The sequence below is a fragment of the Elaeis guineensis genome, chromosome 13 (genome assembly GCF_000442705.2).
Source record: "Elaeis guineensis isolate ETL-2024a chromosome 13, EG11, whole genome shotgun sequence".
Taxonomy (NCBI): Eukaryota; Viridiplantae; Streptophyta; class Magnoliopsida; order Arecales; family Arecaceae; genus Elaeis; species Elaeis guineensis.
Genome location: NC_026005.2, coordinates 74,843,144 through 74,904,878, shown reverse-complemented (window position 1 = coordinate 74,904,878; position 61,735 = coordinate 74,843,144). Strand labels below are relative to the sequence as shown.

Sequence of the window (61,735 nt, the reverse complement as noted above, 5' to 3'; positions counted from 1 at the left end):
CGAGGGTCTCCATTAGGCATTGCTAATCTAAGCTCTCGTCTTCAGTAAGGATGGTCCTTCGATGCCCGCACCAATAGATCACTGCCATTGCCGCGGGGTGGTGAGTGGTGGTGGTGCTAGAGAGGGGCGGCAGCTGATGGTGTTCAGGATATCTATGGGTCAGAATTTGGGAAGGATGATTCCAATTAGGTCTTTTCTCTTCTCCTTCCTCTTCATTCCATGCCATCAATTTTGTAAGTTCAGCCACCTGATTGGATTCAGACCAGGCTTAGCCCAAGCTCGGCCTGGAGCCAAAAATATTTTGGATTAGGCTCGGGTAGGGATATGTTCAACCAGCCTAATTGGGTTTGGACCGAGCTTAGGCCCAAGCCCAACCCGAAGCCAAAAATATTTTGGGTCGAGCTCAGATAAGGGTGTGACCTAACCCAGCCAGTCCCGACCTTTTTCCAGCTTGGTCCACAGCGTAGCACTCTCCAACAGTTTCAGTTCCCAACAACCCTTTTTGGAGCCTACTGCAGTCTCCCATCCAGCTGTAATCAATGTGCCAAACGGGCATGTGATCTAAATCTGAAATGAGAATAATTAAAAAATCTATGTGTAAAACATGTAATTTTTCACCGACTAGATGAAATTTTATATTGAAATAACGAAGATTGCCTTTAGATGGGGACGCCAACTCATTGATTGGTAATAGATGAGAATATCAATTTATTAAATCCGTAAAGCCTCTTGATATTGTCGGATACAAGTGATCAGAGTAACCTACCAACGATGTAGGTTCGATCACACCCTCATTTTAATTTTAGGCTAGACTTCCTTGAGTCCACAAACATTATACATACATACATACATTGTATATATAATTTAACAATAAATTTTAACTAACATCTTTCATGTCAATGGCCTGCTTTGCTAGCAAAATACATCATCAGTGCTTCTATTTCAAATAAGGTTTAGTACTCAAGGCTGTCAGGGTGACTCTAGCATCTCAGAAATAGATAGAATTCATGCTCCATTGGATTACATGGACTATGAATTGCCATGTAACTTCTTATTTTGCTGTTTCAGGAACATTGTATCCTCCCTTTGGTATCAATAATAAATAAACAAATAAATAAAGTTTAGTGCAGTCTAATGACTTCAATTATTTCATCAAGTCCAAGCTTGAAACACCATACACCTGCAGACAAGTAGTTGGTCACCTATAACCAATGAGAACATGAACCACAAACAAGGTCCACAATGAGAGAGACATGACAGCGTTTCCAACAAAAAAACCTTATATATTACTCTACATATACTTGCAATCCCCTCTAATCCATCTATCCCAGCTTTTGTGAATATAAAAAAGATTCCAAGTATATCCTAATAAGAAGAGTAATGATACAAGTATCTGACCTCTACGACTCAAACCACAAGCTACTATTTGAATTACAAAAGCACCGGTACCACCACCGTAAGGAAAGATATGAACATCAACATTTCGTACAAGGGACAAACATGAACACAGCAAGTTCCTCCTCTAGGACGTATTTGATTTTACTACTAACGGAACGGAAGACAAGCGAACATAAAACAACCTCAGCAGTAAATCTACGAGTTGCTAACGGCTATGCTTGGTTCCGACTTTTCTCCTTCTCTTTGACTTCGCTCCCCTGGGATTTATCATAGTCTTTGCACATGAAAAATTAAAAAAGAAAGAAAAAGAAAAACAAGGAGTTAGTGATGGAGTCACCTACCAAGAAAAATACATGTCATTATGTTTACTATTTACACGAGCCAGCATTATATGGTATGTACTCAATTTCTAATATATGATGTGGATAGGTGAACTCTAATACTATGTTAGGATCCTATCTAAAAATTCGGGCTTTTAGATGGACACTGAGTTTATAAGGTTTGTGCTTGATTTCCACATATGCACATTAAAGTTGAACTTTACCTTCACAATAAAAATTATTTTGGCCCACTCTTTTAATGAAAGAATTTTGGCGAAGTGCTCTCGGGCAGACAAACCGTGGAGACACCAAAATACTATCATTTTTTTCTGGGTTTGGAAAGTGATTACATTTCTCCATGCGGCCCTATAGATAGATTTTTCTTTTTCAAACTCAAATAATTCCTAGTTGCATTTTTTTTTTTTTTTTTTTAAAAAAATCTAGTAATTTCTATGAATATTCGAGATATCTTGTCACTTAAACCGTTGATCTAGATATCTTACCCAGATGGTCGTCAAGCTCTCCAGATTCTGATATTGACTGATTCCCTCCATAAATCCCTCCAAATCCTTCCTCCTCCGAGCGCGTGGAGTACCCCTCCCCAAAAGAATGGGACATCGCATCCCTGTAACAAGACACAAAAACTTTGTAATGCATTGATGGAATAACGAGTAGAAAATAAAATTCTGCCTGAATTGCTACATGTTGCTAATAGTTTGCTAATCAAATTCATCAGTTAAATAAATTTAATCGATGGCACATTCGCAGCTGAGGGTCTGTCTAATCTGACCATAATCACCCTCATACAGAAATTTTTCAATGATTATACCATTATCAGAATCTCTCTCTTCTTTTTTATTTTTTTGTAAGAAACAGACTAGATTATAGATACTTGGACAAATATTAGAGCTTCCTGTATCATGGTAGATTATAGATACTTGCTAGGCTGACGAGAGAACCTCAAGCCTTTCAAATCTAGTTCTTTCTTTGTCATATTGCAATCCCAAATTCTGACATGCACCACCTTCATTAATTTGATCATCACCTCTTATAGATAATTGTCCATTTTATCAGATAGTAAAATTATGAATCAGTTTCATTGCTTCTTCTGCCACTCATCTCTAGAAAATTAGCAATCAGTTTCACTGGTTCTATTCTCAGTCATTTCTAGAGGAGAAAGGATGCATCATGCTCAAAGAGAAGGAGCATTCTTTAGTTAAGGTAATTTGGTCTTGTTTGTTCTGTGCTCTCACTTGCATAAACAAGTGCTTGCATGAACACACACCAAATTTCTAATTAGAAGTTTCCCGTCACATTTTTTCCCTCATTTTGTATCACTATAAATTGAAAAAGCAAAATAATTACGATATAACTTTTTTTTTAACTGACTAATTATAACATAACTGTTGTAGAGGGTGTGGACTTTAGTTCCTTGTTCATGACATGACTTCTTTTATTTTTTACTGACTAATTATAACCTAACTGTTGCATAGGAGCTTACATCGGTTGTTCAGTCAAACAATCTTATCTTACAAGATTTGAAATCTCTCTTCTCACGTGGGATACCTGGGCAAAATCTTACATCGGATTGGACCTCGACGGACCGACCATCGCTACGAGAATATATAAAATATCAAAACGATGCTAATATGGCTATTCTTATGAGAATATATAAAATATCAAAACGATGCTAATATATCTGTGTGAGAGAGATGATCATGGTCGAAGATTAAGGAAGTCACAAAGCTATAGAGCAAGTTACCAGGTGGGCCGCCGCCTCTGGCAATCTTCGTTGCTCCCACCGCCGGATCGAGACGGAGCTGCTTGACCCCCCGCGCAGAAGCTGGACGTCGTCGGACTCCGGCTCATGGCCTTGATATTATCAATCGCCCGCGATTTCAGACGGAGAGCTCCGCCACCAATCACCCCGCTGCCTCGCAGAAGCATTCTACTCTCTCTCTTTCGGATCTCTTCGAGACACCCCTTTATATATAAACCTTTCTCTCACTAAATAGCTATAGGTGGAATCAATTTACCACCAGTTGTCGCCATGACGAGGAGAAAACGTAATCGATGGATACACGCGGCCTTCGTCGAGGGTGGCTCTGACACGTTGCGTTGCATTTGGTTCTGCATCCATGCATGGGGGCCTTATCACACCGGAAAGGATGACCAGATAAAGCCAAAAACATACACATGAACCAGTGGAAGTGTATTTGTTTGTGTTACACGCATTCAAGGTCGGTTAATTAGTGGACGTGGCTCGACTTGGATTTGTTAGGTGGTGATCGAGGACAAAATTCTGGACATTTGTTCCCCCCGAACAATATTTAATGAAAAGTCGATTGTGAATCATGCAATTCCATGTCAATTCAACATCTTTTAAATGTAGCATTGCATGCCTTGATAATTCAAATATTCCCTGGTATAATTATGATAGAACCCCCCCCCCGTTCTCAGTGTATATATACATATAGAAATAAATAACTCATTGGTTATTAAACCAGATGTCAAGGTGCTAAGTACCAAGTCATTTGCTACAGTACTTCTTTATTAAATTCTTTAGTAATATTTAATTTTAAAAAATATTTAAAATACTACCCTACCATCACTTTTTTTTCTAAAAATAATATTTTATTATTTTTTAATTATTTCTCTTCTAATTCTTCGTAGCTTCTGTTAGCCGCCTCATACCACCCCCATCCTCCTCTTCCATCCATCTCTTCGCTCAAACCTGCTGCCACAACCATCCCTTTTTCTTCTCTACCAATCTATCCAATGCTCGGATCCCCAGGCCCGCCATCTCTCATCATCATGGCATCCATCAGTCTCATCCACGAGCACTTCCTCAAAAATCCCACCATCTCTCTCTATGACCTCCTTTCCTCTCTCCCTCCACCCTCCACCTCCCATGACACCGTCACCGATTACCTCAATGCCACCTCGCTCCTTTCCTCCTCCTCCGCCCACCTCTCCACTGATCGAGCCTGCTTATCGCCTTCCCATCATTGCCACTCGTCATCCAACCACTTGCTTCCCCACCCTCTTTTCCCTTCTATCGCTCGGCCCAGCCACCTTCTTCTTCCTCTACCGCTCGACTTTCTGCAACCCCTCCCTGTTCTCAAAATATACACATATATAGTGGTGGATCGAAAATTTTATCTTATGGGTTCAAATATAATAAAAGAAGCGAAGGAGTGTCAGAAGAGAAAGAAATAAAAATAATAATAATAATAATATATTATTTTTAAAAATAATAAAATATATAATAATTATAATAATTTTTTAAAATAAAATATTATAAAAAATATCATAGCAAAATCTTAAATATTATTAAATATTAAAATTATAATGACTAACTAAAAAATATTCTAATCAAATATTTAATATTAATGAAAAAAATATAGAAAAAATTAAAAAATATTATAAAAAAATTAAAAAAGACACCTAATCCAGGTTGAAAAAAAACAAAACGAACACATAATTTTTTATTATATTTGGATTGACTAAAAATATAAAAAAATAAATTTATAATTTAAATATAAGGAATAGATGGATGGAACCATGAGATTGAAATGGACATTAAAAAATAAATAATAAATAATAAATAAAAAAAATAAAAAAAAGTGAGATCAAAATAACATAAGAAAAGATAAAATATATGAGCCATTAAAAAGAGAATATAGATCATAATTATGCTTTTCATCTTCTAATATAATCTTTTTAGAATATAAAATTTAAATTAATATAAAATTTAAATTTAAATATAAAAAATAGACAAATAAAATTACGATCATGTTAAAGATAAATAAAAAATAATTAATAAAAAAATAAAGAGAGAAAAAGAGATAAAAGTGTTGTGAGAGAAGAAAAAAAAATATAGAACATGTGAATCATTGAAAAAATATATAATTATTTTTTTGATATAATTTTTTTTTATCTTTTATTTTTTTAAAATTTTATATGAAATATAAGATCAATTCATAAAATTAATGAGATTAATTTTAATTTTTTATAAATATATATATATAGCACCAAATATTTTTTATTTTTTTTTATGGGATCAATCAACTCTACATTTACTCACCAAATATTTTTTTTTTTTTTTTTATAGGATCAATTGACTCCACATTTACTCACATAAATATCAAGATGTCAGACATTATTGATATTTTTTAAAAAAAATAAAATTTTAAATATATAAATTTATTTTTGAAGTATATTTACTTCATATTTTATAATAAATTTTTTTTGTGGGATCAATCAGCTCCGCATTTACTCACATAGATGTCAAAGTGCTAATTACCGAATCATTGGCCACCATGTCAGCCATACGTAAAAATTATTGATTATTTTAAACAAATATATATTTATTTTTTAATTTTTAAAATTCAAAAAATAGATCATTTTCATAGTAATACATATGCAATAACTATTAACATACATATACAGTATATATATACACATAGATATATGTATATATATATATATATATATATGTGTGTGTGTGCACGCGCGCGATATATCTATGTGTGTGTGTGTGTATATATATATATATATATATATACATATATATATATGTATATATATATATATATATATGTAGATATATATGTAGATATATATATATGTAGATATATATGTAGATATATATGTATATGTAGATATATATATGTATATGTATATGTAGATATATATATGTATATATATGTACGCATGTGCGTGCAGTATGTGCACTATGTATGTATATATATATATATATATATATATATATATATATATATATGCACGCGCATACAGTATGTATGTATCTATATGTACATGTACGTGTGTATAGTATGTATGTATGAATACAATGTATGTATCTATATATATAATATATATATATATATATATATATATATAGCTAGACTTGATTACATCGTTCCCAAATTAATGATGTATATAATCTATATACCATTTATATACTGAAAATTACATGCTTTGAAAGCATCTAGAATTCAAAAACCAAATATTCTTAATAACATCAAATTATATTTATATTATTCTAATTATTTGATGCATAAATCAAAAATTTTAAAATCATATAGTTTATAAATAAAAAATTTTTAAATCATATAATTATATATATATATATTATTTAGAGATAATATATCAAAATCCAAACAAATTTAAGATTGGATGATGTGCCTCAACTAAATCAGAATAAAGACTACTACTTGAATGTAACCAAGTTCAACTCCTGCCATACATCAAGGGTAACATCTGTGTCCCAAATAGAACTCCAATAAAATGAAAAAAAAAAAAAAAAAACATAAATAAATGAGAGAAACCGCCTTTAAATTCGTATTTTTTATCTACCAGTATGTCATTTTTAGACTTTCTATGGAACACTTCACCGTACTCAACATTGATATTAAATTTTGATTATTACAAATCATTTTGAATATTTCTCATTTGCACAACTGTTTAGACAACAAAAAATAGTACTTAATTAGAGGATTCAAATCCCACACAGCTTTAATTTGGATATGGTCAATTACCGACTTGATCCCAAACCAACAAACCCATACATTCAGACACCATAATTGAATTGCACATTGTTCGATGAATTGCGACCTACGTTCCAATCACTTTTTTTAATGTAAATTTTATTTAAATTTTCTGAATTCCTTGAGATTCTACGAACCTGTGTTAAAAAAACAAAAAAGCATGTATAGGATCTTGGTGGATTCGAACCACCATCCTCTCCAAGCATTTGAAGGTACAACCAACCTTCAAAAGCTTTGAGCGCTCTTACCACTTAGAGCTAAAGACCCCGAAATAAAAAACAGGATTCCTGGAGCAAAACTCTTAATCTCCGTCGACACGCTCAACCAAGCTGCCATACTCGTACCTCGTACCTAGTCCTCGGTTAACAGTAATCCTTTCCAAAACATTTCCGACACCAAAACACCGATAACCAACAGAACTTTTAATTCACCGAACAATTTGGCCTTACCAAAATTACCTCGGCATCAGAAACCGAAACCTAATTAATTACCCTTCCGCTCAACCCTGGCCTACTCAAACCTACCAATTGTTGCCACCGAAAACCTTCAGGTACAAACCACATTTTATTGTTTGCCTCGTTATCACCCGCGAGATACCTTAAACTATAAACTTATCACATAAAATACGATACCCCGAAAAGACCAAACGAGAACCACCCAGGTATACTTTTCTTCTTTTCATCGACAACTTTAAAATGATTCTTCTAAAAACGAAACCATAAATTAAAAACAAAACATAAGAAGCAACCCAACACTACCACAACACGCACATACCCTGCAGGCATAGCTTGATGCAGAAAACCCTTAAATAACATCATTTCCTCAAAAACCATTCTCCATGATGCAGACACAAATCTGCGGGATGACCAAAAAATTTTTCCTTGAAGACACTTAGCACCTAACTTTATACTCCCACTCCCCACATCCCCAGCAAGTAAGGAAAATTTTTTTTAAAAAAAAAAAGAGACGCGACGTTCACTCCAAGCATCTAATTTGTCATACTTTACCCGACCTACACAAAAAAAAAAAAAAAAAAAAACAAAAAACAAAAAACAAAAAACAAAACAAAACAAAAGTCAATCAGCAATTAACAAACGTTATTTAAATACAGCTGACCACAACATAGCCCAAAAAATCATAAACACAAAAACAGAACCGACAAACAAAAAAATTAGATTAATAATCTTAACACCACCCTATCAACTACTCATATTTTGCATGCCCAATACCACGAAATTTGCTGTAGCACCTTCCTAGAAATAATACAATGGCTCACCAAGCAATAATACAATGGCTCGGAGAAGACTTAACAGTCACCCGCTCTCTTCAAGTTACAGCACATAGACATTCCAAGAAATTCGAATTTACACGCACCTCGTGACGCCCACAAGAATCTTTTAAATAAAATAAAATAGAAACCAATACCCAAAATCCACGACTCATCAAAGGGGCAAACCGTCCACATCCCTCTCGAAAATTTGGGGCCCTCGACAAGAGACGGTATTAAAAGGACGAATATTGGATGAGTGATTCCAAAATGCCGTGGCCATTTTAAGATGCGATGGACATGAAATAACAACCGCCTACTTAAAAAATCTAACTCATTAGCTTATCAAAACTCCACAAAAAATTAAAAGCAAGCAAAATTCGACTTCACATCTACATAAAAAACCGACAGAGAAGGTGATAACTAAAAATAGAAATTCAAAAACATAATATCTACAAAGACACGAAAAAAAAAATTTAAAACGATAAAACTGACTGAAATGCTAAAAATAAATAAATAAAACGATAAAAATCAAAGACAACCCCTCGTGCACAACAACAGTACAATGACAATTCTCACCAGAGTGCCACCATCATAAAACAATAACAGGCATGCGATCCACAACCACCATAAAATTTCTAATTTCACTCAGACGCACAAATAAAGGCCGCATACATCCAATTAAATATAACACAAATTAGTCCATCAGATTACACTTTCACAACCATGATAAAATAAATTAGCCATATACTGCATAATCGAACTAAAATCATCATTCCAAACTACCACTTAACTGACCTCCAAATTAGAACACGGCTAAAAAAGAAATAGCTTGAAACTTATAGAAAGTTGATTACCATACTTCCAGGAGAATCCCTTGCCCTTCATGCAAAAGCCACCAATACCGCAACAACATCCACATGCACATTCCACCATTGCTAGGACAACAAAAAATAGATTTCGCATGGAATAGCAACAATGAGGGTGTAGAACATGCTGGATGGAACAAAATGGAAAGCTTTCAGAAAATCCCGTGCTTTGCTATAGAACAGCAATGGTCGGTCGGCACAAGCTGAAGCTCACCCACTAAAGTCAGAAATACCTCAACACACACGGACTCTGAGCGGAGTAGTTGTAGCTGCTGCCATCTAAATATTGTGCTCTCAAGAGCATTCGCCGTTTTTTATTTTTTATTTTTTTTTTGCACCACCAGAAGATCCCGTCGTTCAGCTGAGGCACGCCACTTAAGGTCAGAGTTGCTGACAGCATCTTGACTCCAAAAGTCTCCCCTGAAGTGTCTGGCTGTTGCAGAGATTTGCCTCGAACTCGAGCAGCCAAATCCGGCGACCATAACACAATACTACCATACACAGACGCTCACCAAGGATCCGAACATGTACGCACAATTGCCTCCAAGAGGCTAACACTACACACAATCTCCCTTCTACAGAAAATAACACATTTTACAACAGAACAATAACTAGATTTCATAAGGTCAACTATAGTTCGACCAAAAACAAATAACAGTAAAGACTCATGCATGTACGAATAAAAAAGTAGAGCAAGACTCTGCAAGATCTCATTGAAACCACTACAAACTAATATTATTTGCATGGCACGATTGCTGGCATAGCAAAAATATGATCAAGCTTTGCTTTCGTAATTAACATGGGCATTTTCCCGAAGGATAGATCGCATCATATTAGACCACAACAGAAGTGATTCAAGAATGGCAGGTCTGATGTGATTAAAGAATTGCAAGAAGTATGTAACACCTTTGATTGCTCATTTTTATAATGATACCTGATGAAAAAACTGGAGGAAATAAATTGAAGAATTGCAATAGGATGTAACACCTTTGATTGATCATTTTTATAATGATACGTGATGAATAAACTGGAAGAAATAAATTAACGAGTGAATTGCATGCTAAAATCTGCTTTTGGGTAGAGTGCATTAAACTCAGATCAGACGTGTTAGTTACTTCGATATTCATACATTTCACATGCTGATTATCCAAAAAATTGGCTGAAATAAATTATTCAGTAAAATAAATTATATAATACGCTTCTTTTCCTTGTAAAAGTGACATTAGATATTAGTTCACTTGTACCTCATAGTTCGCAGGTTGATGACGACCACCGTAGAGCTCCCATGGATGCTTTCGTTATGATAAGTTGACGATGAAATATAGGCAAATATGATGGCGATGTAGTTTGGGAGGAAGTTAGAAAATGGGGAGAGGAGAAAGGGAAGAAAAGGGAAAAAGAAAAGACATCAGAAGGGGAGAACCCGGGGCAAAAAAAAAAACCACCCCGTGCGATCTCCCCTAACAACACGAAAAAATAAAATTTTTATTAGGGTCTGGTGACCTGCCATGCGAGCGCACCCAACATGGCAAAGGTCGGTTAACAACGACAACAGATCTAAAAGAGAAGTTTTCCCCCGACCCTTACCTTTCCCCTCCATGTAGATCCCAGGCTTCCATTTGCTCTACATCATCAGAGACAGAAACCCACCCCTTAACATCTCTCGTTCTAATTTTTCAAAACAAGAGATATCAGGTAGAGATCTAGTGATTAATAACCTTATTTGTTTTACATCCGATCACAGGACGACGATGTGGAAGACGAAGATCGCCACGATCACACCTTAGCAACACAGATCTGCAACAAAGAATCGCGCTCTCAACTAGATCTCAACCAATCCCGTAGATCTGAAACAAAAAGTCTCGATCCTGGCTTCCTGTGTCCAGAGGCTCATCCATCGGGCGTAGATCGGCTGCAGCAGACCTGAAGATGATATAGCGGACAAAATAGAGGGGGAAAAGAAGATCGCCAGACCTAAAACAGCCCAAGATGCGTAGATCGGCAACTAAATCGGTGTCAGAACAGAGAACTAACGAAATCAATCACAAAAAAATTGCAAAACTTTCACAAAAATCGCAGAGGAGGAGGAAAACAGGAAGAGATGTCGGTTCGCGTTGAGTTCAAAATATATACAAAATCAGAAGCATTTTTTAAGTAAAGAAAAATTAATAGTAAATAAAAAATTATAGATCGCGAAACAGAGCAAAAGAACTTCAGACGAAATGAACCAGAGCAGCATAATTATTTACAACCTGGAAGAAATATTTATACGAATTTAAGAACTAAAACATAAAACTTACACCAAAAAAAAAAAATCAGATCCACATAAAAAGTTTAATCCCCCAACAAATAGACAGATTCACAAGCTAATCAACTATTCATAATAAAATCAGGTTAATAAAAAAGCCTAATCAAAAGCAAACTAAAAACATACAAAATGAAAAAAAATCACCAGAAAAAAAAAAAGCTCTACAAAACTAAAGTTAAAAACCAAACGATACGAGTATGAACGGACATCCACAACCAGCCTCAAACACGATCAGACGCCCCAGCGATGGAAGAAACTAGGAGAGGCGCTAGGTATTTATGGACCGCTTGGAAAACATGGACGGCCCGATTAAAGCGGTGCTAGTTTTGACGGGCTAAGATACGCCCACGTGTTTGGACGTTATTGGTCGTGCCAGCTAAGGCGGTGGTGGAAGGCATCAATGGCCGGCCACCCTTGGCGTGTACCGACTCGACTTTTGTGCGGGTCCTTATCTTCAATTTGACGTCATTGCTTACGTCACCTTGTTTGGCAGTTACTTCCGGGAACATCAAGCTGGAGGTTGCATTCTTGCATCCGTCCTCATATAAAACGTCTATGCGGGACGTGATCTGCCGTCCGAATTGGACATGGTAGTAATCCCGTCCGTTCGGTTATGGGGCCGTCGCAGCTATCTACCATGACTGATCAACTTGACGCCCCGTGGGAAGTGATGGACAAATTTAGGAGACCGGAGACGTGAAGAGAAGAATTATGCTTGCTTGCGTACCTTCCACGGCAATTAATTTTATGGCGGGTAGATGTTCAACTCTACGAACCACATTCTTTTTTTATCAGATTTTGGTGCCAGCTTGTTTTATGCCCATGTTATTTAAGAAAATTACAGTAACACCATTTTTGGATAATTTTCGGAGAACACCTTTCAACCTTTAACTCCGAATTTTTAAAATCTGTTAAAAATAATTATTTGACTCACTAATGGGCCAACCATCGTTAGCCCATATTTTCAAATGAAGGAGGAAAGATAAGGCAAAAAGAAGAAGAAAAAAAAAATAATGAACAATGACGAAGATTGCCACAGAATAAGAGAAAGAAAATAAAAAAATTATCATAAATATTTTTTATATTTTTTATAAAAAAAATAAATATTTAACTAAATATAAAATATTTTTTTAAATATATCATTTTTTATGATTAAAATAATTTTTTTGAACACCATATTAATCAATTTTTTAAAAAAAAATATTTAAGTATGAAATTTTCTTTTCATGAACCAAAAGAACCGTCAAATTCTCGTATCCCATTGTCTCTATGGGCTTTCCCTTTGTCCCATCTTAAAAGTTGCAAATTCCACAATATATTCTAGTAGACCATTGCAACTTTCTCCTCTCCTCCTCTAACGCCTAAATTTTACTAAGCCTATCATGAAAATCTTATCTCTTGGGGCATTCAAGGCCTCATCCAACCTCCACCTTCCTAACAAATTAAAGGCCCACTCCTTGATCTAGGCCTCGCTACGAGAGGCATAGGACTCGAGATCACCACTAGAGGCTTAGGACTCGAAATAGTGGAGAGGGCTGGCACCATTGGATCTAAAATGGGAGTAAGTAATAAAGAAAAAAAAAAAAACGAAAAAAAAGGCCCATCATTATCCACCATCATCGTACATGAAGGAGTCTTCCATTGAGGAGGCTATTGTTAGGATCAGAGATAGGGTTTTTGTAACGAGATGGATATTTTCATCCAATTTCGCAAGGCCCTCTCCACCCACTCCCATTTTGCACAAAGTTAGATTGTCCACATGGTCCGTTTGAGATCTATCCAAGAGGATGAATAATCCAAATGATCCACACAATCTTTTCAAATTTGTGCAAGTGAAGGAATAATCCAACTGATCCACTGCTTTGAGATCTACGTATGTGGATGAATAGTCCTGAAAGTGGTTGTCGCATGTCTCTCGCATTGTTGTTGTGGCAACATCACAATACAATGATTGCATCTTCAATCAAAGCTGAAGCGTCTGCCGCTCGAGTAGTTCGCAAAGCAATAATGTATTCATCTTCATTGACTCTGTCGAGGTACTGAGGGAATCCATCTTTTCCGTCTGAATCTTTTTCTATGCCAGCTATAATCTCTTGGATACCCCCTCATGTTAGAGTCCTTCAGATCAACTTTGATGCGACTATGGTTTCTTAATTGGCTTTAGCCGTAGCATCCATCTATTCCATTTTTCCAAGATCTGTAACTCTGGCTGCACACTGCTGCTTTCTTTGCAAATTTGCATGCATTTAGAGAGGCTAATCAGCTTGCTGATCATATGGCAAATGCAGCATTGCAGGATGAGTTTTTATGGACTTCTGAAGCTGATTTGGATTCTCACGCCAAATTAATTCTTTGCGCAGATGCCTATGGGGTTCAATATCATCGGCTGTGACTCTTTCAACGAGGCTGTGCTGATTTTAATTACATTGTGCCCCTTAATGTGCCACAAAACCATCTTGTGCCATTCTCTGTTTCAGGTCATCCGGTTGTGGGAGCAATGGGTTAAAGGCCACTTCTCTTTTTCTGTGGCATACTGATGCATGCTTCACACTTCAGCAGCTTCTAATGCTTGCTTGTATCCAATGGGACAACGGGCCTCTGTAGTAATTTCAGGTTACACTTTGCTTCACCTCTACATCTGCACGGGACTTCCATTGGGAGAAAGAACAAAAGCATCAGTTATTGTTCCAGATTGAATTTTTACAGTGGTTTCAAGTCATGAATTTAATTGAATATGCACTCTTCGTCTCCTCATGGGATGCCTCCTCTTTCTATTTCTTTGTCATACTACTTTCACTGTCCATATTCAGAAAGCTATGATCGTAGGGTATTCAGGAGAGAACATATTTATTGTGCAGAACTTTCAGTTCGGTTACTGCAGAGTGGTCACTATTTCATCATTCAATTATGCAGCTGCTTCAGTTCAAATAGTGGATTTCATGGACCATTCATTCATCCCCTATTTCTGGAGTTTATGTTACTTTTCGCTGTCAGTTATCACTACTATTTCTGTTTCTGGAGTTGGGGTGAAGTTAAAATCTCATGACACTTTAATGGTGGAAGTCTTGGTTGTTCTACAAGCAGATGTTTATCCATTCCATGAAAGCGGCTTTGGTCAGCTACTATTTTTTCAAGAAGAGGTTAACAGATTCTGCAACAATTTCTTCTCCTCTCCTTGGCATCAGTTCTATTTTCTTTATCATTATAACAATAACTTCAACGTCGGCATTCCGCTGAATTTAAGTTACTTGGGATTCAATTGCCATTTATCTTCCCTATGGATGGATTTCAATGCTGCTTTTCATTTGCCATTCTTCAAGAGATATTTGTGCTTGGAGTATAATTGCTTCCCATATGTCCCTATGCTACCGATATATTTATATCTTACAAAACGGAGCTGGTTTGTTTACCAACAGTTTGGCATTGAAGTCACTGTACGAATCAATTATAGCAGATACCTCTTGCAGCATCGTCACAAGTTACTTCCGACATGGTGCAATTATATGATGGGGGAGTCAACGCTTAGTTTACATCAGCAGAGAGTTTGTCACTTCTTATACGTTCCTTCGCACATTTATTTATCTTCCATAATGGTTGGCTATTCTACATATTTCAACTCTTCGTTGCCGGCATGTTAATTTGGGGCTTTCCTCTCTTTACCACGGTTGGATCTGTGCATTGTTGCTGTACTTATTCCGGAAGATGCTTCAATTACTTCTTTCACAGTTACGTTTCAGGGCATATATATATATATATATATATATATATAGTTATAGTTATAGTTATAGTTATAGTTATGAGGTTCAGCTTTTCTATTTTGGGGGGTTACGGCTGGTTTTTCTTGTTCTTTTCAACTCAATGGGTTACATCATTTTTGTTACAATTACAAGGTTTTATTAAGATCCGTACATATCGTATTTTATTCCGTTCAGCTTTCTTACCAATTAATAGACTCATGCTTCCTCTCTTTTATCAAAAAAAATAAATAATTATAATTATTCATAAATTATTTTGATATCTGTATAAAAAGATAAATAATTTTGACCATCCACTGCTCGTTTTGAAATCTTTGCAAATGAATGAATAGTTTAGATTATCCATATAATTTTTTTAGAGATATGTGTAAATGAATGGGTAAAAAAATTTGGAGCAGAGAGAGAGAGATATGCAGTGAGAGAATCAACAGTTGATTCACACGTAGAAAGCTGAGTCATTTCATGTCAAAAATACAACCTGCTTCCCGCATGCTTCTTAAATCAGGACTTTTAGTCCAAAATAAATGATAGAAAAATATTTTGGTTAAACAATAGATTTATAACAATATTTTGTATGATGTCATTTTATTAATGGAGATGAAAAGGAGGATTACTTCGAAATGATTTGGAAACTTCAGAAGTCAGTTTGAAAATTTTAAAGTTGAAAACATGCCTTTGGAAATTGTACATTATTATTTTCTTAATTCTAATTATTGTATATAATTTTTCTTAATTCTAAAATTTTTGACAAGTAGGTCATGAATTATAGTGTCGACTGGGCTTGAGTTAAGTTAGGAGAATTCTATTGTACATCGTTGTTTTCTTCATTCTAATTATATTTAATTTTTTTTTAAAATAAATTATCAAAAGTTTTCATGATTTATTATGAGTTGTAAAGGTTAAATTAAATAGATTAGGGTGGATTGGTCTAGATTAAGACTTAAAAATTAAAATTTTATATATATATATTTTTTTAAATATTTTAATTTGTATGAATATTCTTTCAAAATTGATATCTGTATGTATATTCTTATAAAATATATTTTTTTACATATGTATTCACGTCATCTAACATCATTAAAAATTAAATAAATTATCGGTCAAATGAAGATATAAAAATCAAATTACATCATGTCAGATATAAATCAAATTCACCCATTGCCATTCCTGATATCAACTGCCTCTTCAAGTCAGCTCTATTCAAATATTTTCAAATTCTAAACTTTAATCATGCCATAATTACTAAATTTACAAAGTCACCAGTTAATTAAAAAGTATATATACTAAACTAATTTTCAATACATAATGTACAACAAAAGCAACAAAAAAAAAAAATCAAGGCCTCTATGTAAAATGTAGTTCCTGTACAAATTTCCTCCTTATGCAACAAACTTGTCTCAAACTTTGTGGCATTATTTAGATGCTGGTTATACATCATATGTTGGTTTTATGATGGTTAAAGATGGGTCAGTAGTTTAACCGATCAAAGAACAACCCAAAATAGCGTGTTAAATTTAATAGGTAAACACCCCCAAAATAGTTTTATATGGGGTGCAAAACATTTAATGATCAGATTTCTCTTCTCTTTCTTTATTTTCTCCCACTTTTCTTACAATCTATCCTACTAACCCTACATATATCATCCAAAAAGTTAATAATTCTTATTCATAGAATATATTATTGATGGATAAATTGGAGAGACATCCAAACATCCTGTAACATAATCAGAATCAAATTATATGATAATATCCAATTTTAAATCATCCCGACCAACTAATAAACTGAATAAATAAATCCAAATCCATCCCTACTTCAAAAAAGTAATATACTATTTGCTTATAAAGAAAAAAGAATATGATCCAAGATACTCTCAAGTCTTCTTTCAATTCAAATACATATATATATATATATTGAATATCAATGGAGGTAGCTGGTGCTACCCCAATTTATTAAGGAACTGAGAATGAATTTACAATGTTTATAGAGGGACAGAGAGCCTAAAGTTTAAGAGTACCGCAATAGTCCAATATCAAGGAAAACATAGCACAAGATTCAGTCAGAGTTACAGGTTCGGCCATGAATGAAAATGCACTGCAGATTTAGAAAAGGAGACTGAGCCATTGGTAGAATCCACCAAAGATTGCAGTCTCGTCCCTAGGTTTTGATGTGCAGTGTTTGTTTTGGATGAGCAAATGTGACTCCAATCGCGAAATTAAAGAAACATCTTTTACAGAACAGTATGGATGGCTTCTTTCTTATTTAGATGAAGGTGCATGTTCCTTTCTATCCATATTTCTTAGATTCTTTCCAAAAAGACATGACTCCACGTTGGCTTCACACCAAATACAACCACAACTAACACTTCATCCCTTCTTTGCAAGAACCTTCTCTATATGTAACTTATTTTTTGTTGCTGACCAAATAAAAACTTTCACCTTTTCTGATGCTAGTGCCTTCCAAATACATTTTTCAAAATAGGCATCTCATGCTATTGAAGTTAAAAAATTTATAAGAGTCCATAGAGGATGTATCATTTTGAGCAAATTACTACGTCGGCACATCCGCAATACGTGATGTTGGATAGGGGCGAGTGGACAATGTAGCACTTCCAGTTCTATCATCTCAACTCTAGACAAAGGGCCATGCACATGAATTCTCCAACCCAAATTTCTCCAACTCCAGTTGAGAGAGACATGCGCATTTGACTTTAAGGCTATAGCACAGAGTTCCTCAGATGGAGAGCATAAAGAGATCACATCAATACTAGTATACTCTCGAAATCAAATAGACTCACCATTACTAATTTTGAAAGTCATACAATTTCAAAATACCATGTGGTTCGAACAAATATTTTTTTAAATAGGAGAAACCGTATTTCTACGTTTCCTCATTCTCATACCCATCGTTCTCTTAGAGTAATAGACTCGAAGAATCTATCTCTACCATAGGTTGGACGTCCCTTACAAAAAAATAATTTTTACATCCATTTAGCAAGAAATGAGTGATTCATCTAAGATAAATCCTTCACCCCAAACCATCTAATTTTTTTGATTTGCGTATTATCTATAACCTTCCATAAGAAGGCTCTTCCTATCCTGTCCAATCTGCCAGCGACTCACTTTGGCAATTTAAAAGATTTCAATTTAAATATTTTTCCACCTAAATTACATACATTCGTCCCTACTATTTTATCTTAAACTTTGAAAGAGCGTCTCTACCACCACTTCTATCTTTAGACCCAACCCCACGTATAAATGTAATTTATTTCTTTAGCTCAAAATTTCTTTTTTCGAGAGAAATCTAATCCTCTCGCATTTGAGGTGCTGGGTCACATCATTAGTTCGGAAGAGCCACCAATCATAAGCTAGTAGCCAAAGTCAAACAAATACAGGGCGCACTAGTCCAAATCGTCTCATGTACGATCACCCAATGTTGGGGGAAGGAAAAGAAAACTGGAAAAAGTTACATTGTCAAGTTGAATTCAATCCTAACATGAGTTGAGATCCAACTAACAGAAGATCCTCATTGTTATAGAATCTAAAGATAGTATTGGTAGGGGGGAAATTGGACCGAAATGAAAATAAAAATATCTTCTATTACGAGGGGTCTCATTTTCATTTTTATTCTAGAAAGAAATAAAAATATCTCAATCCTCAAAACTTAATTCCTACACTTTTTTAATATTTAAATTAGTTTCTAATTCCGACAATAAATCTAATATATCGAAGATTTTGATCATTTACATTCTCATACTAATAAATTTTGATTTCAATTCCGATTCTAATCTTAAACAGAATGCATCCTAATGGATTCAACTAGCAACTACATCAGAAGAGGGGAGATATATGATGGGAGAGGAAGAGAAGATAGAATAAGAGAGAAGAAGAGAGGGGACAAAGAGGAAAGATGGAGAGAGGGAGAAAACAGAAGGAGAAGGGGCTAGAGGGAGGGAGGAAGAAGGGGAAAAGGGAGGGGAATGAGGTGGGGGGGGTGTGGTTTGCGGGGCGGAGCGTATCTTATGAGTGCTTCTGTTTTATTGGTAGTTTTTGTCATCAAAGAATTAGAGAGAAAGAGAGTATGGTAAGCGACAACCGAAGCTTGATTGACTATCAAATTGAAGTCAATCGCTTTCTTAAAGTCTGCAACTGTTGAGATGATGGTCCAATTCAATTGAGAAGCAATATACACAAATGCGCATGTCGCACTTTTTTCTTTTCATTCGTCGGTACGTATGTTGCTTCGTGGTTGGACTAGTCTACCAACTAAACTATGAATTTGATCCAACTAATAACCATTCGTCTATGTCAAGGATAGGTGAATCAGAAATACTATATCATAATCGCACAATTCTATCATTTTCATAAAAAAAAAAATACAGTAAAATATTGCTATGATGGCCATGAGTAATTTTAAACCAGGTGGATAAAAAGAAATCCAAATTCATAGTTGATATGGGAGATGGTAATTGATGGGGTTCTTTTGCCTCCTTATTCTTATAAAAAAAATGAAGAAAAAAAAAAAAGAGGGGAAAAAAAAAAGATGAAAAAGGATAGATGGTAATTCCCAATTATGCTTGGAGGTTAATTCAGCGTAGCAAACAAATATACATATGCACAATATTAAGTTCAAACCAAGCAACAGCGAAAGTCCACAGGCAAACACACATATTTGCAAGATCAAAACAAAACCACAGCATCAATCAATCACACAGATTTTAAGAATCGATGTTCATGGGGAGGAACAAAAAAATAAACAGAAGATTGCCACTTCAAAATTAGAGAAAATGTTGAAAACAGCGCATATTAGCTTTGCAAGTCTCAGACTTTTTAACCACCCCTTGCAAACGAAATCATAGGAAGAATTGCAGCTTTCCGATAGTAATTTAGAGAAGGCCCTACCACCAAGGCGCGATAGCAGGTTTACTCTTAAGTGCAGAGTTGAATCTTAAGGCCTTAGTCCAAGCGTAGTCAAAGCTGGCCCAAAGTAGGGCGATGCTAGCCCGGGTTTCTCGTTCGATCATTTTATGTCTGTTTCCATTTCAATTTTTCTATTTGCTTGTTTCCTTCCATTTATGTAAGCGTAGGATGTGTTCTTTTTTATTATAATGCAAACTCTTTGGGCAAATGATTGAATTTATATACTTACTTCATGTAATTTTATAATACTTCTTATTTTTTTAAAAACATGAAATAGAGTTATCAATTCATTTCATAAAAGGAGTTCTCTGAATACTCTCATCTTTTAGTTTATTTCTTTCTGTTTGAGAGTAAATTTGTCTATTACACCTTGATTTGAGCATGATTTTTATACTTAGATTTGAAAAGGAACTTTCATAGAATAATTCCAACTTCAATAATGCAACATGGCAAGTGGATCTTAATCAATGATAGGTCAATATAAGCCCCTAACATATTATACAATGTTGTAAACTATATTGATAGATGCAATATAAATGGAGCCGGTCCTGATATTTTTTAGACCTGGGGCTAAATAAAAAAAAATTTTCTCTATTAAAAATTAACATTCTTTAAACATTAATTATCATTGAAAAATTAATCTACATACAATAATTTTTTATAGATATATTCGTTGAACAGCATGTAAAATTCATCGTTAATTTAATTAATTTTTTTTATTATAATATCGTAGAAAGCTATCTTTGCATTCTATTGAAACACCAATACAGGGCTTGAGATCTGAGATGATCGTCCAGTTCGATCTGCCTCAGGACCAGCCCTGAATGTAACCCATATTACTTATACCTTCCCTCCTCTATCTCTTCCTGATCATCCCTTCACTTTCTGAGTGCTACTTCCTCTCCTATCATCCTTGCTCTTTTTGTAGGATAGAGTACCAAGCTATCGCTGGTGCCAAATTAGGTCACTCAGGTTATCAGGTTAGTGAATTTGACCATCCTGACAGGTCCACATAGAAAATTAGGTCACGGGCTTCACAGGCCTCCACACTACGTTGGTGCTCCAGGACCACGTCGCTTTAGAATGGAGAAAAATAACAAGAAAATAGGTAAATAATAATATTTATAGATAATTTAACCAAAAAATAATTAATAAATAAAGAAAAGCGAGACCGATCTGACGCCGGAGCAGGAGCGCCTGACCGGTCGGCGCGGTCAGCGGAGGGCGGCCGAAACAGCGGCAGGGCGGCGACGGCCGGGGCCGCGGCAGCGATACCAACGGACTCTGGCGGCCGTAGTCCCCCGGCTCCCCCTGCCTTTCGCCCTTTTCCCTTTATTTAATTATTTATTTTTTTATTTTTTTGTGCCCTTTCTCTCTTTTTGTTTCTTCGCTTTGATTCATTCAGCCTGGGAGTGAGCCAAGACTGAGACCACACGGTGGAGGAGGAGGACTGCCGAATGCTGGCTGGGCTACTGACACCTCTCAGTGAATGATGTGACGGTCACATGCCTTTGCCACCTTCCCTCTATCTCTTCTCTTCTCCTCCTCTCCGCCCATCCACCATGGTACCGTCAGTACTCCATCTTTCCCCTGTCTCCACCAAAAAGTGGGTTCTTTTAGACCCTGACTTATGTCGAGCTTCTCTTTGATAATTATTAATAAATAATATTATTTGACCATGCTCATGGCTTAATGTTATGGGTTCATGTCACCTGGATCTTTACTCTCCATATCTATGTTTGGACATCATCCTTGGTCAGTAGCCGACTACTTGGTTAGACTAATACCAACCTTTTGATCGGACCTAAACCGACGACTTTCAAAATCCCAGAGATATTAAGCCGTCACAAAGAGAATATAAATCGATATCATCTCTCTTAAATTTCTAACAATTACAATAAAATATGATATACAAATTAATATCACTAATCTATCACTATCTACGATAATATCATGAATCATAATTTTTTATAATAATTATTAATTATTAAAATAATATATTTTTTTATAAAAAATATATATAATCTTCAATAAATTTTTTTAAAATATAAAAAAAATATCATCTTGCTAATTCTTTCTCACTGTCTTTAAATTTTAATTAATTTTAATATTAAAAAATTTTTTACTGAAAAATTTTAAAAAATTTTAGCAACTAAATTTTTATTTCAAATTTTTAGAGTGTCCAATCATTCTCAGATTACAGCCGACTACCGAACTACTCCTCGAACACGTGCCGACCTCAATTACTTTTCTACAGTGCGGGACTTTACGGTAATACTTACAATTAGACCATCCAAGACATAATTAATTTTACACAGGATTGAAAACTTAGCTCGACCCAGCCAACGAGACTACTTTCCAAACTCAAGCCCTATCGTTACTTGGACTTCCAACTCTGAGCCAAACCTCGAAGACGACATGGATGATTGATCCTATCCTACCAGCGTAAGATCCATTAGACATGTCCTTGGGAGCTAAAAACCAAAAAAACTCGAAATAACATCTTGGCCATCCGTTATTGGATCAAAAAAAATTATAGAAAGATGGGAGAGAAAACAAGGAGCAAATCCAAATATCGAAAAAAATTTTTAGATAGGCTTAATCTATCATATGTGCTATATATAAAATTAATGAAAAAATATTAAAAGGATTGCTGCCATAGCAACAATTGGAGAAGTTAAACAAAGGGACAATCTTAGGGATATCAATAAGGATAAGGATGGATACTTAAATATTTTATCCATCGCAGAATTAAATGCAGTGATTTTAATCAAAATTAAATAGAGGATTTGGTTTTGATGAATTCTCCGATCTGAACTTGATTTGAAACCGAACCCAAAAATGAACATACCTGATAATTAATATCTTTAATATCTTTTGTATTCAGTGTAAATGTAAAATAAAAATTTCTTGAGATAACAATGAAGATTACTTGACGACATAATCTATAAAATATTTTATGATATTCAAAAATTATAAACTTTGAATAAATGATTATAAATCATATTATAAATTCTCTTAAGCATGATATGTTTGTACATTGGTGAAAACAACGTAGAGTATTTGGATTATTCACTAAAATTTTTTTATATTAAAAAAATTATCATTATGTTTTTTTTTTGATATAGTTGGACTTTTTTTTAACTTGTATTATTATATTTGTTGAATGATTTTTTTATTACTTTTGAATTATTGAGTCTGCTTAATGGTAGTGTCATTAGATTTGGATATATTTATTAGTTTTGTTGGTATGAATTATATTATAAAAATTATTGGTGATGTATGTGAAAATTATAAAATGAATAAAAAATATTTTTTGATTTTTTGATTTTAATTTTATGATTTATTTGAATGATAATTATAATTTTTTATTTCAAAAACTGTCCGATTTCAATTTTGGCTTCAAGGAGCCGTGATGGATTTTGAGTTTGGCTTTGTTTTTTTTTTTTTCACTAACCATATCAAATCACCTCATTGACGTCCACAGGCGACTACCAGTGATAAATAGAGAAAAAGTGAAAGTGATCTCAGAGAGGAGGAGATGAAAGAAATACCTGATTCTTTCTCTTCTACAACTCCCAGGTAAAGTGGCAGATTAGCTACTATCAGCCCGAACCCCCTTGACCAGTAAGATGGATTCGCCGATTGTTACGAGAGTAGATGGTCTTTGCAGTCTTTGCATCATAATTATAATTTAGATATTAAATATAAATATATATTTTATATAAAAAATTAAAAATAATTTTTTTATTATATTTTTAATTTAAAAATAATTATTTATTTAATTTTCAAATAAAAATAACTGTCTATTGAGATATAAGTTAAAAACAACTACCTATTTTGACTGAAATGATCGTTATACCCTTATACTTTTATATCTTTTAAAATATTATAATATTATATTATCATAGTGCAATATTTTTTTATAATAACGTACTATTACAATATATTAATACAGTATTACTTTATAATAATATAATATTATCTTATTATATTATATTAGTGTAATCTTTTTTTACAATAAGATAGTATTAAATTATGTTAGTATAATATTTTTTTATAATAATACGGTGTTATTTTATTGTATTATATTAGTGTAGTATTTTTTTACAATAAAATAATATTATATTATTATAGTGTTGTATTTTTTTTATCGTAGTATTACTTTACAATAATATAATATTACTTTATAATAATATGGTATAATTTTATAACAGTATAGTGTTGCTTTACAATAATAATTGGATCATTTTATTTTTATTAGAATAGTTATTTTTAAATTATATTTTAAATAGATAACTATTTTTGTTTGAAATTTAAATGAATAATTATTTTTAAATTTAAATTTAAATAAATAATTTTTTAATTTTTTTTTAATAATATTAATATGATATTTTTAGTATAAAAAAATTATATTTTAATTCGACAGACCTTACTTAAAAGTCAGAAAATGAGTGCGCTATCATTGTCATTTAAATATTTTTTATTGGATTGTGGATATAATGGAGGCGACAGCCGTTGCTGCAATGTCATGCCACCATCTTGTATGGGAGGTGCCGTGGTGGACTCAATTACGGCTCCGAGAAGATCTCCGCAACAGCATTATTCATAAATTACTCCGGAGCTCAAATGAATATTATATCGCTGATTCCAGTGAGTTGTTTTTTTTAAAAGAACGAAAAAAAAAAGGAAAAAACTGAATAATTGAACGGACTTGCAGCACGTTCTCTTTTATATATATATATATATATATATATATATATAAAAGATTGCATGTCCATTTTCCACTTTCACAAATTTAATATGCTAGCTTAAAAGAAATAAAAAGCTTCGAACAAAATGAATCTGTAAATCTACAAACAAACTAAGACTTAAGATAATGTATACCCTGAATATTAACAGCTAATATCATTGCAATGAGAGGGGGAACTTGATCAATTACTTGATGGATATTAAGTTGCATTTGTCATGCATGATCGGAAATTCAATTAAGCTACTGTGAAAGTAGAAATGCTCATCCTTATTGAGATAAACTTGCATTCAAAGATCGGATGTATTGCGACTAATTTCTTGGAGTGTCTGACGTCGACGAAGAACACCTATAAAAAAAATTCATACTGATTGAAATTATGTCTGACGGAGACCTTTCAATTCTTAAGTCAGTGGAGAATGATCGAACAAAAAGTTGAATATAGAATGTGGTAAAGTATCAGTCCAGAAGTGTCTTACTGTCTCCATTCTTTTACTTCCCTTTTATAGATAAATTATTGGTAACCGTCTGTAACGATTAGGCATGTGGGATCCCACTTATTTCGATCTTGTGTGATCATGAGGGTGGATAGTTATGCCCACTGATAATTATGGTATGTTGCCGTTATGCACTTTCTGCACTGGTCATTTATAATATATCGACTGTGTCGATAATCTTAGTATGTCGATTATATAGCGGTCGGTAGCTCTGATATTTCGATAGATCATTAGCCATGTGGTCGATCGAGTCGTTACGATCACCTGAGAAGTCGACTGGAGTAAGCTAACAGTAGTTGGCTTACCGATTGACAGGTCGATAATTTTAGTGCGTAGATTATATGTCGGTCGGTAGCTCTGATATTTCGATAGATCATTAGTCATGTGGTCGATCGAGTCGTTACGATCACCTGAGAAGTCGACCGGGGTAAGCTAACAGTAGTCGGTTTACCGATTGACAGTCGGCTATCTATATCCATGGCACCGATAGGACGTTAGGTGATGAGACTCGCAGAAATCGTAGTTGAATCAGAGCTCATTTTGCAATCCGATTGTAATTGTCCATCGTTAGCTGTCGATACAGAATCGGAATGACCGACTGTGAATCGGAGGGAGCAGATTCAGTTGTTCCAACAGTTACCCTCCACTCTCAAGTCTAAGATGGTTTGTCACGTGGCTCGACACGTGACCTAACATGTTGAACAATAGGAGCCATCGTGTGTTATTTCAAGCCTCGATTCTACGATCGATTCGGCTGCAGACATTAATGATTTTCTTGAAAAATTGAAAAGTCTTCGACCATTTTGTCGTTTCAATAGTCATGTGATTATCATTGGTGTATCAATTCGAAGGTACAGCTATTAATATTGTAGTCAGTTTGACGATCGGACGATGCGATTGATTTGATTCTGACTAGTCGATTACCGCCATGCGTCTAATTTTTATTGGGTCCCAACTGTTCATACGGATAGCAATGACGTAGCACGATCAAGCGGTAGGTGCGTTGAAAGATCCGACTAATGGTCGGTCTAGATGTCACCATGCATCAAAATCTGGAATAGTCTCGATTTGAACAAATTTATCTCGATCATTGATGGATTATATATATATAAAGTCGCTTTCTTCCCTCTTTTGGATCTTTTTTTGCAACCTCTAAGAGTCTAAGTGTTATCTCATAGGTGCCGAGAGCTCCAAGGATTTTGGTCTAGGGACTCATCTTTTTCTTCTTCCTCTTTATCCTCATGATTTTCAAGGTTTCAAAGTTTCTATTTAGCTTTCAGGTTTGGTCTTCTTTTTCTTCTGATCTTTTCCTTCCGTTTGGCACCAGTCAGTAGCGCCTTCATCCATGCCAATATACTTATATGCGTGCTCAAAAAGTTCTGTATATATCCAAGGAAGAGTTTTATTTAGAGAATAAGTAAACTTAGATCCCCTTATAGCTCTCTTCATGGCCGAGATGGCCATATCTTCATTGAGATCTCATATCTCAAATGTAGTGGTGTTAAAACGCACCATAAAGTTTCTTAAAGTCTCTTCTTCATTCTGCTTGATGGAGAAGATACTGTCAGATGTTCGCAGCATCCTTCTGCTGGTGCTGAAATAGACCACGAACGATTATTCTAGTTGCTCAAAGGAGTGTATGCTTTCCGACTGGAGTCCAGAATATTAGGCTCGAGCAGCCTTCCGAATAGTGGCCAAAAAGCAGAGACATAAGAGAACGTCGGTTGCTCCTTGGATAATCATGAGAGCTTTGTAGCTCATCAGGTGATCAATCGGATCGGTGGAACCATCGTAAGGCTCCATCTGTGGCATCTTGAATCGAGTCGGGATCGGCTCGTCCAAGATGTGCCGAGAGAAAGGCAGAGAAGTGTGGACACCAAGATCGTTGGAGGACCCTCGGCCATCCAACTGAAGCTAGTTGAGTCGACGGTTGATTTATCTAAACTTGCGTTCATAGTCGTCGAGCTGCCGTTGCTGGGAGAAGGCAGGAGTAGAGTCCCCCAAAGAACTGGATGAAGAACTGAAGGGTATGCGTGGCCTCTTCCCCTTCCTGTTACTATGATGGTAAGAAGGGGAAGGAGACCGCCGATGGTAACGGGCGGCATGGTGAGAGTGTCGGGAAGGAGATGGCTCGACATGATGGGAATATCGAGTCAGTCATCATTTCGAAGATGGAGGAGTTCGTCGAAGGATGCGACGATTGTGCTTGGATGCCATGTACGCACCGCTGGCTCTTCCACCATCGGTTGCTGCTGCTATTGCATTTATTGTTGTTGGAGGCTATGCGCTATCTCCATCGGTATTTTCATTTGCTGCATTATTGCAGCAAGTTGTTGAGCATCCGTAGTGACAACCGGATGTGAAGAACTGGGCTCTGTCATTAGTGGTGGAGGCAGAAAAACTGCCTAGCGGAGTCGGTGGAATTATTCTGAGCTCTTGTTTTCGTCATAATAATTGAAATTTTCTCCCCTTTCTAGCGCACCAATCTATTGCAGCCAATCTTCTTAAGCACCTAACACTAGCGAAAAGCACCTGCAAAAGGAGTCCACACTGACCGGAGTTATATTCGGTAGGGATCCTCTGATGCTTAAGTTAGTGGAGAAAAGTCGAACAAAAAATTGAATATAGAGTGTGGCAGAGTATCAGTCCAGAAATGTCTTACTGTCTCCGTTCCTTTATCTCCTTTTTATAGATGAATTGTTGGTAACCGTCTGTAATGGTTAAGTACGTGCGATCCCATTTATTTCGGTCTTATATGACTGTGGGGGTAGGTAGTTATGTCCACTGATAATCATGGTATGTTGTCATTATGCGCTTTCTGTGCTGGCTGATTATGATATATCGACTATATCGGTAATCTTAGTGCATCGACTGTATGTCAGTCGGTAGTTCTGATATTTCGATTGATCATTAGCTATGTGATTAATCGAGTCGTTAAGGTTACCTAAGAAATCGATTAGGATAAGTCGACAGTTAGTCAGCTTATCGATTGACAATCGGCTATCTATGTTCATGATGCCGATAAGACATCGGGTGATGCGACTCGCAGAATTTATAGTTGAATCGGAGCTCATTTTATTATCTGACTGTAATTGTCCACCATTAGCTGATGTCACATAATCGTGATGACCGACTGTGAATTGAGAGAGCTGAATCGGGCGGAGCAGATACAGTTGTCCCAACAAGATGCATATTTTGAAGAAAAAAATATATGTAGATATTCAAAATACGTATAAGTTGCTCGGAGACGAAGAAACTCCTCGAATATGTTCTCTACTCCGTTCTTTATCTAACATAGGCCTTATGTAATGTAATCTCGAAGAAGAAAACGTCAATTTACCCACTCTTGCCGTTGGAGGAGGGATTCTTTTTTTGAAGGAAAAAATAAATACATCCAATCTCTGATTATTTGTAAGTCAGATACGGCCTATCTACACGTGAAGAGTGTAGAAAAGCGTGTTTAATTAATTTTACGTTAGGGGATTCTCCCTCCACGTGACAGTGACTCATGGCAAACCATTCCCAACACCACCGGGCGGCGCTCGGGACCACTCGACCGTTGGGCAGGGATTCAGCATCCGTTGGTGATTTAAAATATGAAATCCTTTTTTGCCAAAAAAAGATAAAATCCTTGAGATACTACTCTTTAACAATCGCAAAGCCACACCCTTCTAACAAGCACACGGGCCCCACCTCCCGAGTATTTCTCGAAACGTTTAAAAGTATAAAACTTGGTCTGGCTTTGCGGTATCCCTCCGAAAATAAGGCCTGACTCGAGGAAGAAACATATCAACGTCCTCTTTACCCGTCCGAGTGTATCGGCTGCAAGGCTTCTGATGAGACGTAACTGCAGCTTAAATGGACTCTTTGTGAGGAAATGGAATCCTGCCATGCAACTTTTGCACTTCAGGGTACTGTATGATTATAAATAGCTCTCGTATCATCCATCTCGAAGGCGTGTAGTTTTTTTTTTTTAACTTCCCAAACCATCATGCATCCACTAAAAGGAATAGAGCCGTTCTTGGAGATAATTGAGTCATCGTCTCGATGACAGATGATATGACTTCGCAATACGATTTTGTGGTGTAAAAAATGCATCATAGATGATAGAAATGGCAATTTGTTCCGATCCGACGAATATATGATCCGATCCATCCAAATATGATAGATTTTATCCGATCCGATTAAAAGACAAGACGGATATAAGTTTAAAAAAAAATATGCGGATTCGAATCGGATATGGATTATGATATACCTTACTCTGAACCAACCCCCTATCCATCCAATCATGCTGTCACCCAAGGCATTGCAGCCGTCAGATCCCTGCTATCCCCTCTGATCTCCCATCCCTAACGGCAACCGCTCGACAGCTAGGGTTCCGATAAAATTCTAACCATCATCTAAGCTTCCCTATTCAACCGCCCGAAGACTCCCACCTGATTGAGACTTTTGAGTATAGAAAAATAGTAGAAAAACCTAAGGCAAACTTAGGAAAAATCAACGAAGACAAGAGATAGACAAAAAAAGAAAAGAAAGGTGACACCTTTTTCCACATAGATTGATCATTCTTTTTTCTTTTCACTTCTTTTTCTTTTTGAGAGATCCATGGGGAAGGAGAGTACCTGAGGGAGATCGGAGGGCTTTCTTAGGTTCCGATTGGGGCTTTTTTCTCGAGATTTTGTGTGATTTGTGATGGTGTGAGTTAGTCTCAGTTGGAGAAGGAGAGTACCTGAGGGAGATTGGAGGGGTTTTTAGATTTCGGTTGGGATTTTTTTTGGAGCATATAAGATTTTGTGCGAGTTGTGATGGTGCAAGTTGGTCCTGATGGGAGAAGGAGAGCACTTGAGGGAGATTGGAGGGGATTTTAGGTTCTGATTGAAGTTTTTTCTTGAGAATATAGAATTTTGTGTGAGTTGTGGTGGTGTGAGTTGGTCTCTTAAGGATTTGAGAGCTTAATCTTAGTGGAAGCATGATATTTTGTAGAGTTTGGGAATGGAGCGACGGGTGGTGGTGGGGCAGCGGTGGAGATAGGAGATCGATTCAAATATACCCAATCTAATCCGATCCATCCTGATTCATTTTTGGAGTCCAATTGGATCCGACCAAGATAAGTATGGGATCGATATAGGTATGATTTTTTTTTTTCTAATGAAATGAGTATGAATATCGATTGATCCGACCAACACTCGATCCGTTGCCATCTCTAATAGAGAATCCAAAATTTTCTTTTAACTTATGCGGACACCAACGAGTAGATTACTTGGCATGCTCCAAATATTAAAAGGTTAAAAAGACCGCAGCCTATTTTATTTGTGATTGTGAGTATTTACTAATTAATTAGAATGATACAAATTCATTTCAATTTACTGGATTTTAGTGAAATTTCTTTAGCCCTTGGAGCTAATCTGAGACACATTAGATTGTGAAACAAGTGGAGAGAAATTTTACTATTTAGAATGGAATCCCTACCAAAATACCAAAAAAAGATATGGAATAGTGGATATAAATAGGATATATCATTCTATTTTCAATATTCGACTATTTTAATGAAATCGATTTACGACGTGAAATAGGTTTGCATCTATCCCCTGCAATTAATATTTTATCTGTATATGCTCCATAAACATATAAAATATAAGAAATATTTTTATTTTTATAAAAAATAAAAATATCTCAAAATTCAATGCGTATTAAATATATCTTATTTACTCTACTTATTCTATGTACTTATTTTTTTTATTATATAAAATTTTTTCAAGAATGTATATATTTTTTTGAAAAGTTATTCCGTCGTAGGCAAGTGGTATCTTGAGGGCTCGTCCATCTTTCCGAGTTACACGCGAAAAGCAAGCAAAAAATGAGTAGTGCTGCTAAGTGCCCATGCAAAAGTTGCGAACATCATTTAACATGAAAAATGGTGCAGTTGACACGTTCTCCAATTCTCTCACCTTGCGAACATCATTTAACATAAAAAATGGTGCAGTTGACACGTTCTCCAATTCTCTCACCACCTATCAGAGAGTTCTCACATCAATTCTCGGAGGAGCCCAACCCTAAGATCTAGCCTTAGCCATATGTGCTTCTTCTAGTGCTCCTTCCTTCAAGCCACTCAACCCCTCCGCGTCCCCCCTACCCAACAAAAGAAAAAAAAAAAAAAAACACTCACACAGTACCACCCCTATGTACGTACGACTCAAGGTACGGCACGTTAAGTTAGTACATGTTTGTGCCCGGACTGTTATCCTTTGTTAAATTGACAAATTATTCAATTGCACCAAAAAAAACCTTCGTTTCCTTTGTCGACAATTAAGCCCTCAGACTATTACGAAGTTCTGATCTTATCCTTTGCTGTTTGTACTGATACCATAAAATGTGTTCTATTTAATTTCACTTTCTTTTCTTGAGAGATGAGGGAGAACTATTATTATCCTTTGCTATTTGTACTGATACCACTGCTGATGTACTTTCTTCATGTATTTCAGGGACAACAAAGTTTAACTAAAAAGATTGTACTTTTTTTTTTTTTTCTCTTTTTATCAACTCACAAACTCAGCACACAACTATCATTTATCATTAGCCTAGCGTACTGGACTTTGTAAATTACGTAGTTGTATGAATCAATGAGATTTTTTTTTTCTTCATAACTATGAAAGAATGGAACTTAATATATGGCTTTCTTCCTCTCCCATTTTTGTTGAAAAAAAAAAGGGGAAGAATTTAGTAAGTTATACGATGGAGTCGGTTGAAAGGAATTGTCTAAGATATTTTTTCCTCTCGAAAAAAAAAAACTCATTAAAAATTATTGCGGTCAATCGCCTCATCGTCCGATTGCCGGAAGCATGCACCTGCAAAAACGGGAAGTCCACACTGACCGGAGGCAGCTCCGGCGGGGACCCTCCGACGATCAAGTCAGAGAGGTGACTGGACAACAGTGAAATGAAGACAGAGAGCTCAATCGAGAGAGAGAGAGAGGGGGAGCAAGCCTGTGGTTTTCAAGGGGTTGAGAAGTGGGGGGAGCGGATCCATCCCCTTGCACTGTTGCCTTCCCCGGTTTATATAGTGGAGCACGGTATGGCGCCGTCATTAATGGCGCGGGCAAGTGAGGAACTGTCAACTCACTGTAGACTGTCAGAGTCGCTGTGAAAGTGTCGCGTCGCCGTGAGGCTGTCAAATCACCAGGGTTGACAATGCCCTCGGCCGGACAATGCCCCTAGATGGCCGTGCCGCATGTTGCTGTCAGAACTGACAAGGTCTGGCGGCTGTACGGCGATCAGAGGAGTCGACCGATCCTAGGTCGGTGGTCAGCTGAATGGCGTCGGGCCCCTCCGTTGATCGGTCGGTCGGCCGGTCGGTCGGCCAGTCGGAGTCGTCCGTCGGAGTCGGGGTCGTCGGTCGGTATATTCCAACAAAAATAAATAAATAAATAAATACACAGGGGGAGTGGAGGCGGAAAAAACAGTGGTTGCAGTTGCTTGAACTCCATAGGAGATCAAAGCATTGCGAAGAATACGTTCTTTCCTAGCTGTCATGCCCACTGGAATTGGAATAATGGAATTGCCTGTGGGTCTCATGCTAACGTCTAAACTGTGACCTGCTCGCGCGAATAAAAACGTCCAGATAGATAATATCATCGCAGCCGTACCTGCGTCCCGAGATAAACTTGTCTTATTTATCTCACAGCCAAGTTCTGCTCAACGAAGGCAGAAGCGGAAAGACATCCCCACACTTAACCTGGTAGTAAGCTCACATCACGAGTAAAACAGAACCCATCCCCACTCGGCGTTTACCAAACCAGAATTATTCACCATCAATCTCTCTCTGTCTCTTCACAAGCCAAGTCTTCAATTGCCACTAAAAAGTTTCTATACAGCATGGTCATATAGCTACTTCTAAGTTAAATATATTCTGATTCCCCCATTCACAATTACAAAGATTGGAAGATCAAAAGGACCCAACTGCTACCAGCCACCTGATATCATCTCTTTTTACCAGCAACATTTGCTTTTTCCCAAACCACAAGTACTTAGCTCTAATCAAAGATTGATTAGCAAGATAACATAAAGGCAGTTTTTGCAACGAATGTCACAATGAAGGTAGTCAGAACTCTAAATCCACTTTGTGTGCTTTTTAATACTTTATAGATGAATCGAATCAAGTCAAAAAGGCTACTCGTAATAGATGTAACGTCTCTCTTCTTCTTTACAATCAGAACTGCTATAACCTTTCACATTATACCACTAAAACCCCCAAAACAGCAAGTCTAAATCAGCACGCAATTAGCTCCTCGGCACACCAAACAATGAGTCCACAAATGGTAAGTGGTGGCTTCCCATAATGCCCCCACTACCAACCCTAACTTTCTCACATATATCAATACTACAATTGAACAAAAAAAGAAAGAAGAACATAAGAGTGGAGATTTTGGGAACAACAGAAAAAACATTCCTCTCTCTAAAATCCCCCACTTCAATTTCGACTTCTTCATCGATATCAGCGCCACGAGGAAACCGTGAGGAGGGGGCGGTCCGCCCAGGCGAGTGAGAGGATCCCCGGCGGGGAATGCAAGAGCGTGTACTTGGAGCTGTAGTTATAATTCCAGAGGAGAAGCTCCGCTTGGCTCACCGCGTAGTTGCTCAACGCCACCGGCACCAGCCCGCACCGTCCCATCATGGCCGTCCATTCCTCCTTCCCCTCCATCCTATCCCTCCGCTTCGCGCCCTCACCAAGCCCCACCGCCGCCCGGATTCGACGACCCAACAGGAGCCGCTCCACCCGGACCCGCTCCACCGATTCCCGGTTCATAGCCGGCTCGAGCGAATCGAACACCGCCGCGTAGTACGCCAGCGCCGTCCCGAACCGGTCCGCGAATCCAGACCGGTTCAGGCTCGCTTCGTACTCCCCCAGCGTCACCACGGCCGGTCCGAGCGACTTCGCGAGCCGGAGTACTCGCTCGACCGGCTCGGTCGACTCGCCCAACAGGGTGTAGAGCTGGAGCATGAAGTTGACCGCCACCGACTCGCCGGGCTCGACCCGGAACGTCGACTCGGTCAGCTCCGGGATCGGGGTGAGGACCGCCTCGAACTCGAAGTCCAGGTCGAGGAGGGAGGCGAAGTGGCGGAGGCGGTTGCCGGTGGCGGCGAGAGAGGCCGCAGGGGAGTCGCCGAGCGCCAGGGCGGGGATACCGGAGACCCGAATCTTGGCCGGCTTTCCAGCGGGGCGGGTGGCGAGGGCCTGGAGGAGCGCCGCCCACTGAACTCCCTGGACGATCCCGAAGTCGATGATGTGGATCCGGGACGCCGACTCGGTGGCCTCTAGGATCGCCTGGTTCGCGGTGAGGTGGGCAAACTTGGAGTAGGGACACGCGTCGTTGAGGGCTTTGTAGCACAGGGTGAAGTCCTCCGGCGAGGAATCGTACGACGACGAGGGCGGAGGAGGGGAGTGATCCTTCTGATGAGCACCTCCGGCGGCGGCCGAGAGGCGGCTGCAGAGGGCCTCGGCGAAGTAGAAGGCGACCCGTTCCGTCGGATCGCCGAAGTCGGACGCCGATTCCCGGATCTTGACGAGGGATTTGGCCGCCAGATCCGGTTCGGAGTCGGCGATCCGGGCGCAATCGAGGAGGGCTTCGAGCAGCGACGGGGATGGCGAAGGGGGGTCGCTCTCCGCGGCCGCCGGATCTCGGAATACGGCATCGCTCTTCGGTTGGTCCGGCGGGGGCGGATCGAAGGACAAGGCTTGGACCTGTACCTGCTGCTGCGGTGGAACCGGTGGATTTGGCTTCGGAACGGCTATCGCGTGGTGGTGAGCCGGAGGCAGGGGAGAGATGTTGACCGGGTCGGAGAAGACGACGCGGTTGAGATCGGAGGTGGAGGCGGGCGAGGGGACGCTGATGGCGGCGGAGCAGGCGGCGAAGGTGTCGGCGAACAACGACGGGAGCTCCGGCGCCGCGACGGCCGCCCCACCTCCCTGCCAGGCGTCGCTCATCAGATCGGAGCTCTCCGCCGGCGACTCCCCGATCAAGCTATCCATCCACTCGTCCGAGTCGAAGTCCCCCGCCATGGCAGCGGCAGCGGAGGCGGAGGAGCCAAAGTCGGAGAGCCGGAAGGGGCCATGGTCGAGGTGGACCGGGGGATTGAAGCCGAGGACCGAACCGGGGCCGGAGTCGGAGGCGAAGGGGTCGGGGAAGGTGGCGGAGTCGGGGAGGACGAAGGGGAAATGTTCGGGGATGGGAGGGTGGTGGTGGGGTCCCCACGGCGGGGGGTTAACGGAAGCGGCGACGTTCTGCTGTTGCTGCTGCCGTTGCTGCTGTTGCTGCTGCTTCTGCTGGATGACTTGCTGGGCGATGGCCATCAGGTTGCCACTGTCCGCGCACATGTAAGCCATTCTCCCCTCCCTCCCTCTCTCTTTCTCCACCCACTAATCTCTCTCTCTTTTTACCTTCTCTGGACTCGGAAAATATTTCTAGCTGCTTGTTTTTTTGGCTCACATGACAGCACCCAGGCCTAGAGAGAGGCGTTGGCAATGGAGGGTCAGTGTATGTGCTGGCAGCGAACAGCAGCTTGGAGACGGTACTTTGAGAGAGAGAGAGAGAGAGAGGAGGGGGGGAAGGGTTTGAGGGTTGGGGAGCCGTGGGCTTTTTAAAAGAAAGGAGAAGGGTAGGGCCGTAATGGGGAGAAAGCGGTGGAGGGCTGGGCCGGGGACTGGGAGGCTTCTCGAGGAGCGCGGAGGAGAGGGGAAAATTAAAAAGCAGACATACGGAGGTGGGGTCCACAGGAGCCCACCACACAAAGTGGGAAAAACATTAGCGGGGCAAGGAAAGAACACAAAAGAAATTAGATGAGGTGCGAAATTTGTCGAAAAGTGCCGAGAGAAACAGCCCGGAAGAGATATTATAAAAGAAAGAAAAGGGCCCCCTGTTCTATTCTCATTTCTCTCCCTCGTTCACGTTACGTTCACTCTGGTGGTAGAAGTGGTGGTGCTACTTTGGAGGAGAGATGGGAGAAGCGAGTGGAGTGGAGTGGAGTGGAGTGAAGACTTGAGAGAGGACTGGGACAATGGTGCGCCATGCATGACGTGTGGAGCCACTCGGTCTCCCTGCGTGGTCCCCACTGGAAGAGACACCAACCGCAATTTGACACGACACGTGGGATTGGGATGGTTTAAAGATGATGTTACCGAGTCCAACAGCAGCCACTCTGCCCTTCCCATCGGACCCCTGGAGGGAACCAATTAACCATTGTCACAGGGGTCACGTGAGTCGGTATTGGAACCTCGCAGGGGTTTGGTTGACGGGGCGTTAAAGAAGTGGAGATGGAGGCGACTACCGTGATGGATACCGGCACTTAAATCGTTAATCATTGTCCCATTGCATATTAGCTGCATACTAGTACTATTTTTCTGTCACCGTAATAACCACAATACATATTTACAGTGCTGACATTAGCGTTATAATCAAAAAAAAAAAAAAAGGCTTCCCTCCCCAGTCAAGTAACTTTTCTTCTTTATGTTGCAATACCATATAGAAAGTGCATTCATATATAATCAAAACATTGCTGCTAATATCCATGAGTTATAGTGTTGAAAATGAGCTACTAAGAGAGAATTTAAGCTTTATTGCAGCCTTTTAAATTTTAATCATAGTGTGGTTAATTCGTGGAAGCTTGCTATCTTGGCTTGTTTCCTTTCGAGGGATCCAATGTGCCCTACGGAGCCATCTTCGTCGTCTCTTTCAACATTAAATGTGGCCTCTGCTGCCCATCAAATACTCCCTTTCTATCGTATCTCATCACATGCGAAATGTCACATGAGCCATTAATTCTTCGGTTTATATATTGCAGGTGCTTCTCACGTGAGTCGACTAATGGCTTCTCCCACTGGACGAGTCCGATGCACGCGTGTTCCACCCAAAGCGGCCGATCCTATCCTGCCTGTGGGGCCCGCGGCAGTGACCTACAGCAGCACGCCGCGTGGTGGCAGAGCGGTTCCTCCCCTGATGACGTCACCCGATGAAAGCCGTCGGATGCTTTTTGGCGCCAACGGTGGGCCCCGCTGTCCTCGCTGCCTTTTCCGGGATTGATATTTCGCACCCGCAATTCTCTTTCGTGCCCCCCGTACTCCTCCCGTCACTACACGGCCGTAGATCTGGTACGCCTGTAAGTTAATCTGCACATCCTACGGTCTCACGGTCTCGGTATCATAAATGGGTCCGAATGTCGGTCCCTTAAATTTCGTCCCCTCTCACTCTATGCCCAATAGTGGCGCTGGGCGAGCGGATGGGGCGTTTTGCCGGCAAACAAGCAACGTCCAACCAAAGCGGGCGCTACCATTCTTACAACGCCGCATAGAAATTTCTGTGCGGTCGGAGGCCAGATATCGTCTCCGGATCAAACGGACGGTCGATAGGGCCTTAACTCATAAAACAAATTCTACGCATGTTTCAGTTGGGATAGGAGTGCTAATGGGAGAGGGAGGTGGTCGGGTTGCCATCTAGTTCGCAAAATCGCCACCCATTTGGACGGCCGCATGATGAGATGTGGACCACCAATATGGCCGTGATTGATCCGTGGAGGGCCCACGGAAAGCGATGGCCTTAGAAGAAGAGCCCTCATCTCCAAGTACCCCAGTTCAGGAGCAAGCCTCCTACAGGAAGCAACTGAGTTAACTCAGCTGACAAAAATGGCAAGCTTGCCATGTATAGTGGGCATATCATGAAACCTAGTGCTGAAGGATTATAAACCTCGCAAAGATGCACTCTTTATCTAAAGTGATAGACTATGATTACTTAACCATAACTATCAATTATTGGGCTGGTTAATTTTGTTATTTTTTGCCAGCATGAGGTCCTCTTAGGAGTATTCTTACCGATGTTATCTCTTTCAGAGTATTTTTGATCTTATTTCAAACTTAAACATTTTCAAAATAGAATATTAACTGCTACGTACATGAAGAGTAAAAGTAATATATTATATATGATTGATCTAAGACAGTCCCATTAAGATATTGCTAATAAATTTAAAAAGGTGGTCATCAGTACTATTAGATGGCGAGAAGAAAGCAACCACCCTTGTTGGATTGTTGTAACCAGAACTATTACTCATTTAAAAGGCAGGCATGCAATGAGGGAACTCTCTGTTAGCTTGCTGGTCAAACTGAAGAGTTGTAATAATAACGAAATAAAAACATCGTCGTGTTGTGTGTAGGACGGTAGAAACCGGGGGGGCGACGTCGCCTGTGGACGCCACCGCTTCCACGAAGTCTCATTCGCACGGATGTGATCGCAAGGGAAGGGAGGGCTGTCGTTTTCTATCCAGACCGAAAGTTGGATCTTTTTTAACGCTTAAATTTTTGGATCCGCTCTCTCTTTGGTTATTTGGGTTCCACGAGGGAACAAAAGAAGGGTGGTATCCATGGGGATAAGGTCGATTCGGATTGCTTGCTTTAGGATAAATCTTTTTCACATTGGAGACTCTTGGTGTCCCAGACGTCTCTCCATTAATGAAGTCCATTAATTCATTTATCCTTATTGGATAAAGGGGTCTTTGAGATTATATCTTGTCGCACTTCCATATATAATTTTCAATGGACATGGTAGGGAACATGTGAGAGGGGAAGACTGGTTTGGATGCAACCGATCAAAGAGCTATGTCTGCAAAAGTTCTGCAAGATTGGAAATATTATAGCTTTACAATTAATGTGAAGCTTGATGCATTAATTTGGTTATATAGATAGGTTGCATCAATCGAACGGCTTGTTGAAGTTGGAGCGAATTACACTTGACGTGCATCATTTGCAACAAGTAGATTTTTCCCCTTTTTTTTTCTTTAATATAATGTCGTGCAGGTAATTTCATTTATCTAATAGATCTTTTTCCTCCAGATTTGCCTGTCAAAAGTTGACCACAGTAGTCTGTCTTGCCGGTGTCTGATTTTATCTAGTTAAACATATGCTTATGTATTTTAGTAATAATACGAAGATTTTCATCTTTGATGTTTGTAGCCACATATTAAAATGTTAACTTCAAGTTTCATCACATTTAAGTACTAAGATATCTTGACATGCTATGTTTTTAACTGTTTGAGTATAACATCTAGTGTGGAAATGGTTTGTCATGTAGAAAAATAATGAAAATAAGAGGTTTGCTTACCATTTTGGTTCTTTTGTATTTCTAATGGGAACAATTTATATGACGCATATGGATTTTTATGCTCATGTGTATGAGTTTTTGAATAATATATGAGGTATTATGGATACATTATTTACTATATATGCTATCCAAATCCTTCATCATCAATGGAGTTGAAATATGATCTCCCCAGGATAAGGAAACCATCTCCACCAAGTGAACATCTACATTATTTGTTCGGTAGCGGTTCAAGAATATTAAAATTATCCTCAGAAAAGTTCTTAATATTATGCAACCATTGATATCAAATTTTGCTTCCAACCACCAATGTAATGCACAAGCGCCGAGTAATATAATAATTAAATAATATTATTGAGATGGAACTTATTCCCATGCGTGACACATTTTGATGACATACTAACATGGCAATAATGTTGACTGGGACAAGCAAGCTATAGGCTGGCTCAACATGATCCTACACATATAATAACAAAAACAAGAATATTATAAATTATATTCCAAATGAAATGATTGGTGACACCATCTTAGCATGGAAAAATATATTAATAACACTATTAGTATTAATATTAATATTGTTTGCTTGACTCTCAACTATATAATTTTCGCTATTGCTGAATTTATCATGGATTACATCTGGATACTTTTTTTCTTTTATATACTAAAATAGTGAGGAAGTAAGACTTTTTTATTTTTTTTATATTTCTAAATGTCATTCATTTCTCATTTTTCTTTCTGCTCTTCTTTCCCTTGGTCAATATATATTTTCATTTCTATCCATGGTAGACTCTTTCAAAGATGCAGTGACAGCTATGGATTTAGTGTCGCATGAATTCATATAACTTTGTCAATCTAGTAGAGGCAAGTGTAGTCTACCATACTATCTATTTTGATATTAGTCAATTTCTCTTTGGGAAGAAGGAATCCTAAATTCTTAGGTGCCAAGACTTAAAAGATGGCAGAAATAGATACATCCTGCTTATGAATTTTCTTTCCAATAATAAATTTGTGCCATTTATATTGTTAAAACAGCATGCAAGATAACAACAACTCATACCTTGAGCACATGCTAAAAAATCATGGAGGCATATATAACATAAACAATAAGTGAGAAATAATGAATATAACTTTTTTGTATTTTTTTATTCTAGAGGGTATTACTTTCCAGAGTATTTTATCATACATCCGAAATATGTTGTTATGATCTAAAGCTATACACATACATATATACATAGAATATATCCATATATATCTCTATATCTATATGACTATATCTATATCTGTATATCGGCGGTTGGTTAGAGGATCAATCAATATATTTTCAGAGAAAAAGCCTTGCCTTCATGAAAGGATATTATTAAAAAAGGGCTATCACAAGCGTGTAGGGTTCCCATCACTTGCTGCTTAATTTACCTGCACTTTGAACACGTACGTGGAAAAGCCACAAGAATTCCATTTGATTTCAATAATGGGGAACGCATTTTCCCAAATCGATATAGATATGGGGAATATGTTAAATGGCCTAATGAGACATGCAAGTGTTACATAAGGAATATTTATGGGATTTCTCTTGCTTGTGATGCATCCATAAAAGCTTTGGAACATTATTATTCTAGTCTTGTGTGCATCCATAAAAGCTTCTTCTAGGCAATTAAGGTACTCAAAACTGACATAAACTATGAGAATGAGTTCATAAGCTCTTGTTCATTTTAGATAATACACATTTCTAGCAATGTCCGCGAGTGGTCTTCATCTTTGTTTGGTGTCCTCCATTATTGTTTGTTTCACGTGGTCATGATTGCCCAAGTATCACATCTTCATACGTAACCACAACAAGATTACTTCACCTTATCGTCAAACCATTGTCCCACCCCTATTATTTTTTTTTCTATTTGTCATTATACTCCCTGTTCTCTTCCCTCCATATATATATATATTTTCTTGATGATTCTTGTAGAACAAGCACCGAAGATTAGGTTGAGTTATCGGTAAAAATAGAATGGACAAAAGAAGGGTCTGCAAGAACTGCAGCCAAATGATCTAAATATCAGATATAAAACCGAGTGAAATCTCGTGAATCCTTCGCAGGGCGCGCATGGCATCATAGAAAGCTGTGAATCCATGGATGGTCGCCATCAGAGGATGGACCACCGTCAAATAACGTGGGCACGAGTATTGTTTGATGGCCATCCATCCGCTGGTGCAGCTCCATGATGAAAAATTATTCGGGAATTCTGTGGATGGAACACTAATTGTTCCATCAAAATGCATCAAATAGGAAAAGATCATGCTGTACCCAAACACCAGAAGAGGAAAAAAAAAAAAGAAGAAAGCCGGTGGTGAGGACATTTTGGACTTTATATGAACACAATTATTTAGAAGACATCATTTGAATTGCAAGGGTTCCACTACTGGTTAAAGTGACCGGTTTTTGACTTGGCAAGCATCAAAACGGGATATTATCCTCATTAAAACTAGATACAGCACACGCAAAATTTGACATTTTTATCGATAGCTTTATAGCAATGGATCTGTCTTAAAACTAGATATTGTCCTCATAAAGTAAAGCGGCCCGTTTGTCCGTGAGGCATGTTAGATGGAGGCCCAAATAACAGTCTAAGCATTAGGGCGAGAAGCTGGAAGCCTCAACCATTTTTTGGAGTGGACCAGTTGGGCTTGGTTTTCTTTGGTTTCCTACTTCTAAAACTAGAACCAAGGGCCTATACAAATATATTTTACATGGCTCGTATATTTTTCCTTTTAAGAATTTGGATGAAAGTGTGAACGATGTGGGCTTAAAATATCAAAAATTTTCGATAGGGCTCTCCTCAAAATGTCGCCAACGTTGTCCACCACTGAAATCAATAGCCTAGGTGATGCAATCAAACTTCTATCAACGCTCTAATTGATGCAAAATGAGAAGTTGACGTTAGGAGTATGGATCCAAAGTAACTTTCTGCGGCGATTCGAAAATTCGCTTTCTAACATGTATAAATATGTGGACACATCTCTAACATTTTTCTCAAGCAGTTTGTTATGTATATGTGTGTATGTATGTGCATGTATATATATGGTACAATGGATCAACACATAATTATTTCTCTCCTCATTTCGTGGATTAGAAATGGCTCTCAATATATATATGTATATGTATGTAGGGATGTATATATGTATATGTATGTATATATATGTGTATGTATACGTATGAATATGTATCTCCACACATAAATTGCTTTGCTTTTTCTCTTATGACTGTAATCACCAAAGGTCAATGGCAAAGAACGAGTTAAATGCATGACTAAAAGAAAGCTTAACAAACACTCATGCCTATCATCCCTCTTAGCCTAGATATACACCATAGGCAGATGCTCTTATGCAAGCTTGCACCTAGCACCTATGGCTCTCTCTTTTTTTCTTTTTCTTTTTTTTTTTTTCCTTTTTTTTTTCTTTTTTTCTTTTTCCCCCGTTAATTGTTTACATTCTCGTTGAGCCCCAAAATGGACTTCCAATCTCTCTCCTACTCTTAGAAAAACAGTATCATGTGATGGATTGGACCTTTATTGGTAGACCTTTGGAGAAGTCTACAAAGGGGCAAGCAAAGGCTTGGTCAAGCTCTGCCAATTCCCATCGATAGTTTAGTATAAGGTGGTGCAGGAACACTGCTATCTCAAGCTTGGCGAGCTCGGAGCCTGCACATAGACGGGGGCCGCCACCATATGGCATGAAGTCGTTTGTTGTCGTCGTCCCAAGAGAGCTCTTCTGAATGCCGAGAGGAGGAAAAAAAAAAGTTCATCTTATTTTCTTTTTGGAATGCTAATGATTTCATTCAAAAAAAAAAGAAGATTTCATAAATGAGGAACTTTAATTTGTAAATTTTTGGTCATTCTTCGATCTTACTATGAAGTGATTTAACATTATTCTCAAGTATATGTTTCCTCTTTGCTTTAATTCCTTTGGATATTTTTGATTAAAGGGTTTCAGCAAGTGGATTTATATAGGCGATTAGGAATTTCTTTCCATGGGGTGAAGATTCAAAACTTTTGAAGGAATTTGTGGAAAGCTTGTTCAAGTTCAAAATGATGATTTTTATATTTATTATATGTCATCATGCAAAAGTAATCTAAGAGAATCAAGGAGGAAAAAAAAAATGCAATAGCATCATAAAATTTTAATCCATGTTTTGCTCATGAAAATTAAGAAGTAATAGATGAGAATTTGTTTAAAATATGAGTTAATCCTACATTATTGAATCTTTTAAATTTTGATTACTCTTATATAACTTTTAGAAAAAAAATAAAATGCTGACAAAAATGCAATGAATAAAAGATCAAAAAAATAGGATGAATAGCTTTCATGGACAAGACTTGCTATTGCGGTTTGTCCTATCTCACCTAATTGGCAGTAACTTATACCAGCAATAAATGGGTTGGTTTGAGTAGTGGAGAGACCGATATGTGGCGAGACAAGAATGAGTGCAATGGATACCCACCGGGCTTGGGGCAAAACTCTCTCTCTCTCTCTCTCTCTCTCTTCTTCTTTTTCTTTTTCTTCTTCTTCTTTTATATATATATATATATATATATATATATATATATATATATATATATATATATATATATATATATATATATATATATTGGTAAAATCATTATCTACTCATAGTTTGCATTGGGTTAGATCAATATAGAGTCCAATTATTACCAAAATAAATTTAGAATCCAATTCAAGAACCCACCACAATTTTTCACCACCAGTGAATCACTACCTTATCTTATCAATGAAGAGTACAGCACTAAATAATTTTCAGACTAGTTTTAATTCTCAGAATACTCTACTATTTTCCATATCAACATACCAGTGAGAATGTGTGACACTTAACCTTGGAAATATGTCCTCAATATCAAAAATCAACCAGCTATTATACTTAAAGAATCAAAAGAAAGAACACATGACAAGCAAGCAGTTGATGCATTTGTCTTGCACATTTTGCTATTATGATTTATGTGGATCGCACTAAAATGTTCTTAAAAATCTATCTTGTGAATCTTGATGTGAGGATTTGTATGGACATATATTTAGTCCCACATAGATTATACACTGAAAAGATCTTAAATACTTATACAAGATCGAGAAATTCAAATAATACCTTCCAACTAATTTTTGAGTGAGATCCTGATTGTTACAAATGGTATGAGCTAATCCAATCTATAATCTAAATTAGGAGATATTGTATATAGCATGGATTTATTGGGGCTGACCCTCATGATATTTATGAATGGATACATGGATTTGAACTTTAGACGTTAGAACTCAAATGGAGTGAGTATGTGAGGATCCATACGAACGTATATTTAGTCGCACATTGATTATTCACTGAAAAATCTTGAATATTTATATAAAATCAAAAAAATTAAAATAATATATTTTGGTTAGTTTTTTGGGTGAGGTCCTAGTTGTTACACTAAGACACCAAACAATGGCCACTAATTTCCCAAAATGTTTGCATTGGGCCATTTAGAAATGGTCCCGCGATTTCATGGCTTAGTTTTGGGAGCCCCATCCATGCATATTGGAGTTGGCCCATGAAATTAATCACCATAAAATGTTGAGTCTTTTTCACTAAAATTTAGATGTGGGCAAGGCACGCACGTGCATGGCCAACCCAATCAGTACGTGGGACCATGCTCCGTTTCAACTCATGCTCATCAACATCATCATCCACTATGCTCTACAGTATGTGCATTAATTTCAGTCGAATTCCAATATGGACATGGTCATGTTCCTTGCCCCACAAATGGCCCTGCCATATAATAATTAAAAAAAAGTAAATAATTTCTTTAATATAATGAAATCATTATTACATTAATAACTTGTTTCTAATTTTTAGAAATGCGAATTACTAGTTAATATGTAAGTTAGACATTAGTATGAATTTTTCTAGAAGAAAACCTTAATAATATGTCTTAAGAGAGCATGCTATCTTAAACTACTAGTAATTAGTAAATTCTTTTTGTGATTATGCCAAAGATATGGATTTAAATCCCACCTTCATCTGAGTTTCATAAGTTGGAGGTATTCTACAAACCTATCTTACAAAAGAAAAGTATTAGGATCTGTTGTGGTCAGAAGATCCTGGGATTCATACGGATGGAGGGCTCATCCCAATAAGAGATATTATCCATTTTGACCGCATGTATATTGTAGCTTATTGGCTTGCGGTCTTTGGACTGTAGCTAATATGCTTGCGGTTGTCGTAGCTGATAGACTTGCGGCTCTTGAGTCATAGCTGATGCATTTGCGGTTGTCGTAACTTATAGGCTTGCGGCTCTTATCCTTGAGCCATAGCTGATATGCTTGCGGCTACTGGCTTCACAGTTTTATCCTCTGGCTTTGGTCCAAAAGACATCTTTTGAGGGTGGAGTGTGCTCCTATCTCATATAAGATGGAGTACCTCTGACTCACAATCAATGTGAGACTAAAGCCCCCACAATAATAGCCCTCCCTGTCAGGAGACTCTGTCTTATTCGAAGAGTCCCTTCCTTTAGTGCCATTTGTTGTGGTCAGGAGACTCCGAGACATACGGATGGAGGGCTCATTCTAGCAAGAGGTATTATCCATTTTGACTGCATGTATACCATAGTTTATAGGCTTGCGGCCCTTAGGCCATAGCTGGTATGCTTGTGGTTGTTGTAGTTTATAGGATTGCGACCCTCGGACCATGACTGGTACGTTTGTGGTTGCCATAGCTTATAGACTTGCAGTCTTTGGGCCATAGCTGGTATGCTTGTGGCTGTCGGGCTTACGATTTTGTCCCTTGAGTCTTGGCCCAAAAGCGCCTCTTGAGGGTGAAGTGTGCTCCTATCTCATATAAGATAGAATATTCTTGACTCACAATCGATGTAGGACTAAATCTCCCTGTAACAGGACCCAAATGTATTGGCTAAGAATTAGAGATGGCAACAGATACGGTATCCGCAAATTTTGCCCTACCAATATCTAAATCTGTTTAAAATCTAACTATCCGAATCCGTCCCAAATCTGATTATGAAATCCACTGCAAATCCCAAATCTATCCCTTTTAAAACTGGTATACTCGTTGGATACCCAAATCTGTAGCCAAAGAAGAATTCTTTGGATCAAAACTCCCCAAACCCTAAAAGACACGATGCTTCTACCAAGATTAAGCGCTTAAAACCTCAAGGGATCAACTTATATCACCACAACTCCCACAAAATCCTATATGCTCGAGCAAAAACCCCAAAACCTAAGAAACCCCTCCGATCTCCCTCAGGCACCATCCTTTCCCATGGATCTCTAAAGAAAGAGAATGAAATGAAAAGAAAAAAAGTGAAAAAAAAAGATCAATCTATGTGGGAAAAGGTCTTACCTTTCAATTTTTCCCACATTTTCTTTGTTTTCCTTGATTTTTGCTTTGTATTCCCCTGATTTCTCTTTTGTTTTCTTCATCCTCAGACATCTTAATCAGGTGGAAGGCTTGAACCTAAGAAATCCTCCCATCTCCCTCAAATGCTTTTCTTTCCCATAGAGCTATGAAGAAATAAAATGAAATTAAAAAAAAAGAAATAGAAAAAAATTGATCCATTATATGGGAAAAGGTCTTACCTTTCGATTTTTCCGCTTCTCCTTCATTTTCATTGATTTTTTTTTTTGTTTTCCCTTGGTTTTCCATCCTCAAGGGTCTCAATGGGGTGGGAGGCTTGGAGCGGCTGACAGAGAGGCTTTGACATTAGTCTAAAATTTAGAGTTTAATGTTTTTATATAAACGGATTCAGATAGCGGATATCCGAGGGATAAATCCTAAATCCATCCTAATTCGAACAAATTTTAATTTTAAATCTCAAACCCATCACAAATCCTATTAGAGTATACTAAATGAGTCCTATTAGGGTTTGGGATAGGTCGGATATCCGAAAAAATCCATCCGACTGTCATTCCTACTAAGAATGATGGCCTAGCTTAACTTGTGCGAGGAACATTTGGCTTATGAAAGCCTTCCATGTTGCTCGCCAAACAGGTGGGTTCAGATTGCTTGGGCTGAAACAAAACATCCATAGGCCACAGCCCAACCCAACCGAATTCTAGCGGATGTGACAGAGTTTAGATAGACTGCAAGTTTATGAACACCAGTTGTTTGCAGGAATGTAATTTGGAAAATTAGGAGTTTTTGATGACTAGAAACATGGAAGGCCTATTCTTCTTTATTGTTTTCCAAGGGAAGATGGATCTGTGGCTACTATGACGATGTCCTCTTCACCTAACAAATAGATATTTTGTGATGGATACCGTGAGGACCATGGAATAGATATCCAAGTTACCTTTGTATTATCTGCCTTGACTTGTTTGGGGCATGATGGCTACTTTCAAATCAATATTTAAATTACATCTTTTTTCTTTATTGCACTTTTATGCCTACTTCATTTATAACTAAATCCTTGGATTTCTCTTCCATCATTTTGCTTAAAAAAAGGTGGTAAATTACATCTTGCATGGGCAAGGCATGTTTTCTTTTGAACTGTTGGCAGTGGCCATGCCCATGAATGATTGAAGCAGGCCTTTTTTTTTTTTTTTTTTTGTGTGATGGAATGTGGAGGAAGTAAGGTTCTTTCCCCACTTAATTTTATTAATTAAAGTAAGTATATAGACAAAAGGAAATAGGATTTGAACGGGTGCAGAGAGAGAAAAGAAAGTAAAGATGAAGCTAAAGAGGAGATATGAGTCCAAATTTGGCAGTGTCCTTCAATCATTTTCTCCAATCCCAAGTGTTTCCAAAGATAGTGAAATTTACCATGTTAAACCTACTCTTTTACTTAAATATATTCTGTAGATTAAGTAAAATCTTAATAATTCAGCTCAGGTCACAACTAATGATCCTTTTGATAAGTACTACTCCACTTGAGGCAACTTGTTGGAACACTTGGGATCACTGAAGCAATAGTCTCCTTCTGATTGTAATAGTTCTTATTCAGAAAAGAGAAGTACAGGCACTGTATTTGCAAGGACAAGAGAAGAATAGCGACATTGGCATGATTCTAAGTCTCGTATATCCTGTCATTGTTCCGAGACTAATAGGAACATTTGACCATCCAATGCAATGTCGATTTCACATCATGTGTCCAAGTGCACAAGACATAATGACTCAAAGCTTGAGCCCTTGTCATGTATGTTTGGTCATGCATCTTAGCATGTGATGTGAAATTAATACGGCAATAAACTTAAGCCATCGTCATCATGCGACAATTAGCACCTCGTTATCGAAGGTTGGGACGATCGGCAAATAAAACGTCTCATCAAGCCATCGATATCGATTACCTAAGTGAAACGTTAGCAAGCATCTCAAGCATATCATCAATGTGATGCAATTTTCGAACCATGAATAACTAGAATGTATGGTTCATCGATGACACTTCCTAATTAACCCCTAAGGGTTTTTTTCGATATGAATGCGTGCTACACCCTAGTAATATTTATCCAGACACAAAACCTCGAGGTCAACTACATGTCCCTTGCGGTGCCAAGAAGAAAGAACATCGAGGTAATGTTTGGCATCAAAATCAAAAAGACATAGTAAATTGATGGTGTGGTAAACTCTAATTATGCTAAAGGAGGAGACAAATCAGGCACTTGGGCTTTCTAAAGCTGAAAGGCAAATTAAGTTGGCGTCTATATCTAAGATGGGAGAAAGTGCAATTGTATTGCTCAACACATTGGCACCAATCAAGAGCAATCAATTAAACACAATCAAATCAATCTCGTCGGAAAACATGTGAATCTGGTGACGTTTGGTATCTCGTTTGGTGCCTCGTTTGGTGTGTGGTTACGTTGTTCACACGCCTAAATGACTTTCACATGAAGAACAGTTAAAGGAATCTGACAACCTTTCTTTATATAGGGTACAACCTTCTGAGCTGAAATATGAAGGCATAGGGTCAATTTATAAAACCATATAAGAACAAGAGTAGAAAGTCTCATGCAATCTTCTCATGTAATCCCATCAAATCAGAACCTAACTAGTCCTCTTCAATAAATATATGCAATAAGATATCAGTTAAGGCTTAAAAGAAGAAGGGTTTCACTTAATATTACCCTTATAATAATTAGATGCATGATATGGGACTAACCTGCCACCTCCAAGGATTGAACTGGTGAGGGTCATCATACAAGGAAGAGTCCAAGTGAACCGCCACGAACACAGGAAGAATTTTCCACCCACAGGGAATGTCATACCCTTCCAAATGGCAACAATCATAAGTTTATTTATGTGTCACTAGCCATCACAAAACCCTCTGAGAAAGAATATTCTAGTAGTACATTATTAATTAACCTACCTTTGTACCGGACGTCTTGAAGAACCTTTCTGTGAACGAACCTAACCACGTTCCCCAGCCGTAGTGTCTCATTTATAACCTTCATGAACCAAATATTTATAAATAGCAAGATAAGCTAGAGGTCATCAAAATGAAACATTAATTCCAAGCTTAATTTGTTTCTTCAGTGGTGTACGTTCCGAGAGCCTACACATTGGGTGAATTCCATTTGCTTGTAGTCTTCCCAGTTTAGTCCGGACTGATCTCCTTTTAGTTTCTTCCTGGAGGCAATCTCAAGGTGCTCCTCCTAAAGAAATTAAGCCAATAAATTTGCAAGTAATCATAGTAAAGGGCTAATATCTAGAAAAATATTGTAAAGGTGATATTATTGTTAAGTTTTACCTGCAGTTCTTGAACAGCTTTTGGGCAGTCTTCGAGGAAAAAGATGGTTAAAGCTAAGGCCATGGATGATGTTTCATGGCCAGCAAAGAGCAAGCTCAGCAAGAGATCAAGGATCTGCTCTTTAGAAAGATTGGATTGCTTTAGAGCCCACCCAAGGAGATCATCTTCCTCACATCTCTCTTGTCCCTGGCTCATGTTTTGGAATCTTTCATCCATTTTCCGCTCGATCACCCCAAGGATCGTCGATCGTGACTGTAGTAGTGATAACAACATTAGGAGTAAATGAATCTTTTTGACCTAATATATATAGATCCTATTAAAAGATAAAGCTAATGCACAAGTGATGTGTAAACTGTTTGATTTTCATATATATATATATATATATATATATATTGCCATGATAATTAGCCAGTAAAGTATCAGTTTAGTGTATCAACTATCGATCGTTAGATTAATTGCTGCATATTATAGTGTAATGGGCATGTGCAATTGCCTAAAATAAGCAATGGACATTGGTTGGTTCCGGTGTAAAGCATGGGATAATCAATGATCAGTGGCAAAAAAAATTGGCAAATAAAATTCACAATCATGGCTAATTATGAGGCAGGCCATCCATCCTGTTATTTGTTAAATAGTTTCAGCATAAATAAAGGCAGCTGGGTTAATGAATATCTGAAGGTGACTGCATAACAGTAGAAGTGGCAACACTTTATAAGCTCAATACATTGGTTCAAGTATTAAAAAAGAAAAAACACTACTCAATTGAGGTTAGACGGTTGTTTAATTAAATAATATCACACAATCATGCAGCAATGGACTGTTTTTGCACATGATATAGTTTAATTACATGATGAAGATTTTTAGTTGATTTAACTCCCAGTGAGTGATTCTGTTTTAGAATTATTTTTATCAATATAGAGAAAGAAAGAAGTAGATTTTGATCTAACGACCTACCTTTAGAGCCTTCCAGTATGGAGTCCCAGGAAAGTTCAGTGGGGCGGATACCACTCCCTTCATGAAGGTTATGTACTCTCTTCTCAACTTCTCAGTCTGGGGCTCTCCTGGATCCATGCTCATTATATTCTTTGCCATCAGATTAAAAGTATACTGCAATTGGTTAAAGATCCAATAAACACACTTGGAACTTATGCACAACACATGATTTATGGAGTAAAACCAATTTAAGAACATTGATATATATAGATGGCTGGCTTACTTTCTTAGCTTCCTCTTGTGCCGAGAAGACTGAATTCTCCTTCCAAGACCTAAGAACAAGCAAAGCATGCCTCTCCACCTCCGGGAGGAGATGCGAACGGAGCCTGACGTTGCTCATGAAGTTGAGTGAGATCATCCTCATCTCTCGATGCATCTCTCCGACAAGAACTAGCATCGACCACTTGCCGAGAATCCCGCCGATGCTCCTCGGGTAGCTACACTCAAAGTACTTCCCCTCGTTCTGGAGAATGAACCGGTTCAAACCCGCATCGGCCGATACTATCGTCGGCTCGCCGAAAAGACTGGACCTATAGATCTTCCCATACCTACATGGTAGCTTACATAAGAATTCTTAGAAGAGTGTATGGCACAATATGCAACCCTTAACCTACTTGTTAGTGTTGGAATTGGACCATGCACCTTGATACATGTTGTTCCATGAATTGGCCTATGGAGGTGGCAGGGTGAGGCTTGAGATAGGAGAAGGTCTCGCCGAGAAAAGGCCATCCGGAGCCTCCCGGGGGAGGTTGGGCTTCTTTCTCTTCCTTCTGATGAGGTTGGTATAGAGGAAGAGGGCTAGAAGAGCTGGAGGGAGGAGGAAGAGAAGCTCTTTTATTGTAGACATGAGAGAAGAGTGGCTCATCTCTATCTCTATCTCTAGCTGTAGTTCTAATTGGAGGAGAGTAAGGGGAAGTGAGATTTTGGAGCAAAGCTGAGGCTGGCTTTAAAGACCTCTTTTGGAGGGCAAAATAGCAAAAAACTCCTCTGTTTGGTTTTGGCCCAAAAGTCCCATCTCTCTATTTGTGAAGGGAAGACCAATATTCGCTCACGGGGGGAGGCTGGTAGCTTTCTTGCAATGGTGAAGGCTGTGATATGATGTAAAGGAAGGGGAGTTTTAAGTTATTTGGAAAGAAATATTTGGGAATTTGACCACAGGATTTGGTTTTGATTTGGCTTTGCGGTAATGCTGGAAAGCATAAGAAAGAGAGACCATCCTCGAATTTGGTTTTCTTGGTGGGAGCAGGACCCACCGTAAGAAAGAGATGGGGTTGTAGGCTTATGATTTGGGTGTTGGGACAAACCGCCCTTGAGTTTGTTTTTCTTGGGATTCCTGAGAGAAAAAGATAACTTATCTCTCTTCTTTTCTTTTTTTTTTTGATAATTTATACTACTGCAAAAAACAAATAAGAAACTTTCTTCTTGTAGAGTTAACTAAAATGTTCTGATACAAATTATAAATTGCTAACCTATTTTTCATAAATTATTGGTGAAAAGAAATAAATTAAGAGCGGATTAAATAAGGCTGAATCCTTCTGTCTTTTTTTTTTTTTTTGGAAACTAGACTGAATCCTTCTTATCAAGAGTTTCTTTTCAATTTTTTTTGTTTTGTTTTGTTTGTGATTTGATTAAGTGGAGTGAATCCTTCATATGAAGACTTTCTTTTTGGTTACAGTATTCATGTTTTTATTTTATTTGAGAGTGGATTAAATAGGATCAAATGCTTCCTAATTTCCTTTTGGTTAGCATATTCATATTTATTTTCTTATTTAAGAGTCAATTAAATGGGATTAAATCCTTGTTGGCAAGAGTTTCTTTTTTTGATTATCATATTCATGGTTTTTTCTTAATTTAAGAGTAGATTAATGGGATTAAATGTGGATGGTGATGGAATGCATCATGCGACTATTCCCATGGATTTGACAACCTCCTTTTATGATAGGAAATGAAGGGAGCAAGATATATATGCTTCCCCTTTGTAAGTATTAAAATATGTCAAATTTATAAAATGTACAAAAAAGAGAGGTACACCAAAGTGAAAAATTGGGATTTAATTAAAAGGATAGATGGGAGAGCTCAAGGCAAGCTTCTGAGAATTTATGAGAAGGTGGTACACCAAAGGGGAGATAGGAGCATGTGCAATCTTTGGTGGTCATCTATATTTTTGCTTGAATAAATATTACCCTAAAGTTTAAAAGTCTGGAAATTCTTGCATAGGACCGCTCTGATTGAAGGTTGCTTTTGGAGAAAATTCTAGAGTTTCCCTCACATCAAATTTGCTAGCAAAAAGCGATGATAAGTTGATCTCAAGCCCTCATGAATGATTTATCTTTCTTTCTACACCTCCGTGGAGTCCACAATTCTTTAACTCTTTCAAGTTGGGTAGCCAAGCTTGAATTTTCATGTAGAACTAATGCTTCTTGTGAAGGTCTAAAATGATTTCTATATTTGCTCCACACAAAGGATAACCTGAACTCACAGCCCATCCTTTTCTTGCAAGGATCTCTCATTTCTGAAGTTTGATCTCTAATGCCAACCCTAGAAACACCTTCATTCTTTTAGATACTGTTACTTTTTAGATGACTTTGTAAAAAGAGCAGAAAACACCACAAAGTTAACAAATTTGTAAAAGGATTGAACTAAGAAGTTACCACTCTTAGGTAGATTCCACATTAGCTCATTTCAAGCTCTATAAGGTCTCATTGGAGAAAGAAGATCCACAAGGAGGATCCGTCTGATTAGTTCCCTTTAGAGTGAGAGGGCCTTGAACTTTGATTTTCCACTTTAGACTACCTCAGCTCCAATGTCATACGATAGTGGCATTTCATTTTAAATCTTTGGCATGCAAGTCTTCAAAGAGAGTTGTCAACAGGGTAGATCGCATCCATGAGTCTTACCAAAAGTAGATGTAACTACTGTACTAAAAAAAATGGGTAGATATAACTATCCTTCCCTAGCTTGAAAGAGGTGTAATTCCAAAAGGCTTCAAGATCTCTACTAATATCCTTCCAAACAAGAGATGGAGAGGTTAGGAATTTCCTTGTGCACTTATCAAGTTTTCTTCTAGTACAATAGGTAAAGGAAATCAGATTTGATCGAGAAGAACTCGGACCCTTAAGCATTTTTGAAGCCCATTTTGCCAACAAAGAGCGGTTCATATTCGGCAAGCTTTTAATCCCTAAACCCCCTTCTTTCTGTCTCTACAAACACAATTCTAATTCACTAAGCATTTCAATCATATAATGAAGTCTTGCCGTTTCCATAAGAAGCTTCGTCTCAATTGATCAATTCTATTGGACACCCATCTTGGCGGTTTGAAGATAGATGTGAAGTAGGATGGAAGTTTTGATAAGATTGCATTGATCAATATGAGGCTTCCTCTTATGGAGAGCAATTTGTCTTTCGATGATGCTATCTTTCTTACTGAAATTGATTTTGGGCCTTTTGCATTTTCAAATGCCAGGAGAATTGCTTTATAGTAGCTATACTACCTATTTTCATAACAATTCAAGACCAATCTCATCTATAAAGATTTGTCGAAAGATATTATTTAGATTCCTTAATCTTATATAAGTTAATGTGAGACTAAACATACATCTATATTATAGGTTTTTACATACTTCTCTCGTTGAAGCTCTAGCATTCTCATCAGACTAAGGGTCCAAATTCATACAAGCACCATGATTAGCTCGTAGTCAATCTAAAAGGCATATGGTATAGTATCTCATAGTACACATAAGCTATAGGCCGGATCCATCTAATATTATTTTTAAAAAGCTAAAATTTTATTTAGAAAAACTGATCAAAAGGTATTATTTGAATTATTTACCCCAATAGAAGTATTCGAGATTTATTTAGGGCATAACCGATGTGAGACTAGACACATGCCCATGCTACAAGCCCTCACAATTTTTTAAGTATTAAATAAAAGAATGTCGTCAGTGAAATGAAGGCTTTTGATGCTGCACAAGCATCGGGTCTCGCTAATCTCTTTAACAAGTCCTATGGTACCAACTTGCTTGCATGATCCAGCCTACTTTCTTAGATATGATTCTACAGGTTTCATTTTATTATGTGCAACCCACTAGTATATTCATACTCTTAGTTCAAGATAACTTGGGGTTTTGTTATTTCTAGATAGATTTTGGTTATCTATTTAAATTTAGGACTCGTTTGGTTGACGGGAAGTGGAGAGGGGAAGAAGCACTTCATAAAAAGTGGAGAGGGGATCTCTTATTTGATTGGAGTTTTAAGAGGAGAGAAAGTGGAAAAAACTCTTCTCATGGGAAGTCACTTCCCACATTTCAAGGGACGTAAAAACCCATGGGAGAGATGGATTTTGACACTTCCCATGGAATGAAAAATGATGTTATTTTTTTCCTTCCCAAAATATCCCTTTAGATCTATGGCTAAGATTTTATAAAATATCAATGGATGATTAGGACAAAATATTGAATACTGATATAGTATTATATTAATATTATCTTAATATTTATATAAATATAATATCAATATTATAATATTTATTATATTTTAATATTATGTTAATATTTATACTAATATAATATTTTTATTAATATTAATATTATGTTATATTTAATATTATCTTTATATCTATATTAATAAATTTATTATATTAAAATATTAATATTATATTAATATATATTAGTATTATATTAACAAAATAAATTATTATAATCTAATATTATATTATAATTTATTAATAATATATTTATATTAATATAAATATAATATTTATATTTATATAAAATTTATGAGCAAAAAGAAAAGATATGGTCTCATAGCTACTAAGGGTATAATAGATATTTTATACAGTTTTTTCAGAAAAAAAGATGCTCAACCAAACATAAACTACTCTGGTCAACCAAACATGCCAAAATTCTATTCCTAGAAAATAACTTCCCGAAAAGTAGCTTTCTGAAAAGTTACTTCCTAGGAAGAAAAATTCTTTCCGTGAACCAAACGAGTCCTTAGAATCCATTTTCCTTGATGTTGTGGTATGTAACAGATTGCAGCTATAAACTTGGTTTACAATCTTTGTATTGATGCCCTAGCTAAATGATAGCATTTTGGTTGATGCAATGATATTATTCTTGATAAAAAATTTGACAACATCCATATTTGCGTCACAAAAAGAAATCAAGATTATAGCATCGGTTGACGCCGTTCCTACCATCATAATGCCATGGGAAAACTCAATTACATCTTAGTCAGAGGATGAAACTAAAGTTTGATTTTGTTTAGATATAAAATCTTCTTAAACAAATGAACATCCTTACAGCTAGGGAGAATCAAAGCGCCTCAATCTCTAACATCCTTTGCGGCTCTTTGGTAGGTAGGTGTGGTTTAATATCTGATAATGATTCCCATCCATTTGTTTTGATCTGTTGCACATGATGTTCCACTTTGTCTGCCCAACGGCTATTTTGGCGAATCTTAGTTATTGGCGATGCAATTGGATTGACTTCCCTGTGAGACCACTGGATTAATTAAACAATCTTAACACGAGTGGCCCATAAATCAAGTGAATTGTTTCATTGGATTTTTAAACCTTAAGTAGTATTCTAGACTTGCCACAAAAAATGATCACAATTACACATCGTGGTAGATGTTTGCGTAGGTCGGCAAGGTAAAGTTATCTTCATTCTATTCATAAGACTTAATTAATTAGAAGATTACCCACTTGGTTAAGCAGCAAACTCCAGCTAATTAAGTTTGCATGTGTTTAGCAAAAGTGCATAATTTTTAATTGGAGCTATGACTATAAGGTTATATTAAAGGAAGTTTCTCGGAACCAATTGACCTACTCAATGAGGTGTCTAATGGAACCGTATTCAGTAGTCATATTCTTCTTACATCAAAAAGTAGGTATTAATATCTTTAATATAAATTATCTTTTGTCCTTCTAGTTCCTAGAAACAAAAAATATGATTGCTACATGACATCGTGCCCTTGCAATGGAGTTTCAGATAGCTTTCTCTAATGCATTGTCAGATGGATATGTTTCGATATGAACTACAACAAAATATGATTACGGTAGCAGTTGAACCATCTATATGAATTACGATAAAATATAGCTACGGTAACAGTTTTTACAGTTCAATCACTACCGTAACTCAAAAAATTACTATCATAATTTATGACAAAGATTAGATAACCATTGTCACTGTATTCATCACCATAGACCTATGACAATGATTTTTTGAGATATAACAGTGATTGTGTCAATCACTGTCATAGAAAGGTATGGCAGCAATTTTGTAACTGCTTTCATAGTAAAATATGGCAGCGATTTTGTAACCGCTGCTATATCAACAGCTGCCACAAAGACTATGGCTATAGTTGTCCAATCGGTGCCATATACCTATGATAGCAGTTGTCCAACCACTGCTGTAGCTAAGATATGGTAGCGGTTATGCCAACCACTGCCATAGATACTATGACAGTAGTTGGCAAATTGCTACTGTAGCCTTTCACTGATCAAAAAGATCGATAGGTAACGGATGGTGGCCAGCCTGCGGGAGGGGGCAGTCGGTGGGCGAGGGCAGTCGGCGGTGGTAGGGGCGAGGGCGGTGGATGGTTGACTACTTAAGTCATTATATACAAGTCATTCATTTCTTCCACAACCGATGTGGAACTATTACAATCAACCATAGGTTAAACCTACGGCAACGGTTACAGATAACCACTGCCATAGGCTAACCTATGGCAGCGATTATCGATAACCGCTACTGTAGGTCCAGTCTATGGGAGCGGTTATACCAACCACTGCCATAGATAGAGATATGGTAGCAGTTATACCTAACCGCTGCCATAAGTAGATATGTGGTTTGTAAACCACTGCCATAGACTTATAGCAGCGGTTGATAGAGGTAGAATATAATTTTTTTCTTTTTTTTTGAATATAATATAATTTTAAAATTTAAAGTCCATCTTCACCATTCATTATTTAAATAATTATTGTTAGAATATCATCACAAAAGACCATCTCGATCCGGCAGTCCTAGATATGTCAATCATTAAAATTTGATTTCGATGGCCATGAACGACCATGTGATGATCTGATAGATAAAGACCACCGATGGGCCTGATAACTTACAACGATAATTTTAATGATATTTGTATTACACTAGCAAAATTTTACTTCAATCGACATCATTATCATGGTCAATTTAGTACAGAATGATTTGGACCATTAAATGAAAAATGAGTGATGAAAAGGCTAAACGGCGTGAGATTATAAGATAATTTTTTAGATAAGTGATCTTTGCTACTACTTTGATCATTTGTATGGTGACAATCATAAAATTCAAACCGTGCATATACATAAATGATCTAAAACTATATGTCGCTTGTTACTCATTCTTGAATTCTTTAAGTAATTATACTTGTGCTTTTATAAGATATGCTCAAATAGATTTTAACATATATACATGATTTGAATTTTATGATCACCACCGTAAAAATGATTAAAATAATAACAAAGATTATTTATCCAAAAAATCACCTCAATCGGATGTCGATTGGCTTTGTGATCACTCATTTTTCATTTAACGGTCAAAATCATCTTATGCTAAATTGACCATACTAATGATGTCTAATTGAAATAAAATTTTGATAGTATACTATAAATATCATCGAGATCATCGTTGTAAATTTTTGAACCCATCAGTAGTCTCTATCTATCAGATCATCGTGCGATCGTTCGTGATCGTTGAAATCAAATTTTAATGATCGATAAAGCTAGAGCCACCAGATCGAGATGGTCTTTTGTGAAGATACTCTAATGATAATTATTTAGATAATGAATGATGAAAATATGCTTGAAATTTGATTTTACTATTACAGGTTCACGTAATCATCCAAAATTATTTATAAGTATCGACTAAACTTCTTTAAAACTTTAATTCGAGGGGTAAAATGATTTTTTTTATAAAATTATCATCGTAGCCATGTAGATCTCGAAAAATTATATGAAATCAAAAAAAAATCGTTGAAATTCAATCTCTGGATCAAAAGTTATGGAATGACAAAATTTTTAGCTACGACAATAATTACAGTAACCACTGCCATAGGTCTGACCTACGGCGATGGTTATCTGTAACCGCTATGGTAGATCTGACCTATGGTGATGGTTATCTGTAACCACTATAGTAGGTTAGATCTATGGAGGTAGTTATCTGTAACGCTGCAGTAGGTTCGACCTATCGCAGCAGTTACGGATAACCGCTGTCGTAGGTGGGATCTACGATAGCGGTTATTCATAACCGCCATGATTATTCGTAACCGCTGTCATAGGTTATGCCTACCACAGCGATTACGAATAACCACCGTCGTAGGATTGACCTACCGCAGCGGTTACGAATAACTGCCGTCGTAGATCTGACCTACCACGGCGGTTATGAATAACCACCACTATAGATTCTATGACAGTGGTTTTAGAAATCACTGCTATATAAGCACTGCTATAGTCCCTTTTTGTAGTAATATAGTGCATAAAATCTAACTTAAGTAAGTAATTAAGTGGATGAGGAAAAAGAATAACATTGTTTTGGCTGAGGTAGAGATACATTGGAGTTAGTCATGCACTTCTAAGATTTTCATGATATTAAAAAATAATATATTTTTTTTAATTCAAAAAAAATTTATCTTAAGATGAATTAGCCTATCCCAAATATTTTTGAATTGTAAAGGTAATGAGCTCTATGATTGCTTCAATTCCCACCTTCCTTGGCTTGTTCTCAACCACCTGGCTGCTTTATAACATATTTTTTATTTATATAGGATATCAAACAGGGGTAGGTAGCTGAAGGATTAATGCACTGCCGATAAAATATGTAGAACTAAATTTTTCTATTTCAATTGAGGGTATGGTTTTTTAGGGCAAAACTCCCCCCAAACTAAATATATGGCCTTTTTTACAAACGGCTCCCCAATTTCACTAAACTATATCAAAACATGCCACCGTGGCTTTTTGCCATAACTAAAATTTAAGATAAAAGTTATGCATTGAATCATCATACCAGTGATTAAATCTGACCTTGTTAATACAAAGCAAAGATTATTATAAGTAGAAAAATGAAAAAAAAAAAAATCTGAAATAGAAATCAATCTGTTCATTTATTGTATTATGTGGTCATTAGGAAACCTCAAACCCTAAAAGGAAACGAAACATTTGATGCATATAGATATCATGGTATATAATGTTCTTCATCATCCTTTATAATGGAAAAATCTCTTGCATTATTTTTTTATCTTGACTGAGAAGATGTTATATGTTATTAAATATTGATCCAACTCCCCCTCTTCCTCTTCCAAGGACTCTTTCAAAAGTATCCAATAGCATTAATCTTCTAAGTTACCTAAAAAAAATCCAATACACTTTCCCGAATTTTAAGTACTTTATAATTTTATCACAATAAATATTTTATGTTCTTGTCGCGGCCAATCCCCTGTTGCACACATTACAAATGAAGAGCACTGTAAAATTAAGTTTACACTGATTGGAATTATGTCCGACGGAGATCCTCCGATGCTTAAGTCAGTGGAGAGTGGTGAACAGCAGATAAGTATTTAGAGAAGCAGAGTTTCAGCTCTAAAGAGTCATTACCAAATACTGTTTATTTACCTCTTTTTATAGACGAGTTATTGGTAACCATTTGTAACGGTTTGACATGTGGGTCCCGCTTATCTCGGCATTATGTGATCGTGGGATGGGTGGCTATATCCGTCACTGATCATGTTCTGAGCATTATGCACTTTCTACGCTGGTAGTTTCTGGTTTACCGACTATATGTCGATAGTCTGAAGATGTCAACTGTATGTTGGCAATTGAGGAAGTCCGAATGATCATCGGTTGGCAATTCTGATATGTCGACGGTCATTGATCTGAAATCAGTCGAGTCGTCATAGTTGAAGTTTGCCTAGGATGGTTGAGGATAGCCAACTGTCAGTCGGTCTATCGATTGATAGTCAGCAGTTCGTGTTTACCAGGCCGTTTGAAAGTCGGAATCAGAAAGTCAGCTGAATTGTCCCAACAGTTGCCTCCCACTCTCAAGTCTAAGGTAATCTTACATGTGGATTATCACGTGGTCTGACACATTGGATGAAGGGAGTTGTCACGTGTTGTCTTGAGCTCTGATTTAACTGCAGATATTAATGATTTTTTGAAAAATGAAAGGTCTCCAGTCGTTTTGTCATTTCGATAACTGTGAAATCATCATTG

General features: G+C 37.3%; 3 protein-coding genes and 2 long non-coding RNA genes across 5 annotated transcripts; 1 reads left to right on the top strand and 4 right to left on the bottom strand.

Annotated features, from left to right (window-relative positions):
- Positions 1-1,120: 1,120 nt before the first annotated feature.
- LOC105036553 (uncharacterized) lies at positions 1,121-4,066 on the bottom strand. Its single transcript, XM_010912309.4, has 3 exons — positions 3,481-4,066; positions 2,222-2,343; positions 1,121-1,672 (listed from the first exon to the last, which is right to left on the bottom strand). The coding sequence occupies exons 1-3, from the start codon at positions 3,663-3,665 to the stop codon at positions 1,611-1,613; spliced, it is 369 nt and encodes a 122-aa protein (XP_010910611.1). The 5' UTR covers positions 3,666-4,066; the 3' UTR covers positions 1,121-1,610.
- A 5,761-nt stretch (positions 4,067-9,827) lies between these two features.
- On the bottom strand, positions 9,828-11,559 carry LOC105055937 (uncharacterized). Its single transcript, XR_012136188.1, has 3 exons — positions 11,125-11,559; positions 10,651-11,030; positions 9,828-9,981 (listed from the first exon to the last, which is right to left on the bottom strand). It is a non-coding gene; the product is annotated as an uncharacterized lncRNA (long non-coding RNA).
- Positions 11,560-13,018: 1,459 nt separating this feature from the next.
- LOC140853320 (uncharacterized) lies at positions 13,019-14,404 on the top strand. The gene is made up of 2 exons (XR_012136322.1): positions 13,019-13,750; positions 14,075-14,404. It is a non-coding gene; the product is annotated as an uncharacterized lncRNA (long non-coding RNA).
- A 19,384-nt stretch (positions 14,405-33,788) lies between these two features.
- On the bottom strand, positions 33,789-36,510 carry LOC105055938 (SCARECROW-LIKE protein 7). Its single transcript, XM_010937974.4, has one exon. The coding sequence runs from the start codon at positions 36,010-36,012 to the stop codon at positions 34,123-34,125; it is 1,890 nt and encodes a 629-aa protein (XP_010936276.1). The 5' UTR covers positions 36,013-36,510; the 3' UTR covers positions 33,789-34,122.
- Positions 36,511-42,982: 6,472 nt separating this feature from the next.
- Positions 42,983-52,578, bottom strand: LOC105055939 (cholesterol 22-monohydroxylase CYP90B52). Its single transcript, XM_010937975.4, is given in 9 exon segments — positions 42,983-43,528; positions 49,909-50,015; positions 50,116-50,194; positions 50,306-50,401; positions 50,497-50,748; positions 51,451-51,603; positions 51,713-52,037; positions 52,132-52,237; positions 52,240-52,578. Coding segments are annotated over 9 exon segments (1,455 nt in total). The 5' UTR covers positions 52,355-52,578; the 3' UTR covers positions 42,983-43,306.
- Between the last annotated feature and the right edge of the window lie 9,157 nt (positions 52,579-61,735).

Bases quoted from the DNA above. Each gene is read 5' to 3' on its own strand.
- LOC105036553 (XM_010912309.4), bottom strand. From the start codon at position 3,665: ATGCTTCTGCGAGGCAGCGGGGTGATTGGTGGCGGAGCTCTCCGTCTG. The intron at 2,344-3,480 runs GTAACTTGCTCT...GTCTTGTTACAG, and splicing joins CAGAGGCGGCGGCCCACCTG to GGATGCGATGTCCCATTCTT. The intron at 1,673-2,221 runs GTAAGATATCTA...TCATGTGCAAAG, and splicing joins AGAGCTTGACGACCATCTGG to ACTATGATAAATCCCAGGGG.
- LOC105055938 (XM_010937974.4), bottom strand. From the start codon at position 36,012: ATGGCTTACATGTGCGCGGACAGTGGCAACCTGATGGCCATCGCCCAG.